Genomic DNA, 66,984 nt, shown 5'->3' with positions numbered 1-66,984 from the left:
CCGCACACTACATCAAATTGGTCTGCATGGCTGTCACCCCAGAAGGAAGCCTCTTCTAAAGTCTCTACACAAGAAAGCCCGCAAACAGTTTGCTGAAGACATGTCAACAAAGGACATGGATTACTGGAACCATGTCCTATGGTCTGATGAGACCAAGATTAATTTGTTTGGTTCAGATGGTCTCAAGCATGTGTGGCGGCAATCAGGTGAGGAGTACAAAGATAAGTGTGTCATGCCTACAGTCAAGCATGGTGGTGGGAATGCCATGGTCTGGGGCTGCGTGAGTGCAGCAGGTGTTGGGGAGTTACATTTCATTGAGGGACACACGAACTCCAATATGTACTGTGAAATACTGAAGCAGAGCATGATCCCCTCCCTCCGGAAACTGGGTCGCAGGGCAGTGTTCCAGCATGATAATGACCCCAAACACACCTCTAAGACGACCACTGCTGTATTGAAGAGGCTGAGGGTAAAGGTGATGGACTGGCCAAGCATGTCTCCAGACCTAAACCCAATAGAACATCTTTGGGGCATCCTCAAGCGGAAGGTGGAGGAGCGCAAAGTCTCGAATATCCGCCAGCTCCGTGATGTCGTCATGGAGGAGTGGAAAAGCATTCCAGTGGCAACCTGTGAAGCTCTGGTAAACTCCATGCCCAGGAGAGTTAAGGCAGTTCTGGGAAATAATGGTGGCCACACAAAATATTGACACTTCAGGAAATTTCACTAAGGGGTGCACTCACTTTTGTTGCCGGTGGTTTAGACATTAATGGCTGTATATTGAGTTATTTTGAGGGAAGAATAAATTTACACTGTTATATAAGCTGCACACAGACTACTTTTCATTGTGTCAAAGTGTCATTTTGTCAGTGTTGTCCCATGAAAAGATATACTTAAATATCTGCAGAAATGTGAGGGGTGTACTCACTTTTGTGATACACTGTATATATATATACTGTGTATATATATATATATATATATATATATATATATGTATACACATACAGTCCCTGACAGAAGTTCTGTCGCTTATCCATGTTGTGGAAACAAAAGCTTATAACCTGACTTTAAATTCATCCATTGGTTTTAGAAATGACTCATATGAAAGCTGAAACCCTCCCAAATGAGGTTTAATTTAAGAAAATAAATTTGCTTCACTGCAGAAATATTGATCATTTAATGAACACAGAAAGGTCAGATTTTGGCAAGACAAAAGTTTTGTCGCCTTGTCATATAATGCACCCAATCCTAGTTTACAGCCTCACCTGTGCTCACTAATTGATCGGTTAATTTGTGGGTGTGTATAAAAAGAACCCCAGCACCCCAAACCTTCACTTGAACTGCAACTTCACCTCTGACAACATGCCAAAAATCCACCCTGCGACCAAAGCCTTGATTATCAAGAGGCTGAAGACCAGATCCACTGCAGAGGTGGCTGGCACCTTTAATGTGTCTCAGCGTCAAGTACAAAGAATTAAAAAAAGATTTGAAGAGACTGGAGATGTTTTTGACAAGCCCAGGTCAGGCAGACCCCGCAAGACAACTGCTAAGGAGGAACGTTTGTTGGTTAGAAAATCCAAAGCCAGCCCCTCTTCCACTGCAGCAGAGCTCCACCAGGCCTGGTCACCTCAAGTTCCTGTGTCAACTAGAACAGTTTGTAGGATTCTGTCTCGAAATGGCCTCCATGGTCGAATCAGTGCCCAGAAGCCAGCACTAAACAAAAGGCAATTAAAAGGCCCACACCCTGCTAAACGGATGGACGCTGGAAAAGTGGCAGAAGGTGGATTTCTCAGATGAATCTTCAGTTGAATTACACCACAGCACAGATTCACCCAGAAAACTGTTAAGTTTGGTGGTGGAAAGATCATGGTCTGGGGTTACATTCAGTATGGGGGTGTGCAAAACATTTGCAAGGTGGAAGGCAATATCAATAGCCTAAAATAACAAGAAGTATTAGCTACCTCTTACATTCCCAATCATAAAAGGGGTCAAATTTTGCAGCAGGATGGTGCTCCATCTTATACATCCACCTCTACATCAAAGTTCCTCAAGGCGAAGAAGATCAAGGTGCTCCAGGACTGGCCAGCCCAGTCACCAGACATGAACATCATTGAGCATGTTTGGGGTAGGATGAAAGAGGAAGCTTGGAAGACAAAACCAAGGCATGTAAGACTGCATTCTTTGCTATTCCTGATGACTTCATCAATAAATTGTATGAATCATTGTCGAACCGCATGGATGCAGTCCTTAAAGCTCATGGAAGTCACACAAAATATTAAATATGGCTCTAATAGCACCACAACTTCATTCACCAATGTTATGAAACATATCTTTGTATTTGAAGTAAATTATTTGTTTGATTTTCACATTACTTTCTGTGGGCGACAAAACTTTTGTCTTGCCAAAATCTGACCTTTCTGTGTTCATTAAATGATCAATATTTCTGCAGTGAAGCAAATTTATTTTCGTAAATTAAACCTCATTTGGGAGGGTTTCAGCTTTCATATGAGTCATTTCTAAAACCAATGGATGAATTTAAAGTCAGGTTATAAGCTTTTGTTTCCACAACATGGATAAGCGACAGAACTTCTGTCAGGGACTGTATACAGTGAGCGAACATTCGGGCAGCGGACGGTGTTTTTCCAGTGTTTTCTTTATATTTTGTAAAATTCTATATTAAAATGTCCCCAAAGAAGGTGCAGAGGAAGTACAGTGGTGAGAAAATGAAAAAATCTATTTGTTGTGTTGTATAATTACTCCTGCCAGTAGCTGTCACTGTGTATCAGACAGAGGGGACAGTGAGTGAGAGAGAAGAAGGAATTCGGCTCAGTAAAGTATTCTTTCTTTCGTGCAATTACACCTACAAGATATAACACTATTGAAATAAAGAAGGAAATAGTAGAGAAATATGAGAGTTATTGTTGTTTCTGGTAGATACATTTTATATAAAAAAAGGACATTTATTATGGTGTATGGTACAGCACATGTACTGAAATGTGATGTGTTTTATGTTCAGTACAGTACTACTGTGTATTGTTGTTTATTATTGTTTATTACAGTAATGTCTATTCTATAATTTAAGGTTTAAGGGAAAATATACTTGTATTTAAAACAAAAAAAGACCATTTAAGACATTAGAAAGGTTAGGTAAGGGGGGGTTAGGAGATCTGGCACCGATTAATTAAATTTACATGATTTCTTATGGGAAAAATAGGCTGACATTTTGAAAAACATTTTGACTTAAGAACAGCCATTTGGAACCAATTAAATTTGTAAGTCAAGGGTCTACTGTAGTTTTATTAGCAAAACTTTCAAACCTCCAGCTAGACTCCAGACTGTTTTATAGGACATCTGCAGATTTGAACCCTAGCAAATATTTTCAATCCAAGCACTTTTGTGGTTTTTTCTATGGTAACTTCCTAACAACTATGTTGCATCATTGTGTTTGGGGAGCAGCCTCAGTCCTTTGAAGAAATGTGACATTGCGTGCCATTTACTACTAAAAGGAAACAAAATAAATATTTACCCCCAATCCAGACCTTATGAAACGAATGACCCTAAAATAATTGTGCTTTTGGGACAAGAACTACACTATATTGCCAAAAGTATTCGCTCATCTGCCTTCACACGCATATGAACTTGAGTGACATCCAATTCTTAATCCATAGTGTTTAATATGTTGGCCCACCCTTTGCAGCTATAACAGCTTCAACTCTTCTGGGAAGGCTTTCCACAAGGTTTAGGAGTGTGTTTATGGGAATTTTTGACCATTCTTCCAGAAGCGCATTTGTGAGGTCAGACACTAAAGTTAAACGAGAAGGCCTGGCTCACAGTCTCCGTTCTAATTCATCCAAAAGTTGTTCTATCAGGTTGAGGTCAGGACTCTGTGCAGGCCAGTCAAGTTCTTCCACACCAAACTCACTCATCCATGTCTTTATGGACCTTGCTTTGTGCACTGGTGCGCAGTCATGTTGGAACAAGAAGGGGCCATCCCCAAACTGTTGCCACAAAGTTAGGAGCATGAAATTGTCCAAAATCTCTTGGTATGCTGAAGCATTAAAAGTTCCTTTCACTGGAACTAAGGGGCCGAGCCCAACTCCTGAAAAACACCCCCACACCATAATCCCCCCTCCACCAAACTTTACACTTGGCACAATGCAGTCAGACAAGTACCGTTCTCCTGGCAACCGCCAAACCCAGACTCGTCCATCATATTGCCAGATGGAGAAGCGTGATTCGTCACTCCAGAGAACACGTCTCCACTGCTCTAGAGTCCAGTGGCGGCGTGCTTTACACCACTGCATCCGATGCTTTGCATTGCGCTTGGTGATGTAAGGCTTGGATGCAGCTGCTCGGCCATGGAAACCCATTCCATGAAGCTCTCTACACACTGTTCTTGAGCTAATCTGAAGGCCACATGAAGTTTGGAGGTCTGTAGCGATTGACTCTGCAGAACTATGCGAGGTCTGCGACCTCTGCTCACTATGCGCCTCAGCATCTGCTGACCCCGCTCTGTCATTTTACGTGGCCTATCACTTCGTGGCTGAGTTGCTGTCATTCCCAATCGCTTCCTCTTTGTTATAATACCACTAACAGTTGACTGTGGAATATTTAGTAGTGAGGAAATTTCACGACTGGACTTGTTGCACAGGTGGCATCCTATCACGGTACCACGCTGGAATTCACTGAGCTCCTGAGAGCGACCCATTCTTTCACAAAAGTTTGTAGAAGCAGTCTGCATGCCGAGGTGCTTGGTTTTATACACCTGTGGCCATGGAAGTGATTGTAACAGCTGAATTCAATTATTTGGATACTGAATGATTTTGAATACTTTTGGCAATATAGTGTACAGTGTATCACGAAAGTGAGTACACCCCTCACATTTCTGCAAATATTTCATTATATCTTTTCATGGGACAACACTATAGACATGAAACTTGGATATAACTTAGAGTAGTCAGTGTACAGCTTGTATAGCAGTGTAGATTTACTGTCTTCTGAAAATAACTCAACACACAGCCATTAATGTCTAAATAGCTGGCAACATAAGTGAGTACACCCCACAGTGAACATGTCCAAATTGTGCCCAAATGTGTCGTTGTCCCTCCCTGGTGTCATGTGTCAAGGTCCCAGGTGTAAATGGGGAGCAGGGCTGTTAAATTTGGTGTTTTGGGTACAATTCTCTCATACTGGCCACTGGATATTCAACATGGCACCTCATGGCAAAGAACTCTCTGAGGATGTGAGAAATAGAATTGTTGCTCTCCACAAAGATGGCCTGGGCTATAAGAAGATTGCTAACACCCTGAAACTGAGCTACAGCATGGTGCCCAAGGTCATACAGCGGTTTTCCAGGACAGGTTCCACTCGGAACAGGCTTCGCCAGGGTCGACCAAAGAAGTTGAGTCCACGTGTTCGGCGTCATATCCAGAGGTTGGCTTTAAAAAATAGACACATGAGTGCTGCCAGCATTGCTACAGAGGTTGAAGACGTGGGAGGTCAGCCTGTCAGTGCTCAGACCATACGCCGCACACTGCATCAACTCGGTCTGCATGGTCGTCATCCCAGAAGGAAGCTGACGCACAAGAAAGCCAGCAAACAGTTTGCTGAAGACAAGCAGTCCAAGAACATGGATTACTGGAATGCCCTGTGGTCTGACGAGACCAAGATAAACTTGTTTGGCTCAGATGGTGTCCAGCATGTGTGGCGGCACCCTGGTGAGAAGTACCAAGACAACTGTATCTTGCCTACAGTCAAGCATGGTGGTGGTAGCATCATGGTCTTGGGCTGCATGAGTGTTGCTGGCACTGGGGAGCTGCAGTTCATTGAGGGAAACATGAATTCCAACATGTACTGTGACATTCTGAAACAGAGCATGATCCCCTCCCTTCAAAAACTGGGCCTCATGGCAGTTTTCCAACAGGATAATGACCCCAAACACAACCTCCAAGATGACAACTGCCTTGCTGAGGAAGCTGAAGGTAAAGGTGATGGACTAAACCCAATTGAGCACCTGTGGCGCATCCTCAAGTGGAAGGTGGAGGAGTTTAAGGTGTCTAACATCCACCAGCTCCGTGATGTCATCATGGAGGAGTGGAAGAGGATTCCAGTAGCAACCTGTGCAGCTCTGGTGAATTCCATGCCCAGGAGGGTTAAGGCAGTGATAATAATGATGGTCACACAAAATATTGACACTTTAGGCACAGTTTGGACATGTTCACTGTGGGGTGTACTCACTTATGTTGCCAGCCATTTAGACATTAATGGCTGTGTGTTGAGTTATTTTCAGAAGACAGTAAATCTACACTGCTATACAAGTTGTACACTGACTACTCTAAGTTATATCCAAGTTTCATGTCTATAGTGTTGTCCCATGAAAAGATATAATAAAATATTTGCAGAAATGTGAGGGGTGTACTCACTTTTGTGATACACTGTATGTATGATCATTTACACTCATTGAGCACTTTATTAGGTACACCTACCGTGCAACTGGGACATTCTCAGCACTGCAATGACACTAACATGGTAATAACATAGTACAGTAGTGTGTGTTGTACTGGTATGCTGTAGTTTAGTGTAGCAGGTGCAGCAGTGTTGTTGGGACTTTAAAACATCTGAGTGTCAATGCTGGGAGGAGAATAGCGCTCCAGCCAAAATATAAAGCCAACAACTGTCGACTGATAAAAAAATCTAAAGATTAAAACACATTGTGCATTATGATGGCATAGGTTCATGACATGACATGAACTAGTGCTGACAGAGGCACCAACAACACTGTTGCACCTGCTACACTTCAGAACAACACACTACCTGTTACCATGCTTAGTGTCAGTACAGTGCTGAGAATGGTCCACCAGCCAAACATCATTTTGTCAGTTCAGGTCCTCTTTGATTGATAAATGGGGTACGTTGGGTGACCTATTGTACAGAGCAGCAGATGAGCTACAGCCAGTAATTGTATACCCCCAATTCATCTGTATAGTAGATGTAAACTTGTAAAAAAAATGACAGCCTTATAGAACTGGAACTAGAACTTCCTCTCTGTGACGCTTACCGCATTATTTGTCTGAATCTGGACTCGCTTGTCTGGAAGTGATTATGTCCAACAGAGGCATTATTGTTTAGTGCTGGTTGGGGGAGGATTGTTTTACATTAAAAGCCAAATCATCAGAAAGACAGACTGTGTGAATGCTAGATTTAGGACAGGGCTTATTTGATTGGCTGGCTAGAATTGTTTATTAGCAGACTTTTCATGGTTTTTACCAGGAGATGTTAAGCTTTTAAGGATGTTAAACCTCGCTTTACTACCTCGTCCTGAATTGTCCAGAGGTGACTCCAGAGCCATAAACCTTTGAAGTCTGGAGTCGCTAACGTTCCCTACTACTTCTGGCTTTCCTTTCACACATGAAGGTGCAAAGGGGCGGGTCGCTGGGTGTCTGAATGCTCCTAACTCGACTGTTGGACAGATTTCAAAGCGAAACATAAATTACTCATTAATCACCCGCCTATAGACGTTTTGTGTCCCGATATTGTTTAGAAAAAGCATCTCGACCTCATTTCCATGCATCACACACGCTGATAGACCGCAAAGCATCAGTAAAAAATTCCCATTTCTCACACAAGCCTGGTCAAGCATGCCAGCCAAACACTGGCTCAATGACAGATTAGAAGGAGCTAAGACAAATATTCTGTCATTTATCACCCGTCGTGTTTTCCAGCCCTGCATGGTGCTCCACCCTGAGGGTCCATGCTAAATATTCAGCCCACAGCCCTCAACGGGAGGCCTTTGTTACCACCAAGACGGGACTGATTTCTCATCCTGTCAATCTTCACTCTTCCCACCAGACTTCAAGGCGGTAGGGGTGGGGGTGGGGTGGGGTTGGGGCGGTGACTCCTGGGATTCTTTTAACCATTTTTTAGCCAATTAGGCCACATAGAAGGTAGGGTTACTGACTTCTGTGGAGATCGAATCCATCTGGAAAACTACCATAAAATGACACCATGGTGAATTTAGAGCTGACTCGGAAGCCTGAAGGGAGAAGAAAAGCCTCAAGTTTTATGTGACAACTGAATTGTTTCCACTTACGCCAAGTGATTTAGGACACAACATATGCAGTATTGCATAGTGTTATCCAGTTCACTTTTTTTCTTTTATTTATTGGGGCTTGTGGCCATAACTATTAAAGCACCCTTTTATCTTTAGCTACAGCTAAGCAGAGTTTAATGTGTTCTTCTTTTCTGTAACTAAACTTGGATTTTTTTATTGTGGAATGTCATACAAACAGCAGATTAGATGGTGGTGTAGGGGTGTAGGGGTAAATCATAACTTTTCAAAAGGGTTGAATCATGCTAAAAGAAATTAATTGACAGGAGATTCAAGGTACTTCGTCATTTGTCAGCACACAAGTGTAGTGAAGAACAAAAAATCATATACTCTGGCTTAGTTGTGAAAAGTATAGGAATTGAACAACTATAGGTACACTTATAAAGATGAAATAACATTTATAGTAAAAGATTAAGGGTGGCTTGGTGGGTAGCACTGTCGCCTCACAGGCGGGGCGGTCAGGGTCCTTTCTGTGCATAGTTTGCATGTTCTCCTTGTGTCTGAATGGGTGTGTGTATGTATGTGTGTGTGTCTGCCCTGCGATGGACTGGCGTCCCGTCCAGGGTGTTGCTGTGTGCCTTGCGCCCATTGAAAAGCTGGGATAGGCTCCAGCACCCCGCGACCCTAATTGGATAAGAGGTTAAGAAAATGAGTGAGAGAGTGAGTAAAAGATTAAAGTAAGTAAATAAATAAACAGAAAAAAACACAGTTTATAATGTAAACACGACAATTTCATCTTTAAATTTAAATCGTTTTGTTGGTTTCATACAGGGTTACATGAAATGTCCAAATAAATGCAGAGAGCTGAGTTAATGTAGTCCAGTAACAGTGTATACATGGAAACAGGTCCTTTCCTAAACTCTTGCCACAAAGATGGACACAGTGAATTTATATTACATGAAAGGTGCTATTCACTGGTCAGCAGTGGGTGTGTAGAAAAGATGTCCACATACTTTTGGCCATAAAGTGTGTAAGTAAACCTTTATTTGAAGTGTTTAATGGTTAACACATGGTGGAAATGATATGTTCATGTATCTGCTCCAAGAACAACACTAAATAAAAACAGTATTCAATAAAAGGACATCATAAACAAAACCACTGCTCTCCAATTACACTGCTGCATGCCTCAATTTTGCAAGCAAGGAAGGAATGCAATTTGATGCAGCATGCACTCACCCCTGGAGCAATTCGGAATAGCCATTCTATGTTCAAAACATGGGTGGTGGAAGAAATCAGTTCTTAAAGGAAACCCAGGTGGACATGGCTAAACCTCTGTATAAACAGTAACCAGAGATCCAACCCTGATCCTTAGGACACGAGTGCTTTGTTGCAAAGAGCATACCAATGCCAGGTAAGACTACCCTCTCATTTGCTCTCAGAACAGTCTTATTTATATGTGGTATAAATATGTGATTCCACAAAGCATTAAAAATGTTTGTTTTAAGATTTTGCTTCATATTTGCATCACAAAACTGCTTCACATTTATGGTACGAATCATTTGATCGACAACATCACATACGTGTTGTGTTAAATTTAGATCCGGTGACCGGAGATACTATTGAAGTACACTAAAACTGTTTGATATAGCTTTAAGATATTGGGCTGAAAGCTTCCATTATTAGATGGAAATTTGTGTCCATAAAGGGATGCACATGGTCAGCACTGATACTCAAAAAAGTTGTGCCCCCAACCCTGAATGGATAAACGGCTAAGAAAGTGAGTTAGTGAGTGGTTTTAGGTGGCCTAATGTAGACCAAAAATAACATTAACAACACAATCATTTTTGAGTTTGGTGTGGCATGATTTTTACTGTATTATATCAGTCATTTTAAGCTTTTTAACACTACTAACCATAAAATTAAACAAGTTCATTCAAAATGTATTTTTGTGAATAGTAATGATTGTGGATGAGTGCGATTTGGAGAGTGTCTATGACATGATAAGCAAGAGGAATGTAAACAACGTAGCCCAGCTCTTTAGATGCTGTTACATTTGCCTTAATCAGACTGTTTTTATAAAACTTGGATTATGATCTTAAAAATGAATAGTGTACATTTTAAATATAAATAAATTCATAAGATAATAATTAATGTAACAGAATCTTTTTTCCTAAATAATGAGAAATTACATTAAACATGATGTGCACTTTTAATAAATGTACTCTGTTACATGTGTTTTAAAAGTGTTTGAAAAGTAAAATGGATTGTTGGTTGTTTTACTTCAAATTTAAGTACAGTGAGACCTTGAAACTAAACGTCAATTGGTTCTGGGAGTGGCGTTGAGTTTTTTTTTACATAAGGATGTATGGGTAACCTGTTAATGCTTTCCATGGTCTTGTGGAACTGCATATATTTAAGGCTAATGTAAAATAATGGGGTTGATTTTGACACTTATACACTGAAAATATCACAAGTATAATATAAAAACACTGAAATACAATTGAAAACAGTTAAAAAAAAATCAATCAAAAATACAATAGTACCTGCTCTTTACCTTTACTTCTTTATTGTTTTCTTTTGCTTCTTAATTAGTGGAGAGAACTTACGAGCAGTAATATTTAAGAGTGTTTCTTGATGAATGGTGCTGAGTTTCAAAGATTTTGAGTTTAAGGGGACGTTGAGTTACAAGGTATCACTGTATTTCTGTTTATTAGAAAAAAAAAAGATAAAGCAGGAATCTTTACTGTTTTGTGATACTCAGAACAACTAAATGTTCTCTACTGTAGTGTGCTGTTTATAAAGATTAGTATGGTGTGTGTGTGTGTGTGTGTGTGTGTGTGTGTGTGTGTGTGTGTGTGTGTGTGTGTGTGTGTATAAAATTCTGAAAAAACAGGACAAACAATGTAAGTTTTGTCCCACTTTTGCAATTTTAAGAACACTTAAACATCATTAATAAAATAAAAGTATCCACCAAATTATAAAGCAGGACTCTTTACTGTACTGTGAAACTAAGAACAACTAAGCGTTCTCTTAGACTTACAGGACAATGTAAGTTTTGTCCCACTTTTGCTAAAATTTATTTTATTAAAAAAAATAATAAAATAAATTAATAAAATAAAAATAAAAGTATCCTGTTTTAAAGGCTGAAATTGATGGTGTAATAATGAAACAAGTAAAAGTGTTTTTTTTTCTTTTTGATACTATGATACTAAGACATTGACCAGAATATCATGTTGTTATATGTATAAAATTTAGGTTATTTTTCATTTTTAGGTGTTTTTTACTTATAGAATAATTAATAGAATACTATTTTTTGCAATTTCAGAACAGTTAAATATTTACCAGGGAATATTTGATACAGTTATTCATTTATAAAGTATTAAATTGAGATTATGGTGTCACAAAGATAAAAGGAAAATAATATATGTATATTTATTAGGAACTCTCCACCCCCTTTTGTAATTGTAAGACCAATTACACACAGGCCAGTCTATGGATTATTATGATTAAAAGTGACCAAATGAAATGTGTGCCCCACTTTAGATATATCTGTATGTATTTGACATTGTTTTTGATGTTTTGGTGCTGAATGATTGTGTTTTCTCCTGAGTTCTGACGTCATGGCTGGAGTGGTAGCAGAAGTACCCGCTTCATGTTTCTGTTTAGAAGGAGAAGGCGCTCAGGCATGCGCACCATGTTCGACTCGCTGGTGCTGCTGGTGCAGAAAGTTTTCCAGCTGGCACACTTGGATCTATCCAGCATCCTCCCGGCGAGATCGGACAAGCCGAGGCGCACGGATTGCGGCACCGCGGAGCTCGCGGTGCGCCCGGAGCGCGGAGATCTGCTCGAAGTGCCGCGCACACTGTTCGTGCATTTCGGGATCTATCTGGGCGACGGTAAGGTGGCACATCTCATGCCCGACATCCTCCCGGTACTGACTCGAGATGAGCGCTGGATTAACTCGGTGGTGAGCAATAAGCGTCTGCTGATGGGCGTGCTGTACCGACGCGCCTCGGTGCGCGTTGACTGCCTGGAGGACTTTCTATACGGCGCACCGGTGGTGTGCGTCAACGCCATGGACGCTAAACTGGGAAAACAGCCCCTAGCCAACGAGGTGGTAGCACTCAGGGCTGAGAAACTAGTGGGTGATATTCCTTACAGCCTCATGTGGAACAACTGTGAGCACTTCGTCACGTACTGCCGCTATGGGACCGGTGTCAGTCAACAAACAGATAAGGTAAAACTGGCATGCAACAGAAGTGGTGTGTGTGTGTGTGTGTGTGTGTGTGTGTGTGTGTGTGTGTGTCTCAAATAATCACCCAAGAATGTGTGTTGTTATACTGACACTTTTACCCTTTATTACATAATAAAAAACAGATTTTTATCAATAGCATTTAAAGTATTCAGCATATTAATAACTTCAATAGCTTTTAAAATATTCATAAAATTGCTCCAAAACAAGTTGTATTTTATCAAGTGTAACCCACATTACATACTACAACTCTTATACTGACACTTTTACCCTTTATTACATAATAAAAAACAGATTTTTATTCATAACTTCAATAGCATTTAAAGTATTCAGCATATTAATAACTTCAACAGCTTTTAAAATATTCATCAAATTGCTCCAAAACGAGTTGTATTTTATCAAGTGTAACCCACATTACATACTACAACTCTTATTCTGACACTTTTTCCCTTTATTACATAATAAAAAAAGGTTTTTATTCATAACTTCAATAGCATTTAAAGTATTCAGCATATTAATAACTTCAATAGCTTTTAAAATATTCATCAAATTGCTCCAAAACGAGCTGTATTTTATCAAGTGTAACCCACATTACATACTACAACTCTTATACTGACACTTTTACCCTTTATTACATAATAAAAAACAGATTTTTATTCATAACTTCAATAGCATTTAAAGTATTCAGCATATTAATAACTTCAATAGCTTTTAAAATATTCATCAAATTGCTCCAAAACAAGTTGTATTTTATCAAGTGTAACCCACATTACATACTACAACTCTTATACTGACACTTTTACCCTTTATTACATAATAAAAAACAGATTTTTATTCATAACTTCAATAGCATTTAAAGTATTCAGCATATTAATAACTTCAACAGCTTTTAAAATATTCATCAAATTGCTCCAAAACGAGTTGTATTTTATCAAGTGTAACCCACATTACATACTACAACTCTTATTCTGACACTTTTACCCTTTATTACATAATAAAAAACAGATTTTTATTCATAACTTCAATAGCATTTAAAGTATTCAGCATATTAATAACTTCAACAGCTTTTAAAATATTCATCAAATTGCTCCAAAACGAGTTGTATTTTATCAAGTGTAACCCACATTACATACTACAACTCTTATTCTGACACTTTTACCCTTTATTACATAATAAAAAATAGATTTTTATTCATAACTTCAATAGCATTTAAAGTATTCAGCATATTAATAACTTCAACAGCTTTTAAAATATTCATCAAATTGCTCCAAAACGAGTTGTATTTTATCAAGTGTAACCCACATTACATACTACAACTCTTATACTGACACTTTTACCCTTTATTACATAATAAAAAACAGATTTTTATTCATAACTTCAATAGCATTTAAAGTATTCAGCATATTAATAACTTCAATAGCTTTGAACGTATGCAAAGAGAGCTTTCTTCTTTTGTTCATAAGAACAATGTGTTTTTGTTCACCAGAACACTTATCTTAAACCACAATATGTTTAAAAAGAGCATAATAGTGACAATTCTATCAAGTTTCTAGGTTGAAAACACACTGATCCTAGTCAGAGCCGCAAAAACACTCAGTGCAATCCATCAAAGGCCAACACTCACTCACACATGGCAATTTAGACCAGCCATATTCTGTATGTTTTGGGAGAAAGGAGGTAACCCACAGAAACAAGAAGATGCCAACTCTAATATACAGTCCTCTAAAATAAATGATATGTTTCCAACTTCGTGGCAACAGTTTTGGGACAGCCCGTTTCTGTTCCAGCATGACTGTGCCCCTTTGTTGTGGCTGAACTCAAAGACACCAGTTTCCACAGACACACTGTAAATGTAAAAAAAAATGTTGAAAGCCTTTACTGAGGAATGGAGGCTGTTATAGCCACAAAACCCATAGTATAGCTTAGTGTCTTGGAATAGTATGTCAAACAAGCTAACTGCAACATAGTGCTTATTTCTTGGTAATGATAGCAATGTAAAGCTTTTTGTTTTCTGCCAGAGGAATATTTGGTGTGCTATTATGCAAACAACTAGATGGATGGATGGATGGATGGATGGATGGATGGATGGATGGATGGATGGATGGATGGATGGATAGATGGATGGATAGATAGATAGATAGATAGATAGATAGATAGATAGATAGATAGATAGATAGATAGATAGATAGATAGATAGATAGTTATTTATCCAGAAGGAAATTATATCACAGAAAGTTCATTTACAAAAAATGTAAAACAAACTAGTAAGAAGAAGAACTCAATCCTGTACAGAACTCTTTCCCCTTTTCCTCCCTTTTTCTTTTAATTTACTTACAAATCAAGGTGTGATATGCAGACGGCTTCTTTACACCAGCCAGCAGTGGATTCTCATAGAAAGCAGTATTCCTTTACTACTCGTTCTGCCACCTCAACCAGACAGCAGGAATTGCCGTTTAGCTTCAATGTAGAATGTAGAGACAGGACAATGAAAACCAGGCATAGGCATTCAGTAGTGTTCTAGGCCTTGCCCTTTATGCACATTGATTGATTTAGATTCCATGAAGCTTTTGATGATATTATGCACTGTAGAGGGTGATGTGTCAAAATTCTTGCAGTTGCTGGTTAAGAATTCTGCTAATTACTGCTGTTTGATGAAACATTGTTAGGTGAAGTGACTGCCCATAAAGGATAAAGCCTTTTTTAAATTTTTCTTTAACATATGGATCACCTGTTTAACATGTTTTTTTTTTTTTTTTTTTTTTTTACATTTTACAACACTCCTAGTTAAAAACTGTGTTTTTCTCAATTTTCCTTCCAATCTAGTTGTATCCAATTACCCGATTACATTTCACTTCCTCTACTGCTGATGACCTCCATTCCTGACTGAGGAGAGCCGTAACTAACACATGCCCCTCCAACACGTGCCCATTTAGCCAACTGATTCTTTTTACCTGCACAAGACGGGTTCACATAGAAATCTGTATCGCACACAAGAGAGTCTCCATTATACCCTGTTATTGTCTAGATGCCGTCAATCAGCCAGCAAAGGTCACAATTGCAGCAGTTCCAAGACAATTATTGTCCGCATTGGCAATTGCTGGAGTGCTAACATTTTTACCATAATGTTTTTAATGTTGTACCATAGTGTTTTTGTCAACACACTAAAATACATTTTTGTTTAAATACAGGCCAAACCAGACTTCCAGAATCACGACTTTCTGTTTCAGTATTTTTGTACTGTCTTAACTTTTGTGAGTGGGTAAAAGCTTTCAAAGTAATGCATGACTGTTCATTTATATATTTATTAAAACACATGTCTATATGTTTATTTATGGGTAAAGCAGATTGCTTTAAAAACATAATCTGCTTAACGATAGGCATCATTTTACTTCTCTTAAGCATTAATATTTTTCCCACAAAATGATATGGAACACAGATTTTTTTTATATACTATTAATAAAAAAACAGTTCTAAACAATTAAAATTTCACAATAATATACTGTATATATACAGTGTATCACAAAAGTGAGTACACCCCTCACATTTCTGCAAATATTTCATTATATCTTTTCATGGGACAACACTATAGACATGAAACTTGGATATAATTTAGAGTAGTCAGTGTACAGCTTGTATAGCAGTGTAGATTTACTGTCTTCTGAAAATAACTCAACACACAGCCATTAATGGCTAATTAGCTGGCAACATAAGTGAGTACACCCTACAGTGAACATGTCCAAATTGTGCCCAAATGTGTCGTTGTCCCTCCCTGGTGTCATGTGTCAAGGTCCCAGGTGTAAATGGGGAGCAGGGCTGTTAAATTTGGTGTTTGGGGTACAATTCTCTCATACTGGCCACTGGATATTCAACATGGCACCTCATGGCAAAGAACTCTCTGAGGATGTGAGAAATAGAATTGTTGCTCTCCACAAAGATGGCCTGGGCTATAAGAAGATTGCTAACACCCTGAAACTGAGCTACAGCACGGTGGCCAAGGTCATACAGCGGTTTTCCAGGACAGGTTCCACTCGGAACAGGCTTCGCCAGGGTCGACCAAAGAAGTTGAGTCCACGTGTTCGGCGTCATATCCAGAGGTTGGCTTTAAAAAATAGACACATGAGTGCTGCCAGCATTGCTGCAGAGGTTGAAGACGTGGGAGGTCAGCCTGTCAGTGCTCAGACCATACGCCGCACACTGCATCAACTCGGTCTGCATGGTCGTCATCCCAGAAGGAAGCTGACGCACAAGAAAGCCAGCAAACAGTTTGCTGAAGACAAGCAGTCCAAGAACATGGATTACTGGAATGCCCTGTGGTCTGACGAGACCAAGATAAACTTGTTTGGCTCAGATGGTGTCCAGCATGTGTGGCGGCGCCCTGGTGAGAAGTACCAAGACAACTGTATCTTGCCTACAGTCAAGCATGGTGGTGGTAGCATCATGGTCTTGGGCTGCATGAGTGTTGCTGGCACTGGGGAGCTGCAGTTCATTGAGGGAAACATGAATTCCAACATGTACTGTGACATTCTGAAACAGAGCATGATCCCCTCCCTTCGAAAACTGGGCCTCATGGCAGTTTTCCAACAGGATAACGACCCCAAACACAACCTCCAAGATGACAACTGCCTTGCTGAGGAAGCTGAAGGTAAAGGTGATGGACTAAACCCAATTGAGCACCTGTGGCGCATCCTCAAGTGGAAGGTGGAGGAGTTCAAGGTGTCTAACATCCACCAGCTCCGTGATGTCATCATGGAGGAGTGGAAGAGGATTCCAGTAGCAACCTGTGCAGCTCTGGTGAATTCCATGCCCAGAAGGGTTAAGGCAGTGCTGGATAATAATGGTGGTCACACAAAATATTGACACTTTGGGCACAATTTGGACATGTTCACTGTGGGGTGTACTCACTTATGTTGCCAGCTATTTAGACATTAATGGCTGTGTGTTGAGTTATTTTCAGAAGACAGTAAATCTACACTGCTATACAAGTTGTACACTGACTACTCTAAGTTATATCCAAGTTTTATTTCTATAGTGTTGTCCCATGAAAAGATATAATAAAATATTTGCAGAAATGTGAGGGGTGTACTCACTTTTGTGATACACTGTATATATATATATATATATATATATATATATATATATATATCAGGGCCGGCGCTAGGGGGGGGCTGAGGGGGGCATTGCCCCCCCCAAATTGTGTCTTTGCCCCCCCAAGCACAATGCAAGCAACGGCTATTTTTAAAATTATCTCTGAACCAATCACAAAAATGCATTTTGTTTTACAGTGTGAAGATATTTCCTTGCTTATTCCTGATTGGCTCTTTGAGTCATATAAAAATCGGCAGACTGCCCCAAACAGTTCAGTTCGGCAGTATATGTTCTGTTAGTGTGAGCGAGAGGCAGGTATACTGGTAAACACTCTTCTGAGTTTAAACTGACTTCCACATGGTAATATTTGCTTAACTGGTTTTTCGTTGCTTTAATGTTACTTACCTCTTACATAGGTGTTGCTTAAATTATTTTATTAGCCGTTAGCGGTTAGGCTAATGAACTAATGGCAATTTAATTAAGGGGGCGTATTAAAATGAAATACAATTAGATAATCTTTTTTCTCCATTTACATAATCAACATGTATTTTTTAATCATTGGGTTTTAAGTTTAAGTTCGAAAACATGCATTTTTATTTCTTTACCTCATACATCACTTTAAGCCAGTATCAATAGCTTGGCTGTCATCATTCATGCACAAATCAAGCCTTGAATATATTTCTGGCTTCAAAAACATGACTATCAACATGCCCCCTCATTAGGTTTTACTGCCCCCCCAAGCAAAGCAGTCCAGAACCGGGGCTGATATATATATATACACACACCAATAAAGCATAACATTATGACCACTGACAGGAGAAGTGCATGTTGGGTGGGATATATTAGGCAGCAAGTGAACATTTTATCCTCAAAGTTGATGTTAGAAGCAGGAAAAATGGGTAAGTGAGAGGATTTGAGTTTGACAAGGACCAGATTGTGATGGCGAGACGACTGGGTCAGAGCATCTCCAAAACTGCAGTTCTTGTGGGGTGTTCCCGGTCTGCAGTTGTCAGTAACTATCAAAAGCGGTCCAAGGAAGGAACAGTGGTAAACCAGCGACAGGGTCATGGGCGGCCAAGGCTCATTGATGCATGTGGGGAGCGAAGGCTGGCCCTAGTGGTAAAGAAGTTCATGCTGGTTCTGATAGAAAGGTGTCAGACTCCATGTCTCAATGGGTCAGGGCTGTTTTGGCAGCAAAAGTGGGACCAACACAATATTAGGAAGGATATATATATATATAAAGAGAGAGAGAGAGAGTTACTTAGAATTGTTACACAGTAGTAGTAATAAGATCCTTGCAAAATCTGGTTTGGGTAGAAATGTAGACTAATCCCCAAATGTATGGTTTATTTTTACATATTAACATTGTATTGAGTATTGAATTTGAAATCATAATGATCAATTAAAATAGTAAATCATAGCAAATGATCAATCAATTTTTACTATTTAACAACAATATAGTGAGAAAAAAATTGCCTTACATCCAAGAAAATCTTATTACAACAGTGGTGATATGTTTCTGGAAAATTAGGTTCCTTCTGAAATGCAGAGTAAGAACAACAGCTTCACTGAGTAGATACTTAAAATGTTGTGTGTGGGGGTGGAGGTGGGGGGTGCAACAGTCCTGCCAAGCCCTAGCTAATCATGATCTTCCAGACCAGACATGCAGCAAAACTAACCTCATCTGTTTCTTTTTAGTTTTGTGATAGGCTGAAATCCATCATACGGGATCAGAGGAGTGTCCTGGTGACGACAGGCATCGGGATGTTTTCCATGGTTTTCCTGGGATCGACTTCGTCCACTGTACTTCCATGTCTTTTTATTTCCTTCATCCTGTGGATGGCTGGTTGAGAGACTTTTTGCTGTCATGCCCTGTCATGTCTGAATTAGATCTGTGGGCTGTTTACAATTTTACACACGTTTGCTAAGCTGTAATCTCGCAAGGTCAGAGGCCATTCTCTTAAGGAGGTTTGATGTCTGGGGTAAATCACTGAAAGACAAAGCTTTACTGGCACTGAAATAAAGCACCACAGCAACAGTTTTTTAAATGAACCCCTTAATACAGTTTAATCAACAACACACACAAAACACCATCTTAAACGTAAGTAAACAAGCCAAGTCCAGAAAGTGAATGTTTTAAAAACGGACTTACTGTTGGATTTAGTGTTTTTAGTGATTTACAGTGTTTTGATGCACTGTTGTTCATTTTTCATAGATAACAGCAAAGTATTCATCACTAATGCACTGTTATTCTGCACTGTTTTTACTTGCAATATACAAATCACACTTAACTGGTATGGTATGTGCTGATTTACACTTGCACAAACATTGTTTACAGTAATTTTGGCTGCGCCCCAACCTACATATTATGTGCTACATAGTGTGTAACTATACCATTCAATGTACACCGATCAGCCATAACATTAAAACCACCTCCTTGTTTCTACACTCGCGGTCCATTATATCAACTCCACTTACCATATAGAAGCACTTTGTAGTTCTACAATTACTGACTGTTGTCCATCTGTTTCTCTGCATTCTTTGTTAGCCCCCTTTCATGCTGTTCTTCAATGGTCAGGACTCTCCCAGGACCCCCACTGAGCAGGTATTATTTGGGTGGTGGGTAATTCTCAGCAATGCAGTGACACTGACATGGTGGTGGTGTGTCAGTGTGTGTTGTGCTGGTATGAGTGGATAAGACACAGCAATGTTTTTAAACACCTCACTGTCACAGCTGGACTGAGAATAGTCCACCAACCAAACACATCCAGCCAACAGCGCCCTGTGGGCAGCATCCTGTGACCACTGATGAAGGTCTAGAAGATGACCAACTCAAACAGCAGCAATAGATGAGCGATCGTCTCTGACTTTACATCTACAAGTTGAACCAACTAGGTAGAAGTGTCTAATAGAGTGGACAGTGAGTGGACACAGTATTTAAAAACTCCAGCAGTGCTGCTGTGTCTGATGAACTTATACCAGCACAACACACACTAACACACCACCACCATGTCAGTGTCACTGCAGTGCTGAGAATGATCCACCACCCAAATAATACCTACTCTGTGGTGGTCCTGTGGGGGTCCTGACCATTGAAGAACAGGGTGAAAGCAGTTTAAAAAGTGTTTAGAGAAGTAGATGGACCATAGTCAGTAGTAGAACTACAAAACATTTCTATATGGTAAGTGGAGCTGATAAAATGGACAGTGAGTGTAGAAACAAGGAGGTGGTTTTAATGTTATTGCTGATCAGTGTACACTAATTAGACATACTGTTAAGTACTGTACTGTTAAGGTAGTGAGGGACATGGTCACCAGTTTGGGACACAGCTGCCTTAAATACTGTGAGAACTTTAAGCTCTGAGTTCAGGAAGCATAGATTGTCTTAACCAATCACCTGTTAGATTCTTCAGACTTTGTTCTTGCTGGAGTAGAAGTCTGGTCCAGCAAGACCATCTAAGCTGTGATCAGCCTGTTGGTTTGTCTCCTCCAACAGTCCTGATTTAACTTCTCAGGTTTAGTCAACATGTTGTAGCAGATTGTCAACAAATTGTTTTGGACTCTCAATAAAAAAATGAGATTGAAACCATCCAGTGTCTGCGTTATCGTTTTATTTGTCAGATGCAGTTTAACAGTTTGATGTTACGTTTGTTTGTACTGTGCCCATTTAACAGCAATAAATAGTGCCCTACTAAATTCATGGGGAACCTTGTAGTGGTGCCAAATTTCACAAACCTCGTTTTTCAAAAATCACAGATCACTGATTTTTAAAGAAAAGTGCCATACATAAACTAAATAAAATAAATGGAAGGTACAATACACAGGACAGCCTACCTTAATAGTTGAAAGATGAAAATTCTGCATCCAAAAAATTGGTTGAGAGTTTTCCAAACTTCTGTTACCTGAGTTGTGGGGCGGCACGGTGGCTAAGTGGGTAGCACTGTTGCCTCACAGCAAGAAGGTCCTGGGGGATCCCCTTTGGGGATTTGGTAGTAAATGGAAAATGTGCTTCTCTACACGCGTGATCCGGGGCGATCCGGGTCCTTTCTGTGTGGAGTTTGCATGTTCTCCCCCTGTCTGCATGGGTTTACTCTGGGTGCTCCTGTTTCCTCCCACAGTCCAAAGACATGCAAGTGAGGTGAATTGGAGATTTTTGTCCATGACTATGTTTGATATAACCTTGTGAACTGATGAATCTTGTGTAATGAGTCGATCTTGTGCAACCGAAGGGTGTAAAACATGACGTTAAAATCCAAACAAACAAACAAACCTAAGTAGTGTTTTTAGCTGCTTTAGACTCTGACATCTTGGACATTTTGTCCAATCGACTGCTAAGGAGCATCTTTAGAGTTCGCTGAATTTGTAAAGTAAGAAATAAACTGTACATAGACAAACTATCAGGAGCAGAATACTTTACTGGCTTGTTCTTTTGAAGCACAGGACAGACTACAGAGAGATGATCACGTGTGTAGAGAAGCACACTTTTCATTGACTAAGGAATCCACAAAGGGACAAAATGCACTCAATACGTAAACACATGGATCAAACATTGTCAGCACACTACACCACAGAAAAGTCTGTTACACTAACTTAATGTATGATTGCTAGGACCGCCTCATATTGCATGTTGCGTCTCATATTTTATATGCTATGCAAATGAAAAATGTTAAATTGCTAAACACATTTCACAGCAAATTGCATATTTTACAGGCCCATGATGCGATTTTCACGACCATGAATTAGGCAGGGCCTTAGCAATAAATGGTGACAAGTATTTTCCAAAATTGCTTCTTGTCATGCCTGAGCTTTCTTTATAAACACTTTGGTCATGGCCCTTTCTTGTTTCAGAATAACTGATTCTGTGCACAAAGCAAGGCCCATGTAGACATGGTTTGATGAGTTTGGTGTAAAAGAACTTAAGTGGCCTGCAAAAAAACCCTTACCCCAATACCTTTAACATCTTTGGGATAAATTGAAATGCTGATTATGAGCCAGGCCCTCCAGAGTTTCTTACATTTACTTTTATTTGATCGCAGACAGTTTGAACTCAAGATATTTCATGTTTTGTCTGCTCAAGTTCATTTTATTAGTTAATATACCTCCATTCCTGCATTTTAGGCCTGCAACACATTCCAAAAAAAGATGGGATGGGGGCAATAAAAGGCTAGTAATGAGGTAAAAAAAAAAAAACTAAATAATGATGTGATTCCAAGCAGGTGATGTCAACAGGTGATTGTAATCATGGTTTGGTACAAAAGCAGCATCCAGGAAAGACTGAGTCTTTGATGAGCAAAGATGATCAGAGGATCTCCAGTTTGTCAAAAAATGTGTGAGAAAATTATTGAAATGTTTAAAAACAATGTCCCTCAAAAAATATTGGAAGGGATTTGCATATTTCTCCCTCTACAGTGCATAATATCATTAAACGATTCAAGGAATCGGGAGGAATTTCAATGTGTAAAGGCCAAGGGCGCAAGCTAAACACCCGTGATCTTCAATCCTTCAGATGGCACTGCATCAAGAACCACCACTCAACAATAGCTGATATAACCACATGGGTGAGGGATTATTTTGGCAAACCTTTGTCAAGCACTACAATACAGAGTTACATTGCACACACAAATGCTACTTAAAGCTTTACTGTGCAAAAAAAGAAGCCTTATGTTAACCATGTCCAGAAGCGGCATCGACTTCTTTGGGCATCTAGAATGGACCATCACACAGTGGAAATGTGTATTGTGGTCAGATAAATCAGCATTCCAGGTCTTTTTTGAAGTTGAGCACATGAAATATCTCAGGTTTATCCTGTCTGCAATCTAATAAAAGTCAAAGTAAATGTAAGCAATTCTGTGTTTCAACTTTTTCTGATTTGGGGTTGTATAATCAGTGCCTGACCTCACAAAACTATATCTGGTATCCAAAATCTTTTAAAACCCTTTTCTAGAAGAGTGGAAGCTAATATAGGGTCAAACAGAACGTCAGGGCACATCCATGTTAATGCCTGTGGTTTTAAAATGGGACGTCCAACACAGTCTAACTACTCTCTGACCACCAAAAGATGAATGTCGTGTTAATTCAAGTGTCACTGGTGTGTCAAAAGTGTCCTTGTGGAATGGTTCTCATGTCATAAACTAGGGAATAAACAAGTTGTGTAAGTTGACACCTTTTCAGATTTATAAAACAATTTATACAAGAGGCTAAGCGTTGCACCATCTGACCTCAGGGGTACAAATAAGCCAAAAATAGAAATCTCCCGCTGCTTTCAGATTATTTCTTCACTTTTGTATAATAGCCTCATGACCGTTGAGTAACTATTTTTGTATTGTTACAATGTGCATGTGATGTTCTTACTCACAAATCTGCATGAAAAAAAGGCCGGTCTGTAATCCCTAGCACCTCCCCACCCTCCCCAAGAAGGATAAAACCATGCCAGGCTGTTGAGAAACACACCACCATACCCCATTCTCCCAGAAGATGTTTCCCCTGCAGGTTCTCGGCTGCTTTTTCATAGCCCTGACAACGGACAAGAATAAAAAGAAACTGATGGCATGCGCGTATGACCTCTCAATGTTCAAACGTGGAGACCTCCTGGAGGTCCCCCGAACTCTGTTCACCCATTTTGGGATCTATCTGGGCAACAACCGTGTGGCACACCTCATCCCAGACATTCTGCCGGTCATCTCGAGTGATAAAATTGCCATCTCCAAGATGGTGACCAACGACCGGCTGATTCTTGGAGTGATTGCGAAGAAGGCCAGTGTTCGCGTGGACTGCGTGGCTGACTTTGCGTACGGAGCGGAGATACTTGTGAACAACATGGACAAGGTGTGCAGTCGGCCGCCTCTCGAGGCCGAAGAGGTGGCTACGCGAGCAGAGAAGATGGTGGGAGATATGGATTACAGTCTGCTCTGGTTCAACTGTGAACATTATGTCATGTACTGCAGATATGGCACCAGTATGAGCTTTCAGACCTACCAGGTAAGCAAGCATGCAGAACAAGGGCATTCCCAATTTTGCAGTCAAGTTTTCCCCAGAATTTTAGTTTGAAAACACTAGTTGAAAAACCCTGTAGAGCACCATACATGCACCCGTCAGTCACACAATACAGCGTCTGCATGTTTTTGGAATGTGGAAGTATGAAAAACCCATGGATTAGATGGCACTGTTACAAAAAATTGTCTAAAAGCTGTTCAAATAATATGCAAACAATAAGTGCATTAGGTCAGTCACATCGGAGGGCTTTTCAGCATGAAATGCTTGTTTAAGTTCCTGCCTCAGAATCTCATTTGACATTCCAAAACCTTAATTTGCCTAACTCAGTTGCATATGAGTTTTATATTCATAAGTATTTGTTTTATTGTTTTCCATGTTCCAAGTCTAGACTAGTCTAGTACCTTAACCACTAGGCTATGACTTGCCCTGATATTTATTCATTTCCACTGTCAGTGCAATGCCATATGCACTACATCCAAGTTGGATAAGGAGGGCTGCAGACAAGTACTCAACCCCTCCAAGTTTGGTGTGGAGAAATCCAGTGGCCTGCACAGAGCCCTGACCTCAACCCCACTAAACACTTTCGGAATTAATTTGAATGTTTGATTGCAAGCCATGACTTTTTATCCAGCAACAGTGCCTGATCTTACACATGCTCTATTGACTGGATAGGTAATTCTTACAGGCATACAAAATCTTGGAAAGAGCTTGTGGCATTGGTATTACCTCCTTACCTTTTACCTGTGGCATTTGGGTGTCCAGTTGCATACATTAACGTACACTATAGTTAGGCGGGGCTTAATCTAGCACTACAGAAGCACAATGTCTCCACCTGGTGTTTAAACTGGGTACACACCCTGTTCAACACATTGCAGGGCGAAGCAAACATACACACATTCACGTATACCTATTTACTTACACCTTATAACGCGTTAATACAAATAATATACCTAGCCTAGCAGTTAAGGTACTGGACAAGTAATTGAAATGTTGCTGGTTCAAGCCCCACCACTGCCAGGTTGCCACTGTTGGGCCCTTGAGCAAGGCCCTGAACCTTCAATTGCTTAGACAATATACTCTGATCAGCCATAACATTAAAAACTGTCCATTTTATCAGCTCCACTTACCACATTGAAGCACTTTGTAGTTCTACAATTACTGACTGTAGTCCATCTGTTTCTCTACATACTTTTTTAGCCTGCTTTCACCCAGTTCTTTAATGGTCAGGACCCCCACAGGACCACTACAGAGCAGGTATTATTTAGGTGGTGGCTCATTCTCAGCACTGCAGTGACAATCACATGGTGGTGGTGTGTTAGTGTGTGTTGTGCTGGTATGAGTGGATCAGACACAGCAGCACTGCTGGAGTTTTTAAATACCATGTCCACTCACTGTCCACTCACTGTTTGAGTTGGTCATCTTCTAGACCTTCATCAGTGGTCACAAGCTCTGCCCACGGGGCATTGTTGGCTGGATATTTTCAGTTGGTGGACTATTCTCAGTCCAGCAGTGACAGTGAGATGTTTAAAAATTCCATCAGCACTGCTGTGTCTAATCCACTCATACCAGCACAACACACACTAACACACCACCACCATGTCAGTGTCACTGCGGTGCTGAGAATCATCCATCACCCAAATAATACCTACTCTGTAGTGGTCTTGTGGGGGTCCTGACCATTGAAGAACAGGGTGAAAACAGGCTAAAAAGTATGTAGAGAAAAAGATGGACTACAGTCAATAATTGTAGAACTACAAAGTGCTTCTACGTATATGGTAAGTGGAGCTGATAAATTGGACAGTGAGTGTAGAAACAAGGAAGTGGTTTGGATGATGTTATGGCTGATCAGTGTATGTTGTCACTGTATGAGAGTGCATGATCAGGGCTGCAGTGGGCTGTTAACACAAATCTAAATCGAATCCTTAAAGTAATTAGACTGTTTTACAAAGTCCATACAATAAATCAACATATACAGTGGGGAAAATAAGTATTTGATCCCCTGCTGATTTTGTAAGTTTACCCCCTTACAAAGACTTGAACAGTCTATAATTTTTATGGAAGGTTTATTTCAACAGAGAGAGACAGAATATCAACAAAAAATCCAGAAAAAAAACATTAAATAAAAGTTATAAATTAATTTGTATTTAATTAAGGGAAATAAGTATTTGATCCCCTACCAACCAGCAAGAATTCTGACCCCCACAGACCGGTTATGTGCCCATGAGGCACACAAATTAGTCCTGTCCCTGTATAAAAGACTCCAGTCACAGAATCAGTTTCTTCCGTTCAAATCTCTTGACCACCATGGGCAAGACCAAAGAGCTATCAAAGGACGTCAGGGACAAGATTGTAGACCTGCACAAGGCTGGAATGGGCTACAAGACCATCAGCAAGAAGCTTGGTGAGAAAGAGACCACTGTTGGTGCGATAATTCAAAAATGGAAGAAATACAAGATCACAGTCAATCACCCTCACTCTGGAGCTTCATGCAAGATCTCACCTGGTGGGGTAAGAATGATACTGAGAAAGGTGAGGTCAGCCCAGAATTACACGGGAGGAGCTTGTCAATGATCTCAAGGGAGCTGGGAGCACAGTCACCAAGAAAACCATTAGTAACACACTTCGCCGTAATGTATTGAGATCCTGCAGTGCCCGCAAAGTCCCTCTGCTCAAGAAGGCTAATGTACAGGCCCGTCTGAAGTTTGCCAATGAACACCTGAATGATTCAGAGAAAGCTTGAGAGAATGTGATATGGTCAGATGAGACCAAAATTGAGCTCTTTGGCATCAACTCCACTCGCCGTGTTTGGAGGCAGAGAAATGCCCAGTGGGGATGGTGTTCTTGGGGTCATATCCAGCATTTCTCTGCTCCCAGCTCCCTTGAGATCATTGACAAGCTCCTCCCGTGTAATTCTGGGCTGACCTCAACTTTCTCAGAATTATTCTTACCCCACGAGGTGAGATCTTGCATGGAGCTCCAGAGTGAGGGCGATTGACTGTGATCTTGTATTTCTTCCATTTTCGAATTATCGCACCAACAGTGGTCTCTTTCTCACCAAGCTTCTTGCTGATGGTCTTGTAGCCCATTCCAGCCTTGTGCAGGTCTACAATCTTGTCCCTGACGTCCTTTGATAGCTCTTTGGTCTTGCCCATGGTGGTCAAGAGATTTGAATGGAAGAAACTGATTCTGTGACTGGAGTCTTTTATACAGGGACAGGACTAATTTGTGTGCCTCATGGGCACATAACCGGTCTGTGGGGGTCAGAATTCTTGCTGGTTGGTAGGGGATCAAATACTTATTTCCCTTAATTAAATACAAATTAATTTATAACTTTTATTTAATGTTTTTTTTCTGGATTTTTTGTTGATATTCTGTCTCTCTCTGTTGAAATAAACCTTCCATAAAAATTATAGACTGTTCAAGTCTTTGTAAGGGGGTAAACTTACAAAATCAGCAGGGGATCAAATACTTATTTTCCTCACTGTATGTTAATATACTGTAGTTACAAATTTAACTACAAAACATGTATCAGGCTGCACATGGGGCTGTGTCTAAATTCGCACACATAACCCTTTACAATAGCCCCCCTGTTGGTCGAAAAAAATATTACACTATTTATAAGATGGCATTTGGAACAAAACAGCTCTCATCTGCTCCATGTGCATCTCATTTTCTTACTCTAAACTCTAAACAAGTTTGAGTGAAAGTTGTTTTTTGGAGGGGATGGGGTGGGGGTTCTGCAGGAGCTGTGTTGGCTCATCGGCCATTGGGAATCAGATACAGCCAATCATGTCTGTATGTAGATGCCCGACCAGCCAAGAAATTGGAACCCTGAATCCCAGTGGTACTGGGCTTGCACAATTTACAGCTGCTCCACCCGAGTGCCCTATTTCTTCCTGCTTTTTGTTAATATTTTATATAGTGAATAAAAGATGTTTTCTAGTGGTGCCAATTTTGTTGAGGGAAGTGTGCATTGTGTGTGTGTGTGTGTGTGTGTGTGTGTGTGTGTGTGTGTGTGTGTGTGTGTGTGTGAAATAAAATGACAATCATACGCACCACATTTACAAAGTCTTTCTTTTGTTTGTTTTACAGTTTTGCAAAAATGTGAGGAAGATTGTGTTCAGCAAGACAAATTCGTTTCTGAGCCTACTACTGTGTGTATTCATCATGGTTTACCTGGGCAGTCTGTCAGTGTGTGGGATCTTACCTACGCTGATCATCCCCTTCACCATATGGATGGCATCATGATGTGCTCCTAAAGGCCAGGAGGGGGAATGGTTTGGTGCTGGGCGTGTAATCTATGGCACTCTCATTTCTAAATGTGCATTATGTATTACTAATTGCAGTACAGATGTTGATTCATTGTTTTAATGTCACAATGAGCCAGTGCTGTTGATAAAAAGTAGCATAGAATTAAAAACCAAGAATGTGTGTTATTTTATAGATAATAAACATGATATTAAGTCTTCTGTAGAGCAGAAATAAATATTTTTTAACTAACAAATACATTATCTGGTTTTTTTTTATATATACACTATAAACTGATTAGCCATAACATTAAAACCACCTCCTTGTTTCTACACTTACACTCCATTTTATCAGCTCCACTTACTATATAGAAGCACTTTGTAGTTCTACAATTACTGACTGTAGTCCATCTGTTTCTCTGCATGCTTTGTAAGCCCCTTTTCATGCTGTTCGTCAAGGGTCAGGACCCCCACAGGACCACCACAGAGTAGGTATTATTTAGGTGGTGGATCATTCTAAGCACTGCAGTGACACTGACATGGTGGTGGTGTGTTAGTGTGTGTTGTGCTGGTATGAGTGGATAAGACAGAGTTTTTAAATACCGTGTCCACTCACTGTCCACTCTATTAGACACTCCTACCTGGTTGGTCCACCTTGTAGATGTAAAGTCAGAGATGATTGATCATCTATTGCTGCAGTTTGAGTTGGTCATCTTCCAAAACTTTTATCAGTGGTCACAGGACGCTGCCCACGGAACGCTGTTGGCTGGATATTTTTGGTTGGTGGACTATTCTCAGTCCAGCAGTGACAGTGAGGTGTTTAAAAACTCCAGCAGCGCTGCTGTGTCTGATCCACTCATACCAGCACAACACACACTAACACACCACCACCATGTCAGTGTCACTGCAGTGCTGAGAATGACCCACCAACCAAGTAATACCTGCTCTGTGGTGGTCCTGGGAGAGTCCTGACCATTGAAGAACAGCATGAAGGGGGGCTAACAAAGCATGCAGAGAAACAGATGGACTACAGTCAGTAATTGTAGAACTACAAAGTGCTCCTATATTGTAAGTGGAGCTGATAAAATGGACAGTGAGTGTAGAAACAAGGAGGTGGTTTTAATGTTATGGCTGATCAGTGTATGGCCATAAATATGTGCATAGCCCTCCTAATTATTTAATTTTGGTGTTTTAGTTACATCCATTGCTAATAGGAATATAAAATTAATTATACAAAGTAGATCATATTCTTCAAAGATGCTTGGAAAGAGTTTGGGGTAAATTTTCACAGACACACTTAAATCTCATATATTTAAAATATACACAATTATACCTGTACTATTGCCCATGTGCTACAAACTCATGGTCAGTTGTCCACATACTTTTGACCATTTTCTTTACTCATTAATTTATTCATTGATTAATTGATTCATTTGGCATAGACCCCACATACCCTGCCAAATCCCAGACAGTGACTGAAGGTGAGTATTAAACCCAGGTCCTCATGGCCCATGCTTTTTGGTTTACCCATTCTATCAACTACTCCACTGTGACGCTTAATTATTTATAAATACAATAATATCCTGACCAGTCTCCCAGTGGGTCTACAGCAGGAGTACAGAAACACACACAACCTACTCCGATTTTAAAGTACTACCTTCGGCATGTTTTTAAGAAGTGGGAGAACCCACTTCAAGGTCTTCAAGATCCATGTTTCTGTGTGGCACCTACTCTCCTAGCTGCATCACTGTGTTACTCTATATAATTTATCAATTAATTACTATCATTTATCCTAAATGGGTAACTGTGGGACTAAAGTTTATCTGGAAACACTGAGGCCAAGCTGGGATTACACCCTTGACAATTTGTCAAGCCACCATAGGATGTTGCACATTCAACCCTCACATTTTAGGGTTAACGGTAGAGGAAGAATAGTAAACATATTAAGCCAACAGTGTCCTTTATCTGAGAATGTCCAGTGATAAAAGATGAACACACAATTTGCATAGAAAAGAACGCTGTCTAGTCTCGAGCTGGCCACCTGCAGCCAGTAGCAACAGGGTGTGTTCCTAATAAAGAGATAAATGGGGTACAGTGGGGTGAGCAACAGATGGGCTACAGTCAGTAGGTGTACACCCACAAAGTTATAATATGAGTGTTCTTACTAAAATGTTTGGTAAGTATTTGCATTGTGTGTGTGTGTTGTTTGTTTGTTTATTAGGATTTAAACGTCATGTTTTACACTTTGGTTACATTCATGACAGAATCGGTAGTTACTCGAAGGTTCATCAGTTCACAAGTTTTAAAACCAAACACAGTCATGGACAATGTTGTATCTCCAATGCACCTCACATGCATGTCTTTGGACAGTGGGAGGAAACCGGAGCTCCGTCAGTTGTTGTTGAGGCTTGTGTTAACGTTAACGGAACATCCTACCAACTGCAGTGTAAAACATCAAGAAAAATGCTGCTGGAGGTTCAAAGAGCAAAGCAGCAGCAATACTGGTCTAGTCTGAAGCTTCAGGGAAAGCTAACCAAGCTGGCATCTGCTGATCATTCAGTATCACATACAATATTCAGAAATGCTGTAATCGGTGAGGAGGTTCTGATATTCTGTGTGAAAGCACGCTTACAGATTCTGCCAACTAAATATAACCTCTCACTGTGGTATCCAGCCATTCATTTACCTTTCTGTCTGCTGCATGGCTCCACTCAGCAGCTGGAGTCTGTAGCACACATTCTGAATGGTTGTAGTTCTCTTAAAGGTCTGTACACTGCACATCATAATAGACTTGTGGACCTGATAACAGCTCAGCTTCCATGTGTAAAGAACGAATTAATCTTTAAGCACTCTATAATTAGACCTGAGTGGTTTAATGCGACGTCTGGGATCTTTTTAGGAATCGCCAATACACCAGATATTGTTTGTATTTCCCAGAGTCAGAAGAGGGTGGTACTATATGAAATTTCATGTGCATTTGATTTGTATCTGGAGGAGTCCTATACTTCAAAAATTATAAAGTACCAAACACTAGTTAATATCATCGAAAATTTAGGATTTAGATGTCAACTGATAGTCCTGGTGTTTGGAAGTCTTGGACATGTGCACAGACTCGCAGTGTGTGGTCTTGGTCTTGGGGGGTTTAGTAGAGCAAAAGCAAAACAGGTGGTGAAATATTGCTCTATTTCAGCAATTATTGGAAGTTTGCACATTTGGAAAAGGCGCTGTTTTCTTTATCCTTAAACTTGGGGATGTGATAACATCTTATTGAGAAATGAACTGTATGCCATGTTGGATGTTTTTTAGAAATATTTTGTTTCCTGCTGATGTTATATATTGTATATGTAAACAAATAAAGTATAAAATGTGTGAGGACAATCCATGCAATGTCAACTTAGAAAGGAGAGACTCCCAGTGAACACCTTTGGGATGAATTGGAATGTTGATTGTGAGCGAGGCCTTTTTCCGTTGTCAGACCTGAACTCACATATTCCCCTTTCACTAAATACATTTTACACAAGCACCAAAATGTTTTAGAAAGACAGACGATTAGAGACTGTTATAGCCACAAAGGGTGAAGGAACAGGCAGGAAGAGTCCATATTAATACCCATGGTTTTGGAATCAGATGTCCAGCAAGCATTTTTCAAAAAACAGATGAAGAAAAAGAATGACATTAATGGTGTCCACATACTTTTGGCCTGACTGTGTATGTTATATCGTAGGAGCATAACAGAAAGTCACAGGTTAGTAGTGCACTCCTAAGCAGTGTTTCATTTTGCACTCAGTCGTACTAAATAGCATGTACATTTGATTCATAATTAATTGAATCGTTTGTGATTTTGACTCACTATCCAGTGCCACCTTGTGCGGTTTGGGACGTAGCCCAGCTTTAAGGCTTGTCGCGCGCGTCAGAGGGGGAAACGACCGTTGTTGACTTGGCTTCACCTTTATTAAAACCTGGTATTTTTTTTTTTAATAAAATCACTTCACACAGTCGTATAATCTAATAATTTGATAAAATAACAACACTGTAATAATATAATTCGATTATTTTGACCGAGAAGAGGTACGAGCAACTTTTCAGTAAGAAACCAAAGGTAACCAGGTTTAACGGTCAGGTGCTGTTGTCGTCAAACTTTGTCTAATTAATAATTAAATGTATACTTTGTGTTAAAGAGGTGTGTTTTTATTGTTTATAAATTAAACTGTGTTTTTGTCGCGTTTGTAATAGTTTGTAATGTAGTTATTTTATTTACTATAAAACATACAAAAAACAAGGCTAGGCTTTTCAAATTAACTAGCTAAAGAGTGGTGTTTCAAACCGCACAATACTGACTAAATGGCGCATATTAGTGCACTCATGTATCATACTTTTTAGTATTAAAGTTTGCGGTTTGGGACGCAGCCCGATTTACCTCAGGTACCAAGAAACGGTGATTACGGTGATGTGTCGCTATATTTATCATTATTATGTGCCACCCTGATTACATATTTATGCAATATTACCACACACTTTTATTATTATGCTGTTTTTACTTTTATTTTACGGGTGGGACTAGGTTTTAGTTCAGGACAGTCGGCTAGTCATCACACCTTCCCGCCAAAGAATTGTTCAAGATATTCCGTCATGTGATGTATGAACCAGGAGATTACAGATTATGAGTAAATAAAATAGATAAAATGAAGTTATACACAACAAAATGAATAGAAACTATTATGTTTCTGCATATTTACACATTGTGCATGAAACCTTTAATATCACTTTGCTTGCATGTAAAGTTTTATGCATTTAAATGACAGTACATTTTGTCACCTATTATATTTCACCCTTTAAATACTTTTTATTGGGGAAAGATGGGAAATACTTTTTTTCTATAAACAATGTATCATTTTAATTTACACATAAACCTTTAAATAATAAGGCTTCACTGTATTGTTTTTGTCTGGTTAGCTGTGTGTCCTGAATATGTCCTATTATAGGTGTTATTTTAGTTTGGAATTGATGAGATATTTCTGTTGTGTTTTCTAAGGTGGAAATGGATGAATGTGGTATTGGTCACTGTAGCGACGATGGTAAATTTGAAAGCCCTAATGAAGCCGCTTTATTGGCCCTGATGGAGAAGACGGGTTACAGTATGGTTCAGGAAAACGGACAAAGAAAATTTGGTGGCCCACCACCAGGTAAGAATTGAATTTCTTAGATTTGTAGTTTGTGCTATGTCATTACAGTTCCCGGGTGAAGGTCATGAACCAATGACATGTGGCAAAACCTGTCTGCTCAGGCAATGTGCTTGCTGGTCTACGTTCTTGTGTTCATTAACTTTACTTACTTTAGTTAAGCTTCTTTGGAGTAGCAGTTTTTTTTATTTGTGCTACAGTCTCAAGGCTCATGCTGACATAAAACTTGCTAGACTGTTGACAGTGTCACTTATTTTCCAGTAATTCATGACAGACCTATGTTTTAATGTACTTTGGGTCACAAGCACAGAGCTTTGTGTTCCTTGTATGTTTTTGAGAAGGCAAACGTTTTAATGAATGTGGGTTAAATGACAGTATAGAACTTTGTAAACCAAAATATCGTGAATCTAATTGCTGTGTTGATGATACAGTAGACCCTTGAGTTACGAACCGTTTATCATACGAATATTTTGGGTTACGAGCGATCTTTTTCAACTTAACGTACAAACAAATTTCAGATTACGAAACACGTGACGTATTTGTTGTTGTATAATTACTCCTGCCAGTAGATGTCACTGTGTATCAGGCAGAGGGGACAGTGAGTGAGCTAGAAGAAAGAAATCGGCTCAGTAAAGTATTCTTTCTTTTGTGCAATTACACCTACAAGATACAACACTATTGAAATAAAAAAGGAAATAATAGAGAAATATGAGCGTTATTGTTGTTTCTGGTAGATACATTTTATAAAAAAAAAGTTTATTATGGTGTATGGTATAGCACACGTACTGTACTGAAATGTGTTTTTTATGTACAGTACTACTGTGTATTGCTGTTTATTATTGTTTATTAGAGGAATGTCTATTCCATAATTTAAGATTTAAGAGAAAATATACTTGTATTTATAACAAAAAAGACCTTTTTGGGAGGTCTGGCACAGATTAATTCTATTTACATTATTTCTTATGGGGAAAATAGGTTTAACTAACGAACATTTTGACTTAAGAACAGCCCTTCGGAACCAATTACATTCGTAAGTCAAGGGTCTACTGTATTACAGACCGAGCACATTTTCAGAAAAGCAACAATATGATTCCCTCACCACTTGCGTGTGCATCTGGATCAGTCCCCGAAATTGCATGTTGCAGCGGGAAATGCCCCCGTCTGACCTTTTCTTCCTTAAACATGGCCAAATGTGTTTTTTGGACACCCAACCAGGTTGTTGGCTCTGCTGCAATTCAGACTTGCGAGTTACACTATTCCACATTGGTGTGCTAGTGGGTTAGACCATTGCATGACTCGGGTGCCCCAAAAAATGCTCTTTTAGGGGTGATTAGGAGGTGCAGCAGTCTGTTACACCAGCCCACTGCTGAGATCTGGGTTTGCTGAAGCACTGTGATTAATTTCCTCCCTGTCCAGGGTGTTTCTGCCTTGCACCCTGTGTTTCCAGGAGAGTCAAACCCACCACAACTCTGACCAGGATAAAGCAGTTAATGAGAATTAAATGGCAGAAAACATTTGTTTGTTTGTTTAGGTTCCATAAATTATTTTAATCCCCAGACTGTGTATGAACTCCATAGCCTTTGACAGTGTACAAATGGAGTTTGAAAAAGTTGAGTAATTTTGTAAAATGTAGTAAATAGGGGTGTAACGATCGTTTCACGATGCATCGCGATGCAAAAATGTAGCGATGTGCATCGTGGACATCTGCGCGATTGCACGTGCGTTCTGTAATTTATTAGTGATGGGTCTGTCGCGAAGAATCCGGCTATAAGAGTCGGCTCTTTAAAATGAATGACAGAATCCTGAGCCGATTCGTTTATTTCCGGGTTTTTTTTCCGTTTCCGTGGAGGCGTTAGCAGGAGGGGCGAGGTTACAGACGCGCACACACGCACACGAACAGGAGGGAGAGAGAGAGAGAACGCGAGACCAAGTGTTCAGTCTACCCACATCTTATACATGTCACTGTGTATTGTAGCAACATCTGTCCTCTCAGTGAGAATCTTTTCTAAAACAGGACAGATCAGAACAGAAAGGAGAAACAGGATCAACCCCTCAAAGATGAGCTGCTTGTTTTTCTGAATGCCAATCTTCACTAAATACTTACAAATACTGTCACCGGGATACTGATTTTTCCTTTGCACATTTTCATTTATATTTTGTTGAGTGATACTTTGTTGATGTTGTGTTGTTCCACTGTAGATGCAAATTTACAAACAATATACACAATCAGACCTTTTTGTCTAATTGAGATGGGTTTTTGTTTTTGTATTTTATAATTTATTGTTGTGGCACTCTGTTCCACGTTGAGTATATAAATAAAGCAATTTAAATAATAAACATTTGATACAATGTTTTTTTTACATTAGTAATTCATTTTACATGTAATTTGTTAATAAATTAGTTCGAGCAACAAAAAAATCTGTTTAAAGACTCAGCTCAGCTCAATGAGCTTGTTTGATTACTTTGATTTTCAATTTAAGATGGCAATAAGTAACTTAAATTTGGTAAACCCGTTAGGTTACAGTAAAGTACTCTGTTCTTGGTAATTACCTTTAATTGCAGGGGACTGAAGTTTTTTTTTTTGTTTGTTTAAAAATTGTACAAGAAAATGTGCATTGTTTTACACTGTTTACACTTTTAAAAAAATCGTGAGAAAATCGAATCGTGAGCTCAGAATCGTGAATCGAATCGAATCGTGAGCAGAGTGTATCGTTACACCCCTAGTAGTAAAAACAAAAGTCTGTGGTTTGTATTTTGTGAAGATAAACTAATTTGAAATGCAGTAATGTTGTTTGTCTTAATGCCAATGTGATCACTAAAATGTATGTCAGATATTATCATGTGGGTGTCATTATACAGGGCTTTATTAAGAGCAAATTGTTAGCTATTATTTTAATCAGTCACATTTAAATGTATTCACTTTTTTTACATCCTTCCCATGTATCTTATGTTCCAGGCTGGGATGGCCCCCCTCCTCCACGTGGATGTGAGGTGTTTGTGGGGAAAATTCCCAGGGACATGTATGAGGACAAGTTGGTGCCTGTGTTTGAGCGTGCAGGACGCATCTACGAGTTCCGTTTGATGATGGAGTTTAGCGGGGAGAATCGTGGCTACGCCTTCGTCATGTACACCACCAAAGAAGCAGCCCAGCGAGCCATCCACCTCTTGGACAACTACGAAATCCGTCCAGGGAAGTTTATAGGAGTCTGCGTGAGTCTGGACAACTGTCGCCTTTTTATTGGGTCTATCCCCAAAGACAAAAAGAAGGAGGAGATCCAAGAAGAGATGATGAAGGTCAGTGGGTTCAGCTAGTCTGTTTTACATACAGTGTATCACAAAAGTGAGTACACCCCTCACATTTCTGCAAATATTTCATTATATCTTTTCATGGGACAACACTATAGAAATAAAACTTGGATATAACTTAGAGTAGTCAGTGTACAACTTGTATAGCAGTGTAGATTTACTGTCTTCTGAAAATAACTCAACACACAGCCATTAATGTCTAAATGGCTGGCAACATAAGTGAGTACACCCTACAGTGAACATGTCCAAATTGTGCCCAAAGTGTCAATATTTTGTGTGACCACCATTATTATCCAGCACTGCCTTAACCCTCCTGGGCATGGAATTCACCAGAGCTGCACAGGTTGCTACTGGAATCCTCTTCCACTCCTCCATGATGACATCACGGAGCTGGTGGATGTTGAACACCTTGAACTCCTCCACCTTCCACTTGAGGATGCGCCACAGGTGCTCAATTGGGTTTAGTCCATCACCTTTACCTTCAGCTTCCTCAGCAAGGCAGTTGTCATCTTGGAGGTTGTGTTTGGGGTCGTTATCCTGTTGGAAAACTGCCATGAGGCCCAGTTTTCGAAGGGAGGGGATCATGCTCTGTTTCAGAATGTCACAGTACATGTTGAAATTCATGTTTCCCTCAATGAACTGCAGCTCCCCAGTGCCAGCAACACTCATGCAGCCCAAGACCATGATGCTACCACCACCATGCTTGACTGTAGGCAAGATACAGTTGTCTTGGTACTTCTCACCAGGGCGCCGCCACACATGCTGGACACCATCTGAGCCAAACAAGTTTATCTTGGTCTCGTCAGACCACAGGGCATTCCAGTAATCCATGTTCTTGGACTGCTTGTCTTCAGCAAACTGTTTGCGGGCTTTCTTGTGCGTCAGCTTCCTTCTGGGATGACGACCATGCAGACCGAGTTGATGCAGTGTGCGGCGTATGGTCTGAGCACTGACAGGCTGACCTCCCACGTCTTCAACCTCTGCAGCAATGCTGGCAGCACTCATGTGTCTATTATTTAAAGCCAACCTCTGGATATGACGCCGAACACGTGGACTCAACTTCTTTGGTCGACCCTGGCGAAGCCTGTTCCGAGTGGAACCTGTCCTGGAAAACCGCTGTATGACCTTGGCCACCATGCTGTAGCTCAGTTTCAGGGTGTTAGCAATCTTCTTATAGCCCAGGCCATCTTTGTGGAGAGCAACAATTCTATTTCTCACATCCTCAGAGAGTTCTTTGCCATGAGGTGCCATGTTGAATATCCAGTGGCCAGTATGAGAGAATTGTACCCAAAACACCAAATTTAACAGCCCTGCTCCCCATTTACACCTGGGACCTTGACACATGACACCAGGGAGGGACAACGACACATTTGGGCACAATTTGGACATGTTCACTGTGGGGTGTACTCACTTATGTTGCAGCTATTTAGACATTAATGGCTGTGTGTTGAGTTATTTTCAGAAGACAGTAAATCTACACTGCTATACAAGTTGTACACTGACTACTCTAAGTTATATCCAAGTTTCATGTCTATAGTGTTGTCCAATGAAAAGATATAATCAAATATTTGCAGAAATGTGAGGGGTGTACTCACTTTTGTGATACACTGTATCAATGTGTACAGTGTGTGAATAACATAAACTGATCAGCCATAACATTAAAACCACCTTGTTTCTACACTCACTGTCCGTTTTATCAGCTCCACTTACCATATAGAAGCACTTTGTGATTCTACAATTACTAACTGTCCATATGTTTCTCTGCATGCTTTCATAGCCCCCTTTCATGCTGTTCTTCAATAGTCAGGACTCTCCCAGGACCACCACAGAGTAGGTTTTACTTGGATGGTAGATCATTCTCAGCACTGCAGTGACACTGACATGGTGGTGGTGTGTTAGTGTGTGTTGTGCTGGTATGAGTGGATCAGACACAGCAGCGCTGATGAAGTTTTTAAACATCTCACTGTCACTGCTGGACTGAGAATAGTCCACCAACCAAGTAAAAAGTATCCAGCCAACAGCACCCCGTGGGCAGCATCCTGTGACCACTGATGAAGGTCTAGAAGATGACCAACTCAAACAGCAGCAATAGATGAGCGATCGTCTCTGACTTTACATCTACAAGGTGGATCAACTAGGTAGGAGTGTCTAATAGATTAGACGTGAGTGGACACTTTTTTTTTAAAATTCCTGCAGCGCTGCTGTGTCTGATCCACTTATACCAGCACAACACACACTAACACACCACCACCATGTCAGTGTCACTGCAGTGCTGAGAATGATCCACCACCTAAATAATACCTGCTCTGTGGTGGTCATGTGGGGGTCCTGACCATTAAAGAACAAGGTGAAAGCAGGCTAAAAAGGTATGTAGAGAAACAGATGGACTACAGTCTGTAATTGTAGAACTACAAAGGGCTTCTATATGGTAAGTGGAGCTGATAAATTGCACAGTGAGTGTAGAAACAAGGAGGTGGTTTTAATGTTATGGCTGATTAATGTAGTTGTCTATTATGATTGGAATATCAGTGCCGCTATTGGCGTGCATCTACACAGACATCGTTGGCTTTGTCTAAGAGGGAGGGGTTGGTGGTCGAAGCTCTCAATGGATCGGTGCCCTGTCGAAGGTGTTTCTTACTGTCAGTGTTTCCTGGTGGAACTAGACTCGCCATGACCCTGATTATGATAAAGCGGTTGATGAAAATGAAATAAAAGATAAAATGTATTAATTAGTGCAGTTTTCCTTGTGTAGTGCATTTACAAGGATACAGTCACATTTCAATGTAAGAAAAGAAAGGTCAGTGAAATAGTGACGTCACTTTTTGTGTATTAAGCAGAATAAGAGCTTAACTACATTCCCCTGTCTGCTTTTCCAATGATAAATGAAGGACTTTCTAGTTTATTGGACTGTATTGATTCTGGGGAGTGAAGCCAAAGACTTCTCCCTGTTTTCTGACACAGGTTTAATTGGTTTCACTTTCTGACATTTTCTCACCAATGGTTTGAGGCACAGTAATTAGGCATTAATTAGCCTTTTCTGCTTAAAAAAAAAAAGCAAAACCTGACTGTTCCTCTTTAAAAATTAACATTTTCTCAAAGAAAGTTTATAGACAATCCACATAAGGAGGCCTAGGAGACTGGAAAGTAAAATATCTTAAACTGTGAAAAAAGGAAGTCTTAATAGAAAACAGGCCCAAAATAGGACACATTTAGTGAGATTTAGTCTATACAAAATCCTGAGTATGAATGAGGAAACCCAGACTACCCAAGGTGCATAGTGCTAGAGGACAATTTGAGCAGAATGCTCTGTTTACTTTCATCAATTTTGAGATGGAATTAATTAAACAATAATGCAGTTCATTAGATCATCATAGGACCTTCCTTTGATTTTTCATCGTTTTGTGTTTACGTAGTTTTTTCTGATATTAAAAGTAGCAAAATACATAAAAGTGGGAAGAGGAAAATGCTATATGCTCATCATGGGGACCAGGCAGGAAAACGTAGAAAACCTGTGGCAGCAAAACAACCAGAAAGCTGCCACGCCACCCATGGAGACCCAAGGATGACAGCTTCAGAACAAGAATGTTGCTAGCTACCATCAACTGACAGAGATCCCAAAAACAAAAGCTTTAAACCTCTCACAAGAGCACTAGCAAAAAGCCATACAGTTCATCAGGAAGTCAGTCAGACGTCCAGTGAGGTGCAGGAAATGTTTTGAAGTGAGGTTTAAAGAAAATACACTTTTCATCTACCAGTGTTTTCTATACCTGGCATTGTAGAACAAGTGGGGATGTTACATTATTTGGCCTGTTTTGATTTAAAAATGTCAGTTGTCATTTCCCAACTGTTTATTTCAATTCTGTATTAAGGTTACAGATGGAGTGGTGGATGTCATTGTGTACCCGAGTGCCTTGGACAAAACTAAGAACCGGGGTTTTGCTTTTGTGGAGTACGAATCGCACAAGGCTGCTGCCATGGCCCGCAGAAAGCTCATACCAGGTAGTTAAAAGTTAACATTATAATAGCTGCAGATTCGTTCCAATGTATGTCAACTTCTCATGTTATTTACCATGTCATTTTTGTCCTGGTCAGGGTCGCAGTGGGACCAGTTTCCCCGAGAAAAATACTGGGTGCGAGGGAGGAATACATCCCTGACAGGGCGCCAATCCACCGTGGGGTTTCGGCCATTCACCTAACCCAGACTTAACCTAACTCTGTGTAGGCGCCTGGCTGGCAAAAATGTGTACATACATACCAAGCACATGCCTCCAACTTTGTGCCAGAAGTTTGGGGAAGGCCTTGTCTGATTCAGCATGCCTCTGCCCCTGTTTACAAAGCTAGTGTAAAGGAACTGCAGTGGCCTGCATAAAGCCCTTACTTCATTCTTCTTCCTCGGCCTTCGTCCCGTTCGGTTGCGGGGTCGGCTCTCGGCGGATCATGATCCGCATTGATTTGGCACAATTTTTATGTCGGATGCCCTTCCTGACACGACCCTCCCTATTTTAACCGGGCTTGGGACCGGCACTACAATGCACTGGTTTGTGCATCTAGTGGCTAGGTGTCTATAGGACAATTCAGTGTTTTCAATTAGCCTGGTGGCATGTTTTTGGACTGTGGGGGGAAACCGTAGCACCCGGTGGAAACCCACGCGGACACGGGGAGAACATGCAAACTCCGCACAGAAAGGACCCGGACCGCCCCACCTGGGGATCGAACCCAGGACCTTCTTGCTGTGAGGCGACAGTGCTACCTACTTAGCCACCGTGCCACCCAAAGCCCTTACTTCATTAAACTCTATTAAACACCTTTGAGATGAATTGCAATTCTAATTGCCAGCCAACAGCCAAGCCATCTTTACCAACATCAGGGCCTGACCTCATAAATGGTTTTATTTTTATTTATTTATTTATTTATTTTATTTATTTTATTTTTTTCTTTATTTATTTATTATTATTATAATTTTTTTTTGCTTTTATTAAGTTTTTCGTGAAGTGAAAAACCTATTCGACCAATTCTTTCTTAAACCTTTCGTTAATGCCCCCTTTATACTCAACCCTGATAGCTTCACCTGCTACTGTGATCTGTATTTTTTTCTATGGAGCATTGCAAAACAGATGTAATGTCATACAGTTATACATTTCCTTGTCCCAACTGTCTCGTGTTTATTGTTTTTCACACTGGTTTCGTGTTTGAGATTGGACCCCAAATATAAACTAATAACACATTAAGGAACCTCATACAATTGTATTAATCTTTTTATTTTACAGGAACATTCCAGTTGTGGGGCCACACCATACAAGTTGACTGGGCTGCGCCAGAGAAAGACGTAGATGAGGAGACAATGCAACGTGTGCGGGTTCTGTACGTCCGTAATCTTATGCTATACACGACTGAGGAGACTCTTTGCACAGAGTTCTCCCGGCTGAAGCCAGGTTCAGTGGAGCGTGTTAAAAAACTGACAGACTACGCCTTTGTCCATTTCTACACACGTGAAGACGCACTTGCTGCACAGCAGTTCATGAAGGGCAAACTAATCGACGGCTCTCCAATTGAAGTAACCCTTGCAAAGCCGGTCAGCAAAGAGGCCGGGCGAAGATCTGGAATACGAACCAGTCATAATGGAACATCAGTTGGCGGGCCCTATGGTGACACCAATTTTCTCTCACAGAACAAAGATGATTCCGGAATCAGTCTGTGTTCAGGGATTATGAGTGATGGGTATTCTGTACATCCTCTCAGTTTACCCCCTCACTTGGGTAGCCCGTATCCAATGGACGCAGAACAAGGTGTGTATCCTTATTTGCCCGGATCCAGTTTGGTGCCAACCAGCCTGCAGAGCCTTAAGCCCAGCCAGTTTAGTTCTGCCGTGTCACTGCTAGAATACTACTGCCACAAGAATGGCTGGTCACTGCCAGAGTATTACCTTTACTCCACAGGAGGGCAAGAAGGCAAGACGCTGCTCATCTATAAAGTGGTGATCAATAGCACTAGAAGCAGCTACATGCCTGACAAAGTCTGTTCCATTCTCGAGGATGCCAAGGAGCTTGCAGCTCAAAATGCACTCTGGAATCTAGGTTAGTTTATTTGTGTCTCTCCAATGCCAGATGTATGTTGGCTGAATGCTTTAATCTCGGAAAGATTTTTTATGTATGCACTAATTAGAACATTTAGGGCTCATGAAATATTCAACATAATTATGGTTGTACCGCATAATCAAGTTGCTACTGCTTTTTAAATAGGTAAGTAAATTAAAGAAAGCAACAATTTCTAGTCCACATTAAAATTCCTCAGGCGTGTTTAGGAACATACAATTCCACTGTTGGAAGATGTCACTAGATCACATGCACTTTGGTACTGGTCCAAATGTTGTTAGTTGTTTAGTTATTTACAGTCATGTGGCAGCAGCACAGTGCATAAAATTATAAAGGCACACATCAAAGGCTTCAATTATTGTTTTCATTGAACATTAAATTAGGAAAAAACGTGATCTGGCTGACAAACGAGCACAGTTTGTTGATTCCTGATATGCTGGTTTGAGTGTCAGAAACTCCTGATCTTCTGAACCATCCAGTGAGATGCAGTTATCTGGGGGTCCAGGGTGCAATAAGGACACATTTTATTATTCATCTAGAATACCTTTTTGCACTCATAAGCCCGGGTGGTTACTTTTATCAATATTGTATCATGCCTCTACAAAATCAAACAAGCAAATACATGAGTTTTGTACAGAAGTACATAAATTATTCATAAAAGGAAAGACAAAGGATAAAGCATATGACCTTGATCACCCAAAATTTACTATACCAATGCAACCTTGAGCACCCAATTCTCATCCTACTATCATGGCCTGGGCCACCGGACACACACAGTCGACCCTTGACATTGGTTCCGAAGGGCTGTTCTTAAGTCAAAATGTTCCCATAAGAAATAATGTAAATAGAATTCATCTGTGCCAGACCTCAAAACCCCCCCTTACCTAACCTCTCTAATGTCTTAAATGGTCTTTTTTTGTTATAACAAGTATATTTTCCCTTAAATCTTAAATTATAGAATAGACATTACTGTAATAAACAATAATAAACAACAATACACAGTTGTACTGTACATAAAACATACATCACATTTCATACACCATAATACACCATCACATACATTATAATACATTTCCTTCTTTTTTTTTTATGCTGCCCACTGGGTGCTGTTGGATATATTTTTGGTTGGTGGACTATTTTCAGTCCAGCAACGACAGTGAGGTGTTTAAAAACTCCATCAGCGCTGCTGTGTCTTATCCACTCATACCAGCACAACACACACTAACACACCACCACCATGTCAGTGTCACTGCAGTGCTGAGAATGATCCACCACCCAAATAATACCTACTCTGTAGTGGTCCTGGGAGATTGCTGACCATTGAAGAACAGCATGAAAGGCGCGAGTGCCTGTCCAGGGGGCGTGGCATTACGAGATTTTTTAAACTAAAGCAATTCATTTTTTACCCACAGGAGACATATTTGATTAGTCTTGCTGACCACGCACACACACGTCTAATGTTATCCAGTTCAGTCTGAAAAAAAACCCCTTAAAAATAGGGCTAACAGTGGTGATAAATCGGTGACAAAAACAATGACTGTTGTTATAGGATGTGTGTGTGCCTTTAAGAGAGGTGTATTGTGGGAGATGCTCTGTTCACAGTGTCCATGTAAGTGAGTCAGGAGTCATATGAAACAAAGCGTAAGTTTCTTTTCTCAGACTCTGAGATCTCTCCGTTTTTACTGTTAATAATGAATGTTGCGGTTTTAAATAAACACAAGACACTGGAACATTTTGTGTGACTCCCTCACCTTATAAAGCTCAGGCTTAATTAAACTGGCTATAACCACAGAGTCAGATTCATTCTGCCTGTGGAGCTAAAAGTTTTGTCAGTCAATGCAGAGTATACTGAACTAACAAACTTAGTACTTTTGTCTCTGCTTGGCTCTGTGAAGTTGTGTTTTCAAAAGCAAGAATTGCTTACGATTTACGAAAGTGAACCACAAATTTATATAACATGCTCATAGAATAGGCTTAGATGGGATGGGGCCGTATTATCTTTTTGAAGTAATATTTTCAATCAGCAAAATTGCATTGTATGTATGATGTACACAATGTTAATTATGTTATTTTTAGAGATACACCGATCAGCGTTTTTGAGGCCGATCTCCTTTCAGCGCAATCGGCCAATAGCCGTTACCGATCGAGGGCGGGGCTATATGCCATGGCAGGGCAACATGCAATTTTTAGCGCAAGCAACACATGAAACATGGTCTAAACTGGTTTTTTACTATTAACGAACTCATGTGAAGCAGCATAATATCTTTAACAAAATTTGCAGTAAATAAACAAAGTAAATATAACAAATACAGCCAATACTGCAATGATTATATTTAGACCGTTAATTAATTTAAAAGGAAAAAAGTAAATAAAATAAATACAGTTAAAACTGCAGTCATTAAACACAGACTAAATGTAGATCTTGAATTGTTTTAAAAAGAACTTGAATCGTTTTTAAACAGTAAATTAAACAGTCAATGCTGCAATAACGTAATTAAACAGTAAATCAAACAAATACAGTTAAATATACTGCAATCATTAATTTTAGACCATTAATTATTTTAACACGGAAGACAGTAAATTAAACAGTCAATACTGCAATAATTAAACATAGCCCTTAATGTTTTAAATGAAAAAACAGTGATTTAGACAAATACAGTGAAAATACTGCAATCATTAAATTTAGATCATAAATTTTTTTAACACAAAAAAACTGTATATTACATAAATGCAGTCAAAATTGCAGTCATTAAACTCAGACCCTGGGTTATTTTAAAATGAAAAACTGCAACCATTAAATGTAGATATTGAATTATTTTTAAACGAAAAACAGCAAATTAAACAAATGTTGTCTGCATAGCATCACTGAAGTCCTTATTGCTTTTCCAATACGCTAGTGCTTGCGCGCTCTGTGGGATGGTAGCCTCTGAAAGATAGCAACGCACTTGGGATGTGATCGGACTGTCGCTCTCCTGTGTACTCTTAAGTGCCGTATTAGATTAGTAGTGTTTAGTCTTTGTTTTGGTTCCCCCACGAGACACGTTGGTTTTACAAATTTTACAAAACGCCCTGGATGAGTCTGTGTCATATACGGTAAAAAAAACTGCCAGACTGACGACATGTTTCCTGTCCGCATATGCAGCTGAACACCATAAACTGTTTCTTTAGCCGCTCACCATCGGCTCTCGGGATCGGCTGAATTTGAGAAATATCGGCCGATCGCATATTTTGATTAAAAATCGGCCGATACCGATACATAGCCGAACGATCCTTCTATCTCTAGTTATTTTAGTTTGTGAAGGGGGGGTCGCAAGTTTGCGGTGTGCCAAGTACTCTGCAGGCCAAACCATTTTCATTTTGGCTTATTGCAGTCGGATTTTCTGTGCTTCTTGGTTAAGAGCATTTGTGTCTTGGAGTCCAGCCATGAAGTCTTTGGTTGTTAAGTCATTTTTTATGGTTGCCATTAGGGATGCATCAATACCATTTTTTCCCAACCGAGTACAAGTACATGCATTTTTGTACTTGCCGATACCGATCCCTATTTACAATGATGGAGTTAATGAGTTGGAGGTTAATAAATATTTTTGCAATGTTGGTGTTTTGTAGAGAACGATCAGGTCAGAAATACTGTAAAACGTGTGTGTGTGCCGGTGTATTCTGATATAAACTATTTTACCCCCTTGTCCCACCTGTTTACACTCCTCTCCTGCGTTTCCCCTCACACCGTATCCTGCGTTCTCATTGGCTGTTCGACAGAGCACTCATTCCCAGTCGCACATCTCAGATCAGATATCTGCCGTGCTAGAAAACTCGAGCGCTCGGTGAGCCGGTCGGATCGAGTTGTTGGATAGTTCACACTTAGCGATCGAGAGCCGAGTTTTGATCGCCGAGCGAACGCCGAGTTGCTCCCGAGCCGGCAAATCTAGCGCCGACCAGTCGCCGAGCGGAAATCAGGGCAAAAATCGTGTAGTGTGTGAACCAGGCATAACGCAGCAACGTGCACTAGGCACACGGTATCGGATGTTTAGTATCGGAGCCTCGTTTGCGAGTACGAGTACAAGTTAATGAGCGCCGTATCGGGCAAATACCCTATACCAGTATCGGTACTCATGCATCTCTAGTTGCCATAGACACATTTGTCTCAACCTTCATCAAGTCGTCCTGCAAGTGTTGCAGTAACACAGGGTTTTTTCCTTTGTCGTCCTGATGAGATTGCTAAGGCTAAGGTCTTGGAAATTGTCTTATTGTCTTGTCCTTTTGATGCAATGGAAGGTTCTCCTCGCTCAGCTTTTGTGACCGCTCCTTAATTTTTACCATGGACACAACACATCTTGAACACTTGAATCTCTGAGTGGTGTTCATTAGTGAGTTCCCAGTGGTTTAATAATGGTGTAGTTTACATTTAGGCCATACAGACGGTTAGCAGGGTGGGTCACTTTTGCATTGCCCCTTAGTTACTCTCCTCCTCACTGGCTTGAATGCATAAGCCATTGAGTTTCTTTGAATCTGCAAAATAATCAAGTCAGCGTGAAAGCATAATATAGTACTTTGGTTACATTTATGACAGGAACGGTAGGTACTCATTACACAAGGTTCTTCAGTTCACATAGTTATATCGAACACAGTCCTGGACAATTTTGTATCTCCAATTCACCTCACTTGCATGTCTGGATTGTGGGAGGAAACCGGAGCTCCCGGAGGAAACCCATGCAGACACAGGGAGAACATGCAAACTCCACACAGAAAGGGGATCGAACCCAGGACCTTTTCGCTGTGAGGCGACAGTGCTACCCACTTAGCCACCGTGCCGCCCCATAATGTAGTACAAATCATACATGTTGTATAAATGTTTTTAATTTAAATTGTTTTACACTATTGTTTTTCCAAAAGGAATTCTAACACACTTAATTCTGTTTGAAACTTGTTAAAATTAGGATGTTTCTTGACCCATTTAGGATCCACAATATTATTTAGGGTGTTTTACACAATATGTGTTAATATGTGGTTACTTTTACTGGCAGTAACATAGCTTTCATTTTACAGTTCTTACATTTCTCAACCATGCAAATACAAAAATACAACAAACAACAACAAATTTAACTCAACAAGAAGGATTATACTAATAGATACACAGATTAGCCATAACATTAAAACCACCTCCTTGTTTCTACACTCACTGTCCATTTTATCAGCTCCACTTACCATATAGAAGCACTTTGTAGTTCTACAATTACTGACTGTAGTCCATCTGTTTCTCTGCATACATTTTTAACGTGCTTTCACCCTGTTCTTTAATGGTCAGGACCACCACAGAGTAGGTATTATTTGGGTGGTGGATCATTCTCAGCACTGCAGTGACACTGACATGGTGGTGGTGTGTTAGTGTGTGTTGTGCTGGTATGAGTGGATCAGACACAGCAGTGCTGCTGGAGTTTTTAAATAGTGTCCATGTGTAAAGTGTAAAGTAGTGTAAAGTCAGAGACGATCGCTCATCTATTGCTGCTGTTTGAGTTGGTCATCTTGTAGACCTTCATCAGTGGTCACAGGACGCTGCCCATGGGGCGCTGTTGGCTGGATATATTTTTGGTTGGTGGACTATTCTCAGTCCAGCAGTGACAGTAAGGTGTTTAAAAACTCCAGCAGCGTTGCTGAGTCTTTTCCACTCATACCAGCACAACACACTAACACACCGCCACCATGTCAGTGTCACTGCTGTGCTAAGAATGACCCACCACCTAAATAATACCTGCTCTGTAGTGGTCCTGGGAGAGTCCTGACCATTGAGGAACAGCATGAAAGGGGGCTAACAAAGTATGCAGAGAAACAGATGGACTACAGTCAGTGATTGTAGAATTACAAAGTGTTCCTATATGGTAAGTGGAGCTGATAAAATTGACATTGTGTGTAGAAACAAGGAGGTGGTTTTAATGTTATGGCTGATCGGTATATGATTTATATTAAACATTGTCAGCAGATAGGTGCAGCCTTTTTTGATTGATCATGCCAACTACTGGGAGTTTAAAGCCCAGGAAAATAGATACTAATGAGTGTGTATGTGTGTGTGCTTTCTTTTTGCAGATCTCTCATTCTATAGCCCCGGTTCACCTGGAAGTTTCTCGCCCTCTACATCATCTGGCACAGGTTTGCTTTCATTTGCTTGTCGAGCTGTACCATACCCAGCCTACTCCATGGCCCCGATCTCTCCTCCGCTGCCAATTCCTGGTGCCAGTGGCCAGAGGCTCTACATTTCCAACCAGTCATCCTTCTTTTGACAGAAGCAGGTTTTCTTGTGTGTTGTTGCTTACTTTTGCAGGTAGGTTAAGTTGAGCTCAGATTTGCCACTTTGGTTGTGAGTGAACTGGCATGAAAAATGTGTTCGGATTTTCAAACCTAGCTAGCATTGTATTAACATGTGCACTGATGCATGTGTTTTGCAGTTATTTTTTTCTCCATTATTTTACATGTTCTCTTGCACTGTTCTCATTAGTGATGCAGTTTGATTGATTTAATGTAAAACAAAAACAGTATTACTTATTTTATTTTTGTTATGCAGCAGGTTTTACTGCTATATGCAAGGTTTACCTTAAAACTATGAAATTAACATTTTTGAAGTCTAGTGATATGCCCAGCTGTTTTCCCAGCATGCCACCTTAACAATGAAATATTCTTCTATTCACACCCATTCAGTCTTATTACCAAAATGATTCCTTCACCACAAGCAGGTGTGCACGTTAACAAAAATATATCAATTCATTGTTTGTTCAGTTGTTCATAATCACAATGTATTTTCAGTGTCAAAACAGCCCTGGTTGAAAGATAAAGATATATACCTAAATTGATTTTGCATGTGTAAGATGTACATGTATTTATTGCTGTGTTAGTTTTTTTGCAGTTCATTGCAGAGGCCATGCAAAATCAAGTGAATGTAGGGAAAAAATTTAGGCAAATATTTATTTCTCTTGTTATTTATTCACACATCGTTTATCCACAACATTAGGACTACCTGCCTGATCTGCTGTCAAAGCCCAACAATCTGTCGGCAGTTTGTGGCTTGTTCCTCCTCAGACCACTGTCATGGGTTCTCTACATGGCTACCTTGGGCACCTCTTGCTGTTATGAGTTTCTTCTTCGTCTGGTCATAAAAATGACTGATCATATCTCATGCATTCAGCCGCTCAGGTGGCGCAGTGGTGAAAAAAACACGCTGGAACACCAGAGCTGGGTTCTCGAATACATTGTATCGAGTCTCAGCTCTGCCTGCCGGCTGGGCTATGCAGCCACATGAACAACGATTGGCCTGTTGTTTAGATAGTGGTAGGATATTAAAAGCCGGATAGGGCCTCTCTCATAACTAATGCAATTACGACCTCTGCTGCCTGATCGATGGCGCCCGCATAGAGACTGCTGTCAGGGTGTGTCTCTCTGTACACAGTGCTGATCCGCCTTGCACTTGTCAAAAGTGCAGGTGACAAAATGCATACGGCTGCTGCCCACGTGTCGCAGGGGGTGTGGGTTAGCTTTGCTCTCCTCAGTCAGAGCGGGGATCGGCATTGGTGGAGAGGAAGCATGACGCAGTCGGGCAATTGGATGTGCTAAAAAAGGGAAGAAAATGCATAAACAGAAAAATATATCTTATTCATTCAACCCATGAATGTAATGAAATAGACATTGTCATGTACATCTTGGGGTGGTCCTAATGTTTTGGCTCATTATTGTGCAAACAGTGTAGTCCTGGAGTTTGAATGATCCCAACAACTCTTCTTTTTTGTGACTGAATTATTGACACATATAATTTATTGTCCAGAAAAGACTCGTCAAACTTTTTATGAATTTGACTTTTGTCATGAGTTTATTCTGGGATTCCTTAAAATGTGCAAATTGAGTTAAATTAGGTGATGTTAAAAGTCCTAACATTTTATTAAGCTGTCACATGGCCTCCCTGTTTCTTCCTAATGATCATAATTGACTACAGCTGGTTGCTTTTTTGTGCCCATGTAAATAAGACTAGTTTGACTGAACCAGTTAAAAGGTGAGGAAAATAAGTATTTGATCCCCTGCTGATTTTGTAAGTTTACCCCCTTACAAAGACTTGAACAGTCTATAATTTTTATGGAAGGTTTATTTTAACAGAGAGAGACAGAATATCAACAAAAAGTCCAGAAAAAAAACATTAAATAAAAGTTATAAATTAATTTGTATTTAATTAAGGGAAATAAGTATTTGATCCCCTACCAACCAGCAAGAATTCTGACCCCCACAGACCGGTTATGTGCCCATGAGGCACACAAATTAGTCCTGTCCCTGTATAAAAGACTCCAGTCACAGAATCAGTTTCTTCCGTTCAAATCTCTCGACCACCATGGGCAAGACCAAAGAGCTATCAAAGGACGTCAGGGACAAGATTGTAGACCTGCACAAGGCTGGAATGGGCTACAAGACCATCAGCAAGAAGCTTGGTGAGAAAGAGACCACTGTTGGTGCGATAATTCAAAAATGGAAGAAATACAAGATCACAGTCAATCGCCCTCGCTCTGGAGCTCCATGCAAGATCTCACCTGGTGGGGTAAGAATAATTCTGAGAAAGGTGAGGTCAGCCCAGAATTACATGGGAGGAGCTTGTCAATGATCTCAAGGGAGCTGGAAACAGAGAAATACTGGATATGACCTCAAGAACACCATCCCCACCGGGCATTTCTCTGCCTCCAAACACGGCGAGTGGAGTTGATGCCAAAGAGCTAAATTTTGGTCTCATCTGACCATATCACATTCTCTCAAGCTTTTTCTGAATCATTCAGGTGTTCATTGGCAAACTTCAGACGGGCCTGTACATGAGCCTTCTTGAGCAAAGGGACTTTGCGGGCACTGCAGGATCTCAATCCATTACGGCGAAGTGTGTTACTAATGGTTTTCTTGGTGACTGTGCTCCCAGCTCCCTTGAGATCATTGACAAGCTCCTCCCGTGTAATTCTGGGCTGACCTCACCTTTCTCAGAATCATTCTTACCCCACCAGGTGAGATCTTGCATGGAGCTCCAGAGCGAGGGTGATTGACTGTGATCTTGTATTTCTTCCATTTTCGAATTATCGCACCAACAGTGGTCTCTTTCTCACCAAGCTTCTTGCTGATGGTCTTGTAGCCCATTCCAGCCTCGTGCAGGTCTACAATCTTGTCCCTGATGTCCTTTGATAGCTCTTTGGTCTTGCCCATGGTGGTCGAGAGATTTGAACGGAAGAAACTGATTCTGTGACAGAAGTCTTTTATACAGGGACAGGACTAATTTGTGTGCCTCATGGGCACATAACCGGTCTGTGGGGGTCAGAATTCTTGCTGGTTGGTAGGGGATCAAATACTTATTTCCCTTAATTAAATACAAATTAATTTATAACTTTTATTTAATGTTTTTTTTCTGAATTTTTTGTTGATATTCTGTCTCTCTCTGTTAAAATAAACCTTCCATAAAAATTATAGACTGTTCAAGTTTTTGTAAGGGGGTAAACCTTAGGGGGATCAAATACTTATTTTCCCCACTGTACAAGGAACAGTGGCCTCAATCTTACCTACCTTGTGCTTAAAGGAAATCTGTCTGGAAAGTTCTGTGAACCACCAAAACAGGTCTGCCTTTAATTAAAAGCTGCAGGAACACGGGTCCACATTCAAGCTCGCTGCACACTGCAATGCTCCATGCTGGGAAATTCGCATCTGAAAGCTGGACTGATGCATGTAGGTGATCAAAGAAAGAACAAGCTTGCACAGCCACATTTACACTCACAGCAGTGTAAAGCTTGCTTGATTGTGGACAGTCCTATGCATATTCCAGCCGCTTTTAATTCATAGGTGAACAGTTCTTTGTGGTTCTTGGTTTACATCTGAATATGGGAATGAACTTTCTCTCAGCAGAGTGAGTTTGGATTTTCATCTCAGCCTGTTTGGTAGGTGCAGTCGAACTAGCCCTGTTTTTGATGTAAAAAGCTGTAGTCAAACAAAAAACTAGTAGGCCATACCACAAAGTTTAATGAAATTACAAAACAAAAGTTTCATTGTCACTTAACTCCCAAGACCATACTCTGTCCCTGACATGTGTATGTAAACCTTTAATGTCAATTTTATTTGATTTTTTCAGCACCATATAGCATTTAGATGAATTTAGAAATACTTGTTAAATATGATGACATATTATTATTATTATTATTATTAATTAAAAAAGCCCAAGTGTACTGTTGACTGAATGGGTCTATAGCCTCTTGTATAATTCTGGTCCAGTTCTAAACATTTTGTTTATTTAGAATAATTTTATGATGTTTTGCTATGTGCTTTAACACAGAACATTTAAACAAGACTGCAGTCTTAACATTTAAACTGTTTGAGATCATGTTAAATTGTTGATTAAAATTGAACAGAAGAAGATTGTCCGTCCTTGATTACATATCTGACATTACAGTGTTGAGCACTAAATTTGATAAAATTGCTGTAATGCCTACTTGTCTTACTTTTTTACTGTAGGGCTAAAGAAAAGAACTCCAGTATCGTAGGTAATTGATCAGTATTAGCGTTTTCCAAACAATGAATAGAAAGGAATTACCTGAGGTATTTAAAGATATTTGGCAGATTGGGTATAATGAAATCACTGGGGGCGGCTCGGTGGCACTGTCGCCTCACAGCGAGAAGGTCCTGGGTTCGATCCCCAGGCTGGGCGGTCCGGGTCCTTTCTGTGCAGAGTTTGCATGTTCTCCCCGTGTCTGCGTGGGTTTCCTCCGGGAGCTCCGGTTTCCTCCCACAGTCCAAAAACATGCAGTCAGGTTAATTGGAGACACAAGAACAAATGGCAAAACGACTGGAACACACACCAGAATAATAAATTGTACGAAGCTAATCCCACTATTGGGGAAAAAATGAAGACCTACCTCGAAAATCATTGGGACCAGACAGTATACACTAGTATTGGACATACTAGATTAACACACGTACCTAATAAAAGGCAACAACATGCCAAACACAGATTACAATAAACATTTAATGCTGAAATGTATCATCTATAACCATGAAAGACAACAGATCTTATCTTCAAAAACCATAAAGGAACTCTTTACCAAGACAAAAGCAACAACACTCCTAAAATTCCTGTCATTAACAAAACTGAAGCAACACATATAAATGAACATACATAGACAACAGACATAACTTCTCTAAGTCAAATGAAATAAGTAAATAAAAGACAGATCACAACCTTTCCTGCCATGAACATGGCCCAAAGGGCAGACATGGCATTAAAAACTAAACACTAAACTAATTGGATACACTGAATTGCTCTATAGGAGAATGGGTGTGTGTATGTGTGTCTGCCCTTCGATGAACTGGCACGCCATCCAGGGTGCTACCGTGTGCCCTGCGCCCATTGAAAAGCTGGGATAGGCTCCAGCACCCCCACACGACCCTAATTGGATAAGCTGTTAAACAAGTGAGTGAGTGAATCCCTGGCTCAGTCTTTACAACAGCCAGCATTGGATTCTTACAGAGTTGTGTTTTATATGTACTTCCATTTTTTTTGTACCAGCACCTTGACCAGACAGCATTGAGAAAAAACCCTATTCAACTCTCCCTCCCTAAAACATGGCCAATTGTGTCTGTTAAGTGACCATCACCAGGCCACTAGCACAGCTGAGATTTGAACAGGAGAACTTTGGAGACATTCATTTACCTCTTGACCCCATAAAACTGGCTGCTTAGGAGTCTGCTATGTTTGCAATTACGAAATACAATAGTTAATAGTTATAGTAACTAAAATAGTAACTAAAATTGGCACTTTCCACATTCACAAGGCATCTCCTGAAACATGATGTTTAGACAACATGCCTTCTAATGCCGTTTAGACGTTATGCTCCTGAAGTTAACGTTATGCCATAGTTTTAATGGAGGACATAACCAGCCATTAAAGAGCTTGGCTGAACACCATATTCACCTCTGAAAGGTACTGGGTGCACTGAGGTGCTGGTCCAGCAATTAAAATTAATTCCACCAGATGCACAATGCTTGTCTTTCTAAAGGTCAGTGGGAAAAAAAAACACTTTTCACACAAGAAACTTAGAATAACCCTGCAATGTGAAGGTCTGAGAGACAGGATGGCTCACGTTTCAGAAAATTCAACAATCGATTAAAATCTGTCACTCTTTTTTCCAGTCATGTCTCAGACACCCATGCTTTCATGGAATTAAACACGACTGACTTATAAATCCTTTTTATTCTGTTTATAGAGCTTCTTGTTAGCAGTGTAATAAACTGCAAACCTCAAATTTTCAAAATGCATGGGAGTGTAAGATGTGTTTTCAAACCGTTAATGCACCTACCATAACCTGCCTTTGTTGGAAAAGGTCCACAGTGATAATAAGTGTTCTTAATAAACCGGATCTCTAGAGCAGGGTTTTTCAAATCTTGTGTCACAAGCCAAAAAAATAATAATACACCGATCAGGCATAACATTATGACCACCTCCTTGTTTCTACACTCACTGTCCATTTTATCAGCTCCACTTACTTACTGTAGTCCATCTGTTTCTCTACATACTAAAACGCCTGCTTTCACCCTGTTCTTCAATGGTCAGGACCATGACAGAGTAGGTATTATTTGGATGGTGGATCATTCTCAGCTCTGCAGTGACACTGACATGGTGGTGGTGTGTTAGTGTGTGTTGTGCTGGTATGAGTGGATAAGACACAGCAGCGCTGCTGGAGTTTTTAAACACCTCACTGTCACTGCTGGACTGAGAATAGTCCACCAACCAAAAATATCCAGCCAACAGCGCCCTGTGGGCAGCGTCCTGTGACCACTGATGAAGGTCTAGAAGTTGACCAACTCAAACAGCAGCAATAGATGAGCGATCGTCTCTGACTTTACATCTACAAGGTGGACCAACTAGGTAGGAGTGTCTAATAGAGTGGACAGTGAGTGGACACGGTATTTAAAAACTCCAGCAGTGCTGCTGTGTCTGATCCACTCATACCAGCACAACACACACTAACACACCACCACCATGTCAGTGTCACTGCAGTGCTGAGAATGATCCACCACTGTGGGGGTCCTGACCATTGAAGAACAGGGTGAAAGCAGGCTAAAAAGTATGTAGAGAAATAGATGAACTACAGTCAGTAATTGTAGAACTACAAAGTGCTTCTATATGGTAAGTGGAGCTGATAAAATGGACAGTGAGTGTAGAAACGAGGTGGTTTTAATGTTCTAGCTAATCAGTGTAAATACAACTTGGGCAGGGGACAGTGAGACCAGATTGTGACAATTTGTATTAATTAAATTTCATTTTGTGCTTCATTTTGCATTGTTTGTGTTTCTTGGGTTGCATCAACCCTCGCCCAGAAACCATTGTGAAAGCTCTTGACAAGCTAAAATAATATTGTGCACATCATACATACAGTATATGATGTATATAATTTTGCTGATAATATTTACTTCAAAAAGATAATACAACCCCACCTTGTTCAATGAGACGGCTGAGCCTGTTTCTGTGAGCACATCATAAAAATTCAGTGTTCAATGTCAGTTACAGCTAGTCGTAAATCGTAAGCGGTTCTTGCTTTTGATTTAGATGAGAGCAGAAAATGTTACTTCACAGAGCTAGGTAGAGGCAAAAGTACATCAATTGTTAAGTTCAGGATACATTGCTTTGACTGACAGCCAAAACTACAAAATGTAGATTGCTTATCGGCATCTGTTCTATCACTAATTGTTTTTGTCACCGATTTATCTTAATTGTTCAACCCTAATTTTAAGTTTTGCTTCAGACTCAGCTGGATAACATTAGACGTGTGTGTGCGTGGTCAGCAAGACTAATCAATTATATATTATATGAAAAATGAATTGCTTTAGTTTTAGAACTACACCCCCCCCCTACACGCCCCACAGGTTGAAAACCTCTGCTCTAGAGGACAGTGGAAATCAATCATGCTGATATTCTTGTCTGGGTTTAACAGTACAATATAAACATGCTTTTTAGACAACAAATCCAGCTAAGTGTGTTAAAAAGAAGAAATGCTTTTTTAACACCAAGTGCCTTAAAGCATCATGTCACACTTGCGTCTCTTTCTGCACCCTGAGCCACTTAACGATTGCCGTTCAGTTAACCTTTCACAGCAGTTAATCAGCAGCAAGAAAACGTATTCATTTAGCATGATCAATAATCCTGTCCTTTAGCCCATGGATGGTGTTGATTCATAGTGCTGTAAGCTATCTGGCCAAACACTCAGGAAGATGTTTTAAGCTGAATGTGGAAGTTCAAATAGCATAAACATTCACTAACTCTGTGAACTAACTGTGGCTGCAGTGTTACAAAAACTATTCATTCTGGTTGCTATTACAGGTGCTGAATAATTGAACCCACACAGCTCAGCAGTGTTCAGTAATCTCATGTCCTACCTGCATTTTTACATTCTGCTGTGTTGTTTATGAAGCTTCCAAAATAGTTGCTACATCCAATTTGTGCTTGCACCAATCAGCCATAACATTAAAACCACTTTTTGGTTTCTACACACACTGTCCATATTATCAGCTCCACTTACCATATAGAAGCACTTTGTAGTTCTACAATTACTGACTGTAGTCCGTCTATTTCTCTACATACCTTTTTAGCCTGCTTTCACCCTGTTCTTTAATGGTCAGGACCCCCACAGCACCACCACAGAGCAGGTATTATTTAGGTGGTGGATCATTCTCAGCACTGCAGTGACACTGACATGGTGGTGGTGTGTTAGTGTGTGTTGTGCTGGTATGAGTGGATCAGACACAGCAGTGCTGCTGGAGTTTTTAAATACCGTGTCCACTCACTGTCCACTCTATTAGACACTCCTACCTAGTTGGTTCACCTTGTAGATGTAAAGTCAGAGACGATCGCTCATCTATTGCTGCTGTTTGAGTTGGTCATCTTCTAGACCTTCGTCAATGGTCACAGGACGCTGCCCATGGGGCGCTGTTGGCTGGATATTTTTGGTTGGTGGACTATTCTCAGTCCAGCAGTGACAGTGAGGTGTTTAAAAACTCCATCAGCATCGCTGTGTCTTATCCACTCATACCAGCACAACACACACTAACACACCACCACCATGTCAGTGTCACTGCAGTGCTGAGAATCATCCACCACCCAAATAATACCTGCTCTGTGGTGGTCCTGGCCATTGAAGAACAGGGTGAAGCAGGCTAAAAAAGTATGTAGAGAAACAAATAGACTACAGTCAGTAATTGTAGAACTACAAAGTGCTTCTATATGGTAAGTGGAGCTGATAAAATTGACAGTGAGTGTAGAAGCAACTGATTGTTGTACTTGCATTACAGCCATTGTGCTAAACAATAAAGCTTCCCAGAATTTTCTGTAAACAATACATTAAAGAAGTTACTGTCAATAATAAAAAGCAAAAAAAAAAAAAAGAAAACAAATACTGGATGATCGGGAGATGTAGGGAGCAGAATTAATACTGTGTGTGATGAGGGCTGCAATATAGAGGTGCGAGTGAACAAACAAAATAACCACAACTCATCAAACAATGAGGACTGATTTGGCATTGAACAAGCTGAAACCCACCCCACCAACTGGCAAGGCCACACTCAGCATGGTTTCAGAAGTGGAGCCAACTCTGGAAAAGGGCCATCATGCCACCAGAAATAAAGAGTAATGACGTCTGCATGGGCAGAAAACATGCTTTGTGGTTTTAATTGTTTACTTCTTGAATAGCCTAGTTGCATTTCAGGTTTATATTTCAGACAGATGATCAGACGTTCTACTTCAGCATTTCCCGACAGAGGAGGATTTATGGTTCCATCAATTATGGCCAAATTAGTTTAAACAACTGAGAATTAAGGACCCTGCTTAGGAGCCAAATTAGCGGCGGTCGAATGGCTTGACTACTTTCAAATCGATAGGTGATCAATACTGATGTTTGCTTTGAATTTACAACTAAGAAAAGCTCAAAACTTCCATTCAGGATATGTGTGAAACTATATAGTAATATTTGAATCATATTAATTACATTTGTGTTCTATTTTTTTGCTTCATTTTTGTTAATAATGACATTTTCAAGAACTTTATGTACAGTAGTGTTAAAAAAAATAGCAGTGATTTTAAAAATCATTATAATAACTTTTATTTCCATAAATGCAAATGCACTGAAAATACTACACTTTCAATTCTAAATCAAAACATTAACAAAATGTAGCCAGTTTGTGTTCATCCTTTACAGAAAGTTAAGAGAAATTAATATTAGGCTGTTAAAAAAAATTGCATTGCAGCATTTTTCTTTAAAAACTCAAAAAATGTAAATATAAACTGAAAATGTTTGAGGTTTCACTTTACTTCAAATTACTGAACTAATATTTAGTGGCAGAACAATTGTTTTCGAGATCTGTGCATGGAGTCGACCAACTTCTGGCACCTCTGAACAGGTATTCCAGTCCAGGATGATTAGACTACATTCCACAGTTCTTCTGCAATTTTGGGTTTTGCCTCAAAAAACGCGCTTCAGATATCAGAACACAAGTTCTTTATGGGATTGAGGTCAGGGGATTGGGCTGGTCACTCTATTACCTCAATCTTGTTTGTCTGTAACCAAGATGTTTTGGGTCAGTGTCATGTTGAAACACCCATTTTAAGGACATTTCTTCTTTGACATAGGGCAACATGATCTCCTCAAGTATTCTGATATATTTAAATTGATCCATGATCCCTCGTATGTGATAAATAGGCGTAACTGCATGGTATGAAAATTTTGTACCACCATGCTTTACTACCTTCACAGTGTACTGTGGCTTGAATTCAGTGCTCGGGGGTCGTCTGACATACTGTCTACAGCCACTAGACCCAGAAAAAACTACTTTGCTTTCATCAGTCCACAAAATGTTGAGCCATTTCTTTTGGACCAGTCAATGTGTTCCTTGGCAAATGTTAACCTAATGTTAACATGTCTGTCTTTTTCTTAACAACGGGACTTTGCAAGGAGTTCTTGCTGGTAAATTGGCTTCACTTAATCATCTTCTGTACTCACTGGTAACTTCAGATGTTCCTTGATCTTTCTGGAGGTGATCATTGGCTGAGCCTTTGCCATTTTGGCTATTCTTCGATCCATTCGAACAGTAGTTCCACGCTTCCTGGAATGCTTCCACGCGTCTTTCAGGTGTTGGTTGTCACTTCAAGGCATCTGAGATCATTTTAGCTGAGCAGCCAATAATTTGCTGCACTTCTCTGTATGTTTTTTTTCTCTACAATCAACTTTTTAATCAAAGTACGCTGTTCATCAGTACAATGTGTGGAACAACCCATTTTACCCAGTATTTCAGAAGGAAATGCGCTATGACCAACCTGTGCAACATTTGCCATCATCCTACCTTAAATAAGGGCCAAAATCGACACCCGTTCTTCTGCAGAATGAATGACTTCACCAATTGAACTCCTCATTGCTATTATTTTGAACAAGCCCCTTTCAATCAATGCTTCGATTACTCAGAATGAGTGGCATGCATGTCCTAATTGTTGGGTTTGTTTTGTTTTCATTACTCTACTACACTTTTAAGTAAATTATTTGCTATGTAGAAATAGCATTTCTACTAAAAACAGAGATGTGCACAAAAGTCTATAAAGACATGAAGAAAATTCAGTGGCCTGCACAGAGCCCTGATCTCAGCCCCACTGAACTGCTTTGGAATGAACTGAAACATCAATTGAGGCAACATCTGTGTCCAGCCATACAAATGCTCTTTTGACTGAATGGGCACAAATTCAATCAAAATACCAGCCAGTCACCATCTGGCCTTGTAAGACTACATATAACCAAATCGATCAGCTGGAGTCTGTAGTGAGGTGTGACAGCCAATGAAACAGACAGGAACTCGGTCAGCAGTTTGCTTTGTTTTCTTCAATGAATGATTAGTTTGTGTCAATACTGTTGTAATGCAACTGACCTCTGAAATGTCATGACCTCAGAATGCCAATGGAATTAATTAGGCATCACAAAAATCTGGCTGGATGTTATTGTCTTTCAACTAGGGAAAATGACAGGCTAATGAAAGTAACTTTCCAAATGTAGCAGGTCACCATATCAGTGTATAGGTCATACAGTAGTGTTCAAAATAATAGCAGTCCAACACCATTAACCTGATAAATCACTGTTTTTAGTAGAAATGCTATTTTTACATAGCAAAAAATTGACTTAAGTGTAGTAGAGTAATGAAAACAAAACAAACCCAACAATTAGGACATGCATCCCACTCATTCTGAGTAATCAAAGCATTGATTGAAAGGGGGTTGTTCAAAATAATAGCAGTGAGGAGTTCAATTGGTGAAGTCATTCATTCTGCAGAAGAACGGTGTCAGTTTTGGCCCTTATTTGGCAAATGTTGCACAGCTTGGTCATAGCACATTTCCTTTTGAAATACTGGGGAAAATGAGTTGTTCCAGACATTGTTCTGATGAACAGCGTACTTTGATTAAAAAGTTGATTGTAGAGAGAAAAAACATACAGAAAAGTGCAGCAAATTATAGCCTGCTCAGCTAAAATGATCTCAAATGCCTTGAAGTGACAACCAAAACCTGAAAGATGCAGAAGGAAGCGTGGAACTACTGTTCAATTGGATCGAAGATTAGCCAAAATGGCAAATACTCAGCCAGTGATCACCTCCAGAAAGATCAAGGAACATCTACATTTACCAGTGAGTACAGAAGATGATTAAATGAAGCCAATTTACCAGCAAGAACTCCTTGCAAAGTCCTGTTGTTAAGAAAAAGACGTTTCCTGAATGGGTTCAAATTTGCCAAGGAACACATTGACTGGTCCAAAGAGAAATGGCTGAACATTTTGTGGACTGGTGAAAGCAAAATTGTTCTATTTGGGTCTAGTGGCCGTAGACAGTATGTCAGACGACCCCCAAGCACTGAATTCAAGCCAAAGTTCACTGTGAAGACAGTAAAGCATGGTGGTACAAAATGATGATATGGGATAATTCTCATACAGTGGTGTTACGCCTATTTATCACATACGAGGGATCATGGATCAGTTTAAATATATCAGAATACTTGAGGAGATCATGTTGCCCTATGTCGAAGAAGAAATGTCCTTAAAATGGGTGTTTCAACATGACAATGACCCAAAACATCTTGGTTACAGACAAACAAGATTGAGGTAATAGAGTGACCAGCCCAATCCCCTGACTTCAATCCCAGAGAGAACTTGTGGGCTGAAATCTGAAACACGTTTTTTTGAGGCAAAACCCAAAATTGCAGAACAACTGTGGAATGTAGTCTAATCATCCTGGACTGGAATACCTGTTCAGAGGTGCCAGAAGTTGGTAGACTCCATGCAACACAGATCTCGGAAACAATTGTTATGCCACTAAATATTTGTTCAGTAATTTAAAGTAAAGTGAAACCTCAAAAAAAATGTCATATTATAGATAATTTTTTGAGTTTTTAAAGAAAAATGCTGGCACTGCTATTATTTTGAACAGCCTAATATTCATTTTTCTTAATTTTCTGTAAAGGATTGACAAACTGACTAAATTTTGTTAATGTTTTGATTTAGAATTGAAAGTGTAGTATTTTCAGTGCATTTGCATTTATGGAAATAAAAGTTATTATAATGATTTTGTGCTTTATTCGCTTTTTTAAAATCACTGCTATTTTTTGAACACCACTGTATCAGGTTGTATAAGCTTCCTCATGTGCTGTAGGAAGCAAACAACATCCTATATTTGTCAGGCTTTTGGTTTTTATGCTTTTTGGTGGGTGTAAAAAATGCATAATGTTATCTTTTATGATCCACATTTAAATATATTTTATTAAAGTGGCTAGATTTTGTAGATCTCTTTTATATTAAAATCTGAGCAAAAAACAACAAGTGACAATGCATTATCAGACATCCCAAGTTGCAAAAACAAATTTCAGGGAGGTACCCCCGGAGGTACGCGACGGGGAAAAAAGTCTGTGTCGCTTGCGTGCGCGTCGCTCTTGATTGCTCGTTCTAGATTCCGGGAGATTTTATCTGACTTGCGGGCATCAGGGAGCCGCTATGTATATGCGGGAGACTCCCGGAACTTCTGGGAGACTTGGGATGTCTGCATTATAGCCTTTCTTTCCCAATAGCTTGAGTCTTCTAATGTATGGAATATTTTTTATGTACTGTATAACAAAATGTAATAAAGGTGTCAATCAGCCCCACTACCAGCTAGGCCAGAAATGTGTGTATTTGGAAGATAGCTTTATTTATTTTTTGTTTTTGCCTTTTGATTTGCATTTAGACCCTTGCATCACTCCCACGCTAGCCTAAGAGGGCTGCAGACTAGTACATGCCCTCTTCTGACTAATGTAAAATTAATTCCTTTATAGTCTTTTTTGCCACAGCTTTATTCTTTTCAGGGTTGCTGTAAGTGAAAGGTAGGAAACACCCTGGACAGGTCACCAGTCCATCACAGAGAAAACACATACACACGCACATTCACACCTAAGGCAATTTAATATCTCCAACTGGCCTGACTGCATGATTTTAGAGTGTGGGAGGAAACTCACACATACACAGGGAGAACTCCACACAGAAAGGACACAGACCGCTCCACCTAGGAATCAAATCCAGGACCTTCTTGCTGTGAGGCAACAGTGCTACCCACCAAGCCAACGTGCCATCCCTAATGTAAAATTGTGCCTGTCTATTGCTTGAGTCGTTCTTGCCACCCAAGCTCGCTTTAAATTCCACAGGTGATAGTAAACACTTTGCTGGAAAGAAATAGTTACATTTTGTTGCTGTTTTAGGGATTTCTAGTCACAAACAAGATTCTCCATTACTCCAAATTTCTGTATATTACATGCATATAGTCATATATCATTGAAACTGCAAATAGGACACAAATGTGGCCCAGTTGCTTAAAATGGCTGAGAAAGTTTTTGCAGGTCTCTGCAGAAATAGTGCACTTGGAATGATTGTCTTGCTGGAAAGTCCAATTTACATCAAGGTTCAATTTCATCACAGCAGCTATAACATTATTCCTCAAAACGCTTTTCGAATGGCAATCCTGACAATTGGGTTTAAGTCTGGGCATGATCTGGGAAACTCAAGCACATGAAGAGACTTTCCCTGAAGCCACTCCAGGATTGCTTTGGCTGGTGATTGTTAAACAGCCAACCCAGTCTGAGTTTGTGTGCTCAAGAGTGTTTCTGTATTTTTTTCTGTAAGCATATCGTTGCTGTCCGGTGAAAAACACGTATCTCGACTTAGCGTTTTTCACTTTTTTTACGTGTTTATTTATGTGATTGTGAGTATAAATCTCTGTCTGTCCATAGCAGCGAATATCAAAATGACCAATGAAAAGATGAAAATCATGCAATCTCTTTAACAAGTATCTATCTCCATTGGCTGCTAGATCTGTCCATCAAAACCGTGTATCTCCTCTTCATTCCCCTCCGGTACTGTTTGAGAATGTTTGATCTATACAGTTTATTCAGATTATTTAATTGCATGGTTGTAAACATGATTTATATTTGACTGACGACCTGATAAAGATATATTTTAATTTATGTGCTGAATTGTATCTAAATGTCGCCATATGTGGTTTGTTTGAACCGTTACAGTCAGATGGGCGGCACGGTGGCTAAGTGGGTAGCACTGTTGCCTCACAGCAAGAAGGTCCTGGGTTCGATCCCCAGGTGGGGCGGTCCGGGTCCTTTCTGTGTGGAGTTTGCTTGTTCTCCCTGTGTCTGCGTGGGTTTCCCCCGGGTGCTCCGGTTTCCTCCCACAGTCCAAAGACATGCAAGTGAGGTGAATTGGAGATACAAAATTGTCCATGACTGTGTTCGATATAACCTTGAGAAGTGATGAACCTTGTGTAACGAGTAACTACCGTGTGTCTGTCATGAATGTAACCAAAGAGTGTAAAACATGACGTTAAAATCCAAATAAACAAACAAACAGTCAGATGAAAAAGTTTTAGTATTTTCCTGAAAAGTTGGTTTTTGGAGATATGTGTTTTTCATTGGACAACAACGATATAGTGATTTACCAAAAGACTTGACTAGTACATTCTAGAAGGACTGTGATTTATCAATGTGAATTTCTTTACTTTCTCTGTCTTGCTTGTAGAAATGCAGACCTCATGGGTCTTCTACCGTGGAGACCATACAGTATTCATTCATGCACTGTGACTTGTACATTCAGCTTGAAAATCCACTAGGATATGGTTCTACATTCTTCTTGGTTCTTTCTTGACCATTCAAACAATCTATATTTATCCTTGGGTCAATTTTCTTAAGACCTTGAACAGAGATTGTCGTTTACAGTCCCACAGACCTTATCGCGATCATATCTTAACATTTTAATAATATTGGCAACCATGGCCACAAAAAATGAAGCTTTTTGAAGATGGTCTTGTAACTTTTGCATCGAGTATGCTTGGCTATTCCTTTTTTCTTGTCCTCAGTTTACTCGGCTTTTCCCTCTAATCATAATCATGATGCTCAAAATCAAACCTTTAAACCCTTTCGTAATGTCATTTAACAGAAATAACTTTTAACAAACATAGCTTAATAGCAAACACACACACACACACAGTCTAGGACCAGTTTCCTGAAGGTAATGTTTTAAAGTTAACATTTTAAAGTGTACTTTTTGTTTGTTTGTTCCTGATAAGTAGGCGTCAGTAATGAGTGTCTGCAGTCTTAGTGGCTTTTTCTTCAGTTCCTCATTTTAAACTGAGTGCATGACTTCTTAAAAGGTTAAAACACTAATAAGACCAATTAAATGAAAGAAGTGTGCCTAAACTATCACCACAATGCAATTCTTTGTTTCACATGGTGTATAGTTAAGAATGTAACTATTTTAAATATTTTAGGTTTTGTTTATTTTACACCTCCAAATCTGAATAAGTTGGAACAGTATGGAAAATGCACATAAAATAAAAACACAGTGTTCCTTACATTTACTTTGACTTTTATTTGATTGCAGACTGTTTCATGAGATATTTCATGTTTTATCTGCTCAACTTAATTTCATTTGTTAATATACCTCCATTCCTGCATTTCAGGCCTGCAACACATTCCTAAAAAAAGTTGGGACGGGGGCAATTCAGAGCTAGTAATGAGGTGGAAAAAAAGAAATAATGATGTGATTCCAAACAGGTGATTGTAATTATGGTTTGGTACAAAAGCAGCATCCAGGAAAGGCTGAGTCTTAGATGAGCAAAGATGATCAGAGCATCTCCAGTTTATCAACAAATGTGTGAGAAAATGATAAAAATGTTTAAAAACAATGTACCTGGATTTGCATATTTCTCCCTCTACAGTGCATAATATCATTAAACGATTCAAGGAATCAGGAGGAATTTTAGTGCATTAAGGCCAAGGGCGCAAGCTTAAGCTGAACGCTCGTGATCTTCGATCCCTCAGACGGCACTGCATCAAGAACCACCACTCAACAATAGCTGATATAACCACATGGGTGAGGGATTATTTTGGCAAACCTTTGTCAAGCACTACAATACAGAGTTACATGCACAAATGCCACTTAAAACTTTACTGTGCAAAAAAGAAGCCTTATGTTAACCATGTCCAGAAGCGGCATCGACTTCTCTGGGCTCGGAGGCATCTAGGATGGACCATCACACAGTGGAAACGTGTATTTTGGTCAGATGAATCAGCATTCCAGGTCTTTTTTGGAAAAAATGGACACTGTGCTCCGGACCAAAGACAAAAAGGACCATCCAGACTGTTATCAGAAACAAGTCCAAAAGCCAGGGTCTGTCATGGGATGTGTCAGTGCCCT

At 40.0% G+C, this 66,984-nt stretch overlaps 3 protein-coding genes across 5 annotated transcripts; all 3 read left to right on the top strand.

Annotated features, from left to right (window-relative positions):
• Nucleotides 1-11,738: 11,738 nt before the first annotated feature.
• On the top strand, nucleotides 11,739-19,232 carry LOC134329365 (lecithin retinol acyltransferase-like). The gene is made up of 2 exons (XM_063010604.1): nucleotides 11,739-12,281; nucleotides 19,080-19,232. Exons 1-2 carry the CDS (start codon nucleotides 11,739-11,741, stop codon nucleotides 19,230-19,232), a joined length of 696 nt encoding a protein of 231 aa, XP_062866674.1.
• A 4,622-nt stretch (nucleotides 19,233-23,854) lies between these two features.
• On the top strand, nucleotides 23,855-28,808 carry lratb.2 (lecithin retinol acyltransferase b, tandem duplicate 2). The gene is made up of 2 exons (XM_063010601.1): nucleotides 23,855-24,358; nucleotides 28,466-28,808. The coding sequence occupies exons 1-2, from the start codon at nucleotides 23,855-23,857 to the stop codon at nucleotides 28,619-28,621; spliced, it is 660 nt and encodes a 219-aa protein (XP_062866671.1). The 3' UTR covers nucleotides 28,622-28,808.
• A 3,711-nt stretch (nucleotides 28,809-32,519) lies between these two features.
• Nucleotides 32,520-50,031, top strand: rbm46 (RNA binding motif protein 46). 3 transcript variants are annotated; one of them, XM_063009828.1, is made up of 7 exons: nucleotides 32,520-32,719; nucleotides 33,653-33,803; nucleotides 36,757-37,094; nucleotides 40,976-41,105; nucleotides 42,374-42,892; nucleotides 43,043-43,180; nucleotides 49,277-50,031. In XM_063009828.1, the coding sequence occupies exons 2-7, from the start codon at nucleotides 33,659-33,661 to the stop codon at nucleotides 49,468-49,470; spliced, it is 1,464 nt and encodes a 487-aa protein (XP_062865898.1). In that variant the 5' UTR covers nucleotides 32,520-32,719; nucleotides 33,653-33,658; the 3' UTR covers nucleotides 49,471-50,031. The 3 variants fall into 3 exon arrangements, with proteins under 3 accessions (XP_062865898.1, XP_062865895.1, XP_062865896.1); XM_063009825.1 differs by having other exon boundaries at nucleotides 42,374-43,180; XM_063009826.1 differs by having other exon boundaries at nucleotides 32,651-32,688; nucleotides 42,374-43,180.
• Nucleotides 50,032-66,984: the final 16,953 nt, after the last annotated feature.

This window comes from Trichomycterus rosablanca, chromosome 15, assembly GCF_030014385.1.
Source record: "Trichomycterus rosablanca isolate fTriRos1 chromosome 15, fTriRos1.hap1, whole genome shotgun sequence".
In the NCBI taxonomy this organism is placed as follows: Eukaryota; Metazoa; Chordata; class Actinopteri; order Siluriformes; family Trichomycteridae; genus Trichomycterus; species Trichomycterus rosablanca.
This window is presented reverse-complemented; position numbering and strand designations above follow the sequence as displayed.

Coding starts and splice junctions, on each gene's coding strand:
- LOC134329365 (XM_063010604.1), top strand. CDS start 11,739: ATGTTCGACTCGCTGGTGCTGCTGGTGCAGAAAGTTTTCCAGCTGGCA. Junction 12,282..19,079: donor TCAGTCAACAAACAGATAAG/GTAAAACTGGCA, acceptor GTTTCTTTTTAG/TTTTGTGATAGGCTGAAATC.
- lratb.2 (XM_063010601.1), top strand. CDS start 23,855: ATGTTTCCCCTGCAGGTTCTCGGCTGCTTTTTCATAGCCCTGACAACG. Junction 24,359..28,465: donor TGAGCTTTCAGACCTACCAG/GTAAGCAAGCAT, acceptor TTTGTTTTACAG/TTTTGCAAAAATGTGAGGAA.
- rbm46 (XM_063009825.1), top strand. CDS start 33,659: ATGGATGAATGTGGTATTGGTCACTGTAGCGACGATGGTAAATTTGAA. Junction 41,106..42,373: donor CCGCAGAAAGCTCATACCAG/GTAGTTAAAAGT, acceptor TTTATTTTACAG/GAACATTCCAGTTGTGGGGC. Junction 43,181..49,276: donor AAATGCACTCTGGAATCTAG/GTTAGTTTATTT, acceptor TTCTTTTTGCAG/ATCTCTCATTCTATAGCCCC.